Here is a 54,729-nt window from a genome sequence, read left to right as displayed (position 1 = left end):
CCCCCACCCCATGCCGTCCCCCTAAGGCCGGACGGGGCCAAGGCTGCCAGACCCGGCGTCTCCCTTCTCCCCTGACCTCCTCCATCCTGGGGCAGCCCCCGCCACCTCCCTCCCACCCCCCGCCCCAGCTTCTCGGGCCGGTCCTTCGGGGAGGAGGGGGCTGGCGGGGAGGGGCACCCTCACTCGGGGCGGGAAGCGCCCTGAGGAGGAGGAGGAGGAAGGCCGCCGCGCGTGTGTGTGCGTGTGTGTGTGTGCGTTGTGCGAGCGAGCGAGCGGGAGAGAAGACCGAGCGAGGGAGGGCCCGGCCCGGCGGCGGCGGCGGCGGCGTCCCCGAGGCGAGCGAGCGGCCCTGTCCTGGCCCGGGAGGCCCCGCCCCTCCCCGCGCCCGCCCCTCCCCGCGCCCGCCGCCGCCATGTTGAGGCGGTCGCTGCCCGGCGCTGCTGGGTGAGGCCTGAGCGGGCCCGGGCGGCGGCGGCGGCGGCGGAGCCCGCGGCGGAGCAGCCCGGTCGGTAAGTGCGGGGGGGCGGGCGCGAGGCTTGGCCCGAGGACAGGCGGCGCGGCGGCGGCTGGGCCGCTCTTCGGGACCCTCGGCGGGACAGCCACGGGGCCCTCCCGGCCGCTTTGGTAGCCCACCCCGCGGCGGAGCGCTCGGCCTCGGCTGCGGGGCGGCTGGCCACGGGGCCGGGGCCCCGGAGAGAGGGGGCGTCGGCGGCTCTGGGCGACCCGCTGGGCCGGGCTGGCAGAGGCGGCCTCGCTCCGCTCCCTCCCTCCGTCTCTGTCTGCGGGGAAGCTGGCGGCGGCGGCGGCGGCGGCGGCTGCTGTGCCAGGCTGGGTCGCCCTGTGCCCCGGCTGGGGTCCTCGGGGAGGCCTGGCCCTCCTTCCTGGGCACTATGAATCTCTGCAGCCCCCCTCCACTCACCCACCCCACAATATATGGGTTCCCCCATGAGCAGCTTCCTCCTGCAGCCAGGTTGGCACTTGTGCCAGGCTGGTGCTTGCAAGACCTGCGCCAACTTTGGTGGCAGCTGCCCAGGCTCCCCAGTGCCCCTTCTTCCTGCCACTCTCCTCATCCTCCTGACCACCACCATCATCATCATCATCGCAGATCCCACTGACCCCGCCCCCATGCTGAAATGCACTTCTAAGCAGCAGGACCCCCTCCCCCGTTTGCAAACCCTCATGGGTGCAGGCCTTGCACCCCCAAACCACCCCCTCACCCTTATGCAACCCCTGTGTGTGTGTGTGTGCATGTCTGTTCTCCTGCCACACTCCCCTCGTATTGCACCCACTGGGCTGACCATGCCCCCGATGGGCATCGCTTTGCTTCCCCGTCCTTAATGGCCTGCTATCTGCAGAAGATTAAGAACAGTTTTGCATTGGTCCATTTGACTTGCACCCGGATGCACTGATGATACCCACTGACCCGATGGCCTTTTTGTAAGCCACCCAACTCCCGGCAGGCTCTGGGCAAGGCGGACTTGGCCAAAGAGAGCCATGCCCCATCCAGACTTCCAGCTCTGTGCAGGATACCCCAGGGGAGCTGTCCATATTCGTCTTGTTCTTGTCCCCCCATTTCTTTTTGACTCCCCATCTTTTATTAAGTGTTTGTTTCTCTCTTCCTGCTCCCGTGCCATTGCATTAATACTCTTTCCGATTTAGTGCATGGCGTTTTAGAGCTGCAGCCAATAATGTTTATGTGAGTTTAGCGGAGGAACAAGATACCATGATATTGTGGTTTGGTTTTTTTTTTCCTGCCCCCATAAAGGGAACTTGTTATATAATGGACTTCGGTTCGCAGGCTGCAAAGCTTTTCACATTAACTAGTAGAAAATAACTTGGAGGATGCCAATCTCCTTCCCCTCCACCAGCTGAAATCTAGTCTTTGTATTTCTGCAGAAAGATCAGTTAGATCTGATGGAATATGAAATCATTTAAATAGTGCTGGGGGTTCCTTTATTTTCCTTCCAGCTTGTTGAAATTAGTCACTGTTTTCTTAATTCAAGGCATTTGCACACAGTATAGGACTATTATTAATCTATGCCAGATAGCTACATTATATTATCCCAGTATGTCTGATACCAATATTAGGTGAGGATGTGTATGAGGCTAAGATTGCAGCTAAACAACAGTTTGGGAAGTCATAAACTGATGGTACTGGTTAAGGTGCTGGCTTAGAAACCAGGAGACTCTGAGTTCTAGTCCCTCCTTAGGCATAAAATATTTAGCAGGGTAACTTTGGGCCAGTACCTCTTTCTCAACCCAACCTACCTCACAGGGTTGTTGTCATGGAGAAAATAGGAGAATTGGGTATGTTTGCCTCCTTGAGTTACTTATAAAGTAATAAAGGAGGGATTAAATTCTAATAAATAATAAAGTAGAGTTCTGTGCATGTTAATAGAATAACAGAGTTGGGAGGGACCTTGTAGGTCATCTAGCCCAACCCCCTGCTCAAGCAGGAAGCTTCTACCAGTTCAGACAAATGGCTGTCCAGACTGTTCTTAAAACCTCCACTGTTGGAGCATCCAGAACTTCTGGAAGCAAGTTGTTCCACTGATTAATTCTTCTAAATGTTCATTGTCCCTTGCTCCCAAGTAAGTAGATTAAAGCACTGGGGCTTATTATATTTATATCACTATTTTTCTGGGTAGTCAAAGGAAGTATTTGTTGAGTTTCCAAGCACTTTACCCCTTCATCAGTGGACCAAGTCCAGATGTGTTCAACTTCAGCAAGGTGGCATTATCACAGATTTGCATTGTGATTGTCATATGAAGACAGACTTGTTAAGTGCAGCAAGAATGACCTTTGTCTAAAATAAACTGACCCTATTTACATTTCACCATAAGTGATGATTTATGGAACAAGCTATCATTTGGATTGTATATTCTGGCAAGCAGTAAACCACAGTTCAGAAGCACAGTGGTTGGCTCACACAGCATGGTGAACCAAAACAGATCTGAACCTAGCGATAGGGAAGGATAAGGAAAAAAAAATCAAGGAAATATCCACCAGGATGCTCTTGGCTGCTGGTGAATTCAGCTTTTTAAAAATAGATCCGAAACGCTTCTGAACAAGGAACCTTTTCTCCTGTTTATGATTTTATCCTTGAGCCGGCCCTTTTAAACTTGTGTTGATAAAATATTATCTACCACAAAGCTGTCCTTCACTAGGCAACCTTTTTCATGTTTTCAGCCTGGATAAGATTGGTTGTATTTTTCGGCCTTTCTGTGGTTGGAGGAAATTGGCGATCCGTGAGAACCCCTGGGCTATAATGTGGTTTGTTTGTTTTGGGGGTTAGGTTGATGCTGAAATCTGATCCATTATGGATCCGTCTATTAACGTGCATCCCATTATGGCCTGTTCATCAAATGGTGCTTATAAAATCTTAGCTTTATGTGAACCCAGTGAGAAAGTGAAAATGACCGGTGTTCATTTAAAAAAAAAAAAACGCTGTGATGTTTCTGCATCATTTGCTATTCGGCGGTTTCCTTCTCTCGACATTTGACAGTATCAAATCTCTGCCGTTGCTTCACCTGAAGATGAATATTATCTAAGAGCAGATACTTTCACAGGTGATTAGAGTTTCACAGGCCCGATGGCAATTTTGAAACCAGCTTATCTGACGTGAATGCATCAGTGAAGTTGTTCCGTTCATTTTTTGTAAGGCTTTGTTGTAGTGGGAAGGAATTTGTGCCTCCTCTTGTTGGGCCATAGGTGTTGGTTGGTTGTTTTGGACAATCCATAAACTCTGTTCAATTTTGCACTGGTTTCATGAGGCTGCATAGCATTTGGTAGGTGGGAAACTAGAGCAACTACAGAGTGATAAGAAGGCTGTCCTGGCAGAACAAATAAAAGAACAAGCCGGGATTTTTCGATAGGATGCTTGAAAGCCGCAGCTTAATCTCAAGCACCTCCAGGTGGGATGGGGAATGTTATCTATTTGAATATTCAGAAAACTACTCCTCCTGACTCAAGTTCCTGCATCACATTAAGCTGTGGTTTGTTTTATACGTGGTTCGCTGAAGATAACTACTACTGTTAGTGAGTCCGTATGGTGCAAAGTTGTGCACACAACTCCAGAAGTTGTGGGTGCGCCATCACTGGAGGGTTTGTAAGAAGAGACTGGACAGCCATCTATCTGAAATGCTATAGGGTCTCCTGCTTGATCAGGGGGCTGGACTAGAAGACCTCCAAGGCCCCTTCCAACTCTTGGATTCTGTATAGACCCAACATGCTAAGATAAAATCAAACACACTGCATGGTAATTGTGGCTTAGTGAAAGCGTGAGACTCTTCACTGAGCAGCCACCCCGAGACTATAGACGGACTTATTTCCCCTCCTCAATATCAGAATTTCGGAAACGTGGGAGAACATACGGTACAGGAGTGGGCTTAGAGCCCAGTTGTAGATGTGCTTGTTCTGGGGTACAGCAGTGGGATCCATAAAATCAAAATGATTTAAGTTTGGAGTGGGCTTGGACTCTTTATTTATTCGTATCCTGCCTTTATTATTTTTGCAAATAAACTTCAAGGTGACGAACATATCCAACACACGTTTCTCCTCCAATTTCTCCCCCCTACAACAACTACCCTGTGATGTGGGTTAAGGGGGGAGAGAGAGAGAGAGAGAGAGAGAGAGAGAGAGAGAGAGAGAGAGAGCATAAAAGCTGCATTAGATTGACATGTACAAGGTTAGCAATCGCAGGGCTTATTATTATTATTATTTTTACAGTAAATGAAATATGAGGCAGAGAAGGACGGGAGCTTTAAATCCCCCTGCAGGACAGGGTGCTCAGGTTTAAGTCTTCCCTTCTCACCCATTAGCATTGGGGAAAAGGTCTTCCTTTGGCTTCCTGCTGGGTTAGCGGGGATAATGAAAATTTCAAAAGAAGCGAAAGTTTCAAGCTCTTTCTCGCTCTCTCTCCATTAGGCAGAATGCTGAGGACTCATTCCCTCCCTCCCTTCCTGTTTCTTTTTTCTTTTTAATTTTTGAAAATCCAACCCATTCATTCATTCAGCGATGGCCTGGCATGAAGTGAAACCTTAAGCGTGCCATCATCCCAAGCGGCTCATGAGTTTTGCAGCAAGAAAATGGAAGACTTCCTTGTTCCTGTGTGGTCAGCGTTGACCGTTCCGGAAGGAAGGTCACAGTGGCTGGCTGGCTCTTCCAAGACCTTTGTACTGTACCATCCAGGGCTGAAGATTTTTGACTGGTTCTGTTTTTTTTTTCCCTGCGCACGCAACCCGGGGAAGATCAAGTGTCCCCATTGTTTCACAGTCCTCTGGCAGCCGAGAGGGATTTTGCTCTGATGCAGATTTTGGCTAGGCTTCCCTCGTGGCTTGGGCCCGACTGCCAAAAGTCAGTGTACACAACGCACACTTCAGTTCCTTCACTCCTTCGTTTTGACCCAAACCGGGCAACGAAAAAGTTGCCGATGGCACCAGCAGCAAAAAATAAATAAAAATGACAGCAGAAGAGCCTTGCGGGAGAATGACAGGAAACGGGGTGGGTGGTTGGCTGCGGAAATGAAACTAGAAGGTGTCTGATATAATGGGAAGCGGAGCTGAAGTACTACAACTGTCTCTCTTAACAACGGAAATTTTGGGCTCAATTGTGGCCGTAAGTCAAGAACTGCTTGTACTTCAGTTCCCCTTCCCATGATGGAAGTGACTTTTGCCCCCATTATATGACTCTTCGTGACCCGGTTGTTAAGTGAATCATGGTAGTTCTTAAGCGAATCCGGCTTCCTCCGTTGACTTGGCTGGTCAGGGGGGTCACAAAAAGGGGAATCACATGACCCCAGGACACTGCAACCGTCGTAAATATGAGTCCGTTGCCAAGCGGCTGAATTTCGATCACGAGATTGTGAGGATGCTGCAACGATCGTAAGTGTGAATAACAGTCGTCAGTCACTTTTTTTAAAATGCCGTTATAACTTGGAATGGTCACGAAACAAATAGTTGTAAGTCGAGGGCTACCTACAAAATGCAGCCGTCTGCCCTTCCATGGGAAAACAGATAACAGATAATCAGAGTTGGAAGGGACCTTGTAGGTCATCTAGTCCAACCCCCCCCACCCAAGCGGGAGACCCTACACCATTTCTGACAGATGGTAGTCCAATCTCTTCTTGAAGGGCTCAAGTGATGACACTCCCACAACTTCCAAAGGCAACTTCTGTTCCATGGGTTGATTGTTGAACGTTTCTCCTTATTTCCAGGTTAAATCAGTTTCCAGCCATTATTCCTCATCTGGTGCTTTAGGAAATAGCTTGACCCCTTCCTCCTCTCTGGGGCAGCCCCTCAAATATTGGAAAACTGCTATCCTGTCTCCCCTGGTCCTTCTCTTCCTTAGACTAGCCAGGCCCAGTTCCTGTAACCATTCGTTGTATGTTTTAGCCTCCAGTCCCCTCATCACCCTGGTTGCTCTTCTCTGCACTTTTTCTAGAGTCTCAACATCTTTTTTATAATGTGGTGACCAAAACTGGATGCAGTGCTCTAGGTGTGGTCTTACTAAGGCTTTATAGAGTGGTATTAGTACCTCCCTTGATTTCGATTGTATCCCTCTGATAATGCAATTTAGGATTGCCTGGGCTTATTTGGCTGCCGCTGCACACGGCTGGCTCCTATTTAAAGTTCCAGTGTTGGTCTCTGCTGCCCACATCTCTCACTCAAGTTTACGTCCGCGTTGAAAAAAATGCTTCAGGAACTTGAGTGGGAATGTGGAAAGAGATCACCTTGCGGTCAGGGCTGCGATTCAACTGGTATAACAACCGGTTCAGTGAGCCCGCACTTTGTGCGCACGCAGCATTAGAAAAAAAACACTGCTTTTTCCAGCTCCAAAACTGACCACCTGCTTCGGTCTGGAAATCAAGGACAGCCTAGGGCAAGGTTGGGTGGGCGAGACCAAATTGTCCCCATAACGACCAGTTCTCCTGAACCGGGCCAAACCGGTAAAATCCCACCTCTGCGTACGGTCCTCGCTTCCCATCTTTCTCAGGTGCTTCTCCTGTGGGAATGGAGCTACCAGGATTCCAGTAATTGCTCTAATTAAATCATGATTCTCGAGCCAAGCTTCGCAGGCAAAAACTCTGGTGTTTTAGTTACAATCTCTTAAAGATAAGAGTTGGAATGTACTTTTGCTTCCCCCCACACCATTGTTTTATGAGTTGACAGGGACAACTCACCATGGCCAAGTCGCTGCAGCCAACTCGCCGCTGGATAAGTGCCCACAGCCTACTCGCCGTGGGACTAGTCGCTGCAGGGCAATTTTAACAATTCTAATGAATTGTTTAAAAATAAATAAAAATTATTTTAACTTGCCATTCGCGTTTCATTCTGCCCCTCCTTGGGCATCCTTTTAATGATTCTATTCCACCATTTCTTTGATGTTAGTGTAACTCTTGTCCTGAAGCCCGTTGGCCGCGGCCAGTTGGCCGTGGCAAATGGTCATAAACCCCCTTCTCCTGTGGCATCACCTTCAGTATAGAAAAGAAATACGGGCGCCTCTTTTCCCTTGATGGAGCAGAGAAGAGGTTTAAATAGGCTCAAGAGGCTTACTGGAACAAGCACGGCAACTTCTAACGCAAGGCTGACCTACCTTGGCAACTAAGACTTGTGGACTCCAACTCCCAGAATTCCACAGGTCTTAAATGACCACGGGTCTCAAAGTTTGCCATGGCTGGACACCCTTCTTCGAATGCCTCCTGCTGGCTGGGGAATTCTGGGGAGTTGAAGCCCACCTGCCTTAAAAGCTGTGTCTAGCTTGAAAAACACTGCCGAATAAAACAATTTTTTATTGTGGCAGAGCTCGAGCTTTAGTAGGCTGGAATCTGGTACTTCTAATGAAGCAGATTTTAATGTGAATACTAAACCAAGACAACAAATAAAAGTACATTATAGCCCTGCAGGATATAGGGGAGTAGTCAGCAGTTGGTATTTTATCATCTCCATGATAGGCAGTTCGTTTCCCTGTAAACAATTTGAAGTGTGGGAGCAATTCTAAACCAGGACTTCGATGCAAACATTTTTGCTTATATGCGAGAGCTGATAGTGAAGTTCTCTTGACTCCCTAGAATTTGCATCTGCCTGGGTCCCTTTCAAAGTGCTATAGTACCAGTGCTTTGTCAAAAGGCAGCCGGACTTTGTTTTTCCTTGAAGAGGTTTCACTTCTCATCCAAGAAGCTTCTTCAGTTCTAACTGAACAGTAGAGGATGGAACGATTTATATCCCTTGCAGTCCTCTGGTCGTTAGTGCTCTCTCTGAGAGTCATTCAAAGTTTATCTGTGCCCTCAAGGTCACCTGAATAGTGCAAATGGGTGTGTGGAGCCTAAGATGCTACACAGGCAGTCCTCAATAATCACAACTTAACTTAATCTCAACCTAATAATCACAATTGAGCCAATTCCTGTTGTTAAGCCATAGTTGTTAAGTGAGTGAGTTAAATGAGTTTTGCTTTTATGTGTTTCCTTGCCGTAGTTATGAAACAAAAACGCCGCACTTTGTTAAGATAATAACATGGCGATTAAGTTAATCTGGCCTCCCCATTGATTTTCTTTAGCAGAAGGTGTTAACATGATCCCAGGACACTTTATAAACTTATTTATAAACATTCTTAATATGAGCCAGTAATCGGAGAGTCCAAATTTTGATCACACGACCACAAGGATGCCACAGCGGTTGTAAGTGTGAAAAACGGTCCTAAATCACTCTTTTTTTTAGTGCTGTTGTAACTTCAAACTTAAGGAATGGTTGTAAGTCAAGCTTTGGAAGCCATATTGAGATCCGATGCTCCCACGCTGCCACAGTTGAGCCCGGGAAAGGGGAAAGGGGGAGTATATCTAGTTAGACAACATAAAACTCTCTTTCTGATTCAAGGTCATGTAGTGTTGCGCATAGTGAAAAGGAAGTCTTACTTTGGGGCGGATAGTGACTGGGCCATGTGATGTGGTGATTGGATATAGGGGATGGATTTGTAGTTTTTACTTATTGCAAGGAAGCCTGGAGCTTTTCAGATTCAGGATTCCACAGATGTGCCAGTCACTATCCCAATTTTGAGAGATGTCTGTCTCGGAATTATTGGCTGGAATGGAAGTTTGCTGGAACGCTGACAACTACATGTATTTGTAGGAAATGTACATTTGCAGTGTTGCTTCTGACGGCCTTTTCTTTTTCTTTTCTTTTTGCAGCTTTCATCATGGGGGACATGAAAACTCCCGACTTCGACGACCTGTTGGCTGCTTTTGACATTCCTGATCCAACCAGCCTTGACGCCAAGGAAGCCATCCAAACAGCTGGCGAGGAGAATGACAACCACCTCAAGCAGACGGGCATCGGCATAGACGAGAACACTGCTTTGTCCCATGCCGCCCCTCCGGCCTCTGACGTTCCCGTCGTGAGCGTCATTGTGAAAAACACCTGTCGCCAGGAATCCTTCGAGACAGAAAAGGATGGCAACCACCTCGCGCCGGGCCTGTTGCACAACGGATTCCGTGGCTCGGATCTTCCACTGGAGACTCACAGCTACCGGAAGTTCGATTCGGCGTTCGTCAATGGGGACGGCTTGAGGAACTACCCAGAGAAGTTGGAACCAGCCAAATCAGAGCCTTTACCAACTTTTAGTCAGTTCAGTCCCATCTCTAGCCCGGAGCCGGACGATGTCCTTAAAGAAAACAGTATAGTAGACAAACCTAAACTTGCCCAGACTCCTTATTTCCCACCCCATCCCATGTATATTCCATCGGGATCGTCCGTCTTAGATTTGCTCAGTAGGACTATGCCAGAGCCGGAATTCAGTCGGTTTATATCCACTGGCCCATCGCTGCTAGATCTCTTAAGTAAGAAACTGCCCGAACCGGAGCTCAGTATGTTTGATCAATATTGCAAAAGAGAGCCGAAGATTGACATCCACAGCCTTCAGGAGAACAGGGCCGACGTCGCCACCAAGCGAGAGCGTGACAAGAGTCCAGAGAAGTGTGACGGGGCTGGCAAAGATCTCGCGGACACCCACGGTTCCTTCGGTGAAGGGCTTCCTCTTGGCAACTTCCAGGGCAATAACCTGGAGGAAGGTAAAGGTCCTGTGCCCGAGGTGACCTTCTCTTCCTCAGTCCCACCTCGCCAGCGTCTCAAGCCCACTCACTCCAAGCTGTCCTCTTGTGTGGCTGCCCTGGTAGCCCTCCAGGCCAAAAAAGTGGCGGGTATCTCCAAGGAGGATCAGGTGAATGTGACCAGGGAGCCTCCCGCCTCCTTTAAGGATGGCATTAAAGGGAGCCCCAAAATGCCCAAATCGCCCAAGAGCCCCAGAAGCCCCCTGGAAATAGTGAGAAAGGTCAGCAGGCAGCCCGACTCTCCCCGGAGTGTGTGCAGCGACAGCAGCGGCAAAGGTTCTCCTTCGGTGGCCACTGGGTCCCCGCCGGCCATTCCCAAAGTCCGCATCAAGACCATCAAAACCTCTTCCGGTGAAATTAAAAGGATGGTCACGAGAATCTTGCCCGAAGCAGGCGACCTGGGTAAATCACCTTACGATTCGCCCGCAGACGGCTCGATGGTCGAATCCTTCCCTTCTCCAGAAGCAGCCTCTTCCCTGGAAGCCGAGCCAGGCAAGGATTTCGCAACAGCAACCACCCTGGAACCAAATTTAGCCAGCCCCCAAATCCACCCTTCGATTTCAGACATTCCCTTAAGCGGCGTCTCACTCGGTGCCTCGCACTTGGCCAACAGCGAGATGACGAAAGGAGGCCTCGCGGGACAGCCGTTGAGCAAAAAGCAGCAGCCAGGCACCGCGGCCCAGCTCTGCAACCCCGCCAGCCTCCTCCCCAAGGCCGTACACCTGGCCAATCTCAACCTGGTGCCCCACAGCGTTGCCGCCTCCGTGGCGGCCAGGTCCTCCGTACAGCGGCGCAACCAGCCCCAGCTGGCCCCGGTGACCGTGCCGCTCGTGCAGCAGGTCAAGAAGTCCTCCCCGCTCGTGGTGGAGGCGTTCAACAAAGTGTTGCATGGTGCCAACCCAGTGCCAATCTACACGCCCAACCTCAGCCCTCCCCTCGAGAGCAGTATTCACGTTCCCGCCACCGGCTACGGCTGCCTGGAATGTGGGGATTCGTTTGCCTTAGAAAAAAGCCTGGCGCAACATTACAGCCGGAGGAGCGTGCACATCGAAGTCTTGTGCACTCAGTGTTCAGCCACGCTGCTGTTCTTCAACAAGTGCAATTTGCTCAAACACGCGCGGGATCACAAGAGCAAAGGCTTCATCATGCAGTGTTCGCAGCTCTTCATGAAGCCCATTAATGTAGACCAAATGTTCTCGCCGTCCCCCACCAGCTCGGCGGCCTCGTCGAGCCCATCCGCCACACGGCTTTCCTCCTTGCCCCAGAAACCCTGCGTGGCCCCAGGAAGCGGGGCGGGCAGCGCGAGCGTTACCCAGCCGGCCCTGCCTCTCTACACAGACCCCTTGAGACTCATTCGCTATGGATTAAAGTGTTTTGAATGTAATAAGCAGGCCTTGGACTATATCGCCCTAGCAGCCCATTATCAGAGGACCTCAGAAGACAACGAGGGCCTGGTAAGTCACGTTTTGGGCCTCTTGAGTTAATTCCTTCCCACTTGGCTTCTTAATCACTGGGAAAAGACCTCCAGCCCACGCAGGGAGCCCTCGACTTGCGACCACAACTGAGCCCAACATTTCAGTTGCTGAGACATTGGTTACGTGGATTTTGCTCCATTTTACGACCTCGTGGCAAGAGCTGTGATGGCACAGTGGTTAGAATGCAGTACTCCAGCCTACTTCTGCTGACTGCCGACTGCCAGCAGTTCGATTCTGATCAACTCAAGGTTGACTCAGCCTTCCATCCTTCTGAGGTTGGTAAAATGAGGACCCAGATTGCTGGGGGCAAGAGGCTGACTCTGTAAACTGCCTCGAGAGTATGATAAAGCACTATGAAGTAGTATATAAGTCTAAGTTGGGAGAGAGGGAGGAAGGCTGAGTCAACCATGAGCCAGTCAAATTCGAGCTCTTGGCAGTGGGCAGAATTAGTCTGGAATACTTGCCAGAAGGTCGCAAAAGATTATCACATGAGCCCGGGACACTGCAATTGTCATACATTTGGTCCCTTTGCTAACCATCCAAATTCTGATCACATAACCACGGGGATGTGTGAACAGTGATCATAAAGTCACCTTTTTTCAGTGCTGTTGTAACTTTGAACAGTCACTACACAAACTGTTGTAAGTCAAGGACTATCTACATTAAGCTGGGAAGGGTAAGAGAAAAAAAAGAGATGCACACTTTTCAATAAAGTAGATGAAATTCCAGGTATGATCTAGTGTACCTATGGATCTAAATTTGGGTTGAATGCTATTTAGCGCAGCTGTTCATGACGTGACTCCATTTGTTCTAGAAAGCATCAGCTCTGCAGTCCCTCCTATGCCAGTTGCGTTTCGCGTGGAAGCTTTTCGGAGTTCATTTCTGTTCTCCTCCATTTATATTTGGGAGAGAGAAAAAGGACAAAGTCATTTAGCACAATCCATAGATCCGTGATGGTGAACTTATGCAGGGGTGGGATTCTACCAGTTCGCACCTATTCGCTAGAACCGGTTGTTAGAAGAAATGACCGGTCTAATCCTGTAAGGAAGGCAGGAAGGAAACATTCTGGTGTTGCTTACAGAAATTGTCTCTCTGTTGATCCTTATTACAGTCTTGGCAGGACTAGATTTCCTGTCTCAGGAACATCTCTGGAGTTATTTTCCCCTCCTTTGCTGGTACTTCGCTTGTGCGGAGTCACCATTCAAAGTTACAATGGCACTGAAAAAAGTGACTTATGACCCTTTTTCACACTTGCGACTGTTGCAGCATCCTCACAGTATGAGAGGCCAGGCGAGGAGATGCGTGCCTCGATGTGAGTGATGTTGAGTTGGCCATGCCCAGCCAGTCACATGACTACCAAGCCATGCCCACCCAGTCACATGACCACCAAGCCACCCCAACCCCCTAAGCCATGCCCACAGAACCGATTGTTAAAAAGTTTGAATCCCACCCCTGAACCTATGGCATGCATACTGGAAGTGGCATGTGAGCCCTCGCCCAGAGCAGGTCCACTGTGCATGTGTGCGCACCGCCCGTCCAACAGCTGATTGTCGGGTCTCTGGCATGCAGGGGCAAGGGGGTCGTAGGAGGCGAGCAGCGTGCGCGGGAGGGGTTGTGCATGCATGCGCAGGGAGCGGGGGTCCCCGTGCACATTGCCTTCTGGGTACTGTCGTCTTAAGCTAGTCGTCTTAACCAACCGCGTCAGAACTCCGATGCACATGTGAAAAAACAGACCGCTCTCCTAGCTAAGAGCTACAGCCGACATAAACCAGCAGCCCTTCCTCCCTCCAGTTGTCAGTTGTAGAACGGTGGTTGTGAGTTGGCCCCTTTGCCTTTGCTGCTTCCTGTTCAGCCAAACCTTCAGGTAGCAGTTCCGATGGTTTTGACCAATTTCCTGTTCGTGCTGCCGTTTGCCTCCCGTTTGTTGTACCGTGAAAGTTTCAACCTCTTTTGTAGAAGGCGGCCTTCGATTAGCCGTGTGGGGGCTTGCATGCAACTCCTTTTCTTTTTTTCTTTTTCTTTTTCTCCTTCCAATCTGCGTAGGCTTCTGGGAAGCCAGTTCAGTGTTACAATTGTGGCCTTGCTGAGGCTAATCAGCTTCTGTTTAGGGGAAGAGGCGAGCGCCCGTGTCTGTGAGTCTTCAGAAATGGGTGCAAATGAGATTAAAACGAGAGGAAGACAAAATAAGCTTTAGAGCAGTGGTTGGCGAAGCTTTTGGGGCTCCTGTGCCAAAAATTGTGCGAGTGCTTGCAGGCTTGCGCTTGTGGGCCAGCACCCAGAAGGCAATGTTCGCACCACCACCCATGGTCCCCATGCATGTGCAAACAATCCCCACCCACCCACGCCATCCCCTTACCTGTACTCCGCCTCACAGCTGATTTTCGGCTGGTTTGAGTCCTTTTTGGGCCTCCCAGAGGCTTGAGGAAGGCTTCTGACGACTTTGCAGGCCAAAAACTTCCAGTATTTTGGAGGTGATGAAACAGGGCTAGTTTTCGGCCAGCAGAAGCCTTCCTCAAGCCTTTGGGAGGCCCCAAAAGGCCTCAAACCGGCCGAAAATCAGCTGGGAGGCACGCGCTTGTGCCGTGAGGTAACTTTGCCTGCGGCTCACGGGGTGGCACAAATGGCTCTGCGTGCCACCTGTGGCACGTGTGTCATAGGTTCGCCATCCCGGCCTTCGAGCCAACTGGGTGTCAGCGAGCAATCCAGATCCTGCATATAATAATAGGCAGGGGAGATCACAAGGCTGGAGATTTCCATAGCAGCTGCACGGGCAGTCCTCGACTTACAACAGTTTGTTTAGTGGCCGCTCAAAGTTACGCCGGCACTGAAAAATGTGACTTACGACCAGTTTTCAGTGAGGACCTTTCCAGCATCCCCACGGTCACGTGATCCAAATTCAAAGGCTTGGCAACTGTGGTTCATATTTATGACGGTTGTAGTGTCTGTTGGGGTCTCTTGTGATCCTCCTTTTGTGACCTTGTGACAAGCAGAGTCGACGGGGGGAAGCCAAGATCCACTTAACAACCAGGTTACTTCCTTGAGAACTGCAGCGATTTGCTTAACAGCCGTGGGAAGAAAAAGCCGTAAAACGAGGACAAAACTTTAACTTAAACAAACACCTCGCTCAGCAACAGAAATTGGAGGGAGGGCCCCTCCATTACGGTTGTAAGTCGAGGACTACCTGTAAGACACTAAGAAGGGAGCACTCTCCTTATGGACCCAAAGCTGCTTAAAATGTTTCCGGCATATTTGGTTGGGATACCTGTGTATTGAATCAGTACGTTTGTCTATGAATTGTTTGTTTGTTTGTTTAAGATTTGAAGGGTCTTCATAGATCTTCATTTAAATCACAGGTCCCCAAACTTGGCAACTTTAAGACTTGAGGACTTCAACTTGTGGAATTCCTCCTCCAGGTCTTATTAGTTCAGGAATTCTGGGAGTTGAAGTCCACAAGTCTTAAAGCTGTCAAGTTTGAAGACTCTTGGTCCAAGTAGTGCCAAATAAAAGAGAATATCGGTAGCTTAGACTTGAACTGTTGGGTTCCTGGTGTTCTCTGAACGTGAATGTTTTCTTGCAGACGTTTTATTACACAACTAGGTAACATCTTCAATGTTGGGCTTGCTTTCTGTTTGTATTATAGAGCTTCCAAAATAGAGGCAATGATGGTTCAAAAGAGACAATCCAAAAAAGCTAAAAAGGAAGCAAAAAGACCAAAACACTTCCTTGTTTGGAGATCAGCAAGCACCAAGATGGACACCACACCAGGTGTCTTCAACTTGACAGCTTTAAGACTTGTGGACATCCAGCTCCCAGAATTCCTCCTCCAGCTGTGTTAGCCCAGGAATTCTGGGAGTTGAAGTCCACATGTCTTAAAGTTGCCAAGGTTGGAGACCCCTGTTCTAGTCCAACTCCCCTGCCCAAGTCAGAGACCCTACACCAGGCCTCTTCAAGTTGACAGCTTTAAGACTTGTGGACACCAAACTCCCAGAATTCCTCCTCCGGTCATGTTAGCTCAGGAATTCTGGGAGCTGAAGTCCACAAGTCTTAAACTTGCCAAGTTTCAAAACCCTTGCATTAAACCAACAAACCAAGCACGCAGTTTCTACCCCCATCACCTTCAGAGTTCAGACCACATGAAGAATTCCCATCTGGCCACATGCATTATTTCCCAGGTGGTCATCTACTCAGCCCCCACCAAATGTTAACTGCAGTCATATCACCCAAAGCCTTTGATATTTGAATTTTACCTGGTACCGTCTCAAAAAACCACCTGTCGTATTTGGGAGGAAATTGTGATCTGGAAAGGAAAAAAAAACAATTCTCCGTAAAAACAACCCACGGTGTAACCTGGTTTATACATTGTGCTAAGCCAGGGCATCTCCAAACGTGGCAACTTTTAAGACTTGTGGATTTCTGCTAGCTGGGGAATTCTGGGAGTTGAAGTCCACAAGGTTTAAAGTTGCCGAGTTTGGGGACCCCCCCGATTTAAATGGTTAAGAGAACAGTTAAAAATAAAGACTGTTCGTTCCCCAGGCCTGCCCTTTATTGCATCTAGATGGGAAACGCAGGCGGGCATGTTGAAATGGAGCTTCCAGTGATATGCTCAGGAGTGGCTGAACATCTGTTTTTTGTCTTCCTCCCTCCCTTGAAGCTCCTACATCTGGGAAGCTCCACATTCCAGCTCTCCAGATCCTTAGAAGCTGCAGCCTTGAAAGCGGCTTCACTCCCACGTTTTGGTTTCTTTGTTTTCCTCCCCTTCTCTCTGCCTCTGCTTGCTGATCTCCAGAAGGCTTTTAATATCTCATCTAGTGAAGGATTGGGAGCGGGAGCGTTCACGGATGACCCTTCCGTTGGTGCAAAGGCAACATTTCAACGGTGTTGCTTTACGCGCAGCCTTTGACTTGCAACCGTTTGTTCAGCGAGCGTTCAAAGTTACAATGGCACTGGGAAGAGTTGACTTAGGACCATTGTTCCCATACTTATGACCCTAGGGTCACGTGACTTACATTTGGATGCTTAACGATCAACTCACAATGATCACAGTTTCAGTGTTACATGATCAGGGGTGGGATTCTACCAGTTCACACCTATTCGCTAGAACCGGTTGTTAACATTCTAAGCAGTTCGGAGAACCGGTTGTTAAAATAAATTACTGGCCTAATCCTGTAAGGAAGGCAGGAAGGAAACATTCTGGTGTTGCTTACAGAAACTGCCTCTCCATTAACCCTTATTACATCCTTGGCAGGACTAGACTTCCTGTCTCAGGAACATCTCTGGAGTTTTTTTCCCTTCCTTTGCTGGTACTTTCCTTGTGTGGAGTGACCATTCAAAGCTACAATGGTACGGAAAAAAAGTGACTTATGACCCTTTTTCACACTTTCGACTGTTGCAGCATTCTCACAGTCATGAGAGGCCAGGCAAGGAGATGCGTGTCTCGATGTGAGTGATGTTGAGTTGGCCACGCCCAGCCAATAACATGACCACCAAGCCACATCCACCCAGTCACATGACCACCAAGCCACACCCACCCCCTAAGCCACGCCCGCAGAACCGGTTGTTAAACATTTTGAATTCCCACCCCTGTATGTGGTCCCCTTTTGCGACTTGCCTGGGTTGAGGAAAGCAGATTCCTTGAGCAAAGATGTTACTGACTTAACAATTGCAGCTACTCACTTAACGACCATGGCAAGAAAGCTCGCAAAATGGGGCAAAACTCACTTTAACAGACGTGTCCCTTAGCAGCAGGAAATCAGGGCTCAATAAGTCAAGGACTGCCTGTACTGTGTCGGGTAGAGACGGGTGCCGCTCAGTGGCGGGATTCAGCCGGTTCGCGCCCCTTTGAGAGAACCGGCTGTTAACTTTCGGAGCAGTTTGGTGAACTGGTGGTTGGAAGAAATCATTAGGGCAGAGAACCGGTTGTTTAAATTATTTGAGTCCCACCCCTGGTGCCTCTCAGTGGATCAGCGTGATCGTTTGTGTACGGAGTACGGAGTCTTACGTCCTTTTGCATTTTGACAAAAAGAAATACAATGACCCCAAGAACGTGCAGCGAACAGGTCTTGCCAATCAGAAGACCTTTGGCAGGATCCCCTTGAAGACGACCTGGGGTAGAAACGCTTATGAGCGTCCTTCGTGCAATTTGGAAGGCGGCGTTTGTTTCTGAAAGTTAGAAAATAATGGGGTAGGAAGGGAAGCGGGTGCTGCATACAAATGCCCTTGACTTAATCCATGCTACACAACAGTGTATGTGCTGCCTTTTTAACAGCAGCTGTCAGGGGAGTTTGCAATAAAATTTACAACGAAAAATAAACACAAAGGGGCAAAAAATAAAGCCATAAATTTGAACAATCTGCTAGAAGCACCACAAAAGAAAAAAAAAAAAGCAGAAACAGAGCTAAAGAAGCCACATATTTTGAACCGGCTTTAAGGAACGTTTCTCGTTGGGTTTTAACCGAGCCACGTTTCTTGTTGGGTTTTAACCAAGCTTCGGTGCTATTCTGTCTAGGGAAATGTTCTATGCAACCTTTATTTAGGGGGGTGGGTGTTGATCCTACATTTATCAGCCAGCTTTGGTGAGCAAAGGATCTCAAACACATAAATAATCATAAGATTATTGCAGCAAAGTACAAGGAAGAATTGAATGTTCTGGGATTTTAAAAAGAAACCCAGTGATACGGTAGCAAAAAGAAAACAGAATGGTGCTAGGTATGTTTTGGAAAGTATTGCAGAACTCAGGATTGGAGGGTTAGGTTGATTTTTCTCTTTCCTCCCCCAAAAATGTTTTTAATGTTCCACAGGCTAAATAGACATTGCACAACGACACCCTTACTTTGCAGATTGTTTAGGCAGGCAGGCGGGCAGGCAGGCAGTCAATCGAAATATCAATTTACAACGTCCGTGAAAGGGTAATTTCAGCAGATAATTCTCTCGGCTGAGTATTCTGCCGTTAAACTCCCGGCTGGCAGGATCACTTTGTATTTGGGCTGTCATTGTCATGCCTTCCCCTGTCAAGGTTAAAATTAAATACCTGATTAAACCGATAGGCTTTTTTCTCACCCCAGAAATAGAGAGTGGAAGAAAAGAAGTGTGTTTGCTCTCGAGAAGCATTAATATACAGGCAGCTTTGGCGTTTGTTCCGAGGAGGGAAGACTTACCCCTAATAAATTGGAGTTCTCATCTACCTCCCTGAGCCGGGCAGTCAGAAGTTTGATTTCTGAGTCTTATCGGCCCCAGATAAGACTATCTGCTTACCTATCAACAGGCAGCGGCAGGATTTGGGGCACTGTTATCTTTTGTCGTCGTTTTTCCTCTTGGTCAAACAAGGAAGCTTCTTCAAGCATCTTCCTAGTAGAAGTCTGAAGACCGCAACTCCACCAGCCAGCCTGCTGGGGGATAGCTACCGTTCTGAGGGGGGGGTCCTCAGAGGTTCTCTGAGCTTGCCTGCTTTCTGGTAGACCAGGGGTGTCCAGCTCAATTTCATTGAGGGCTGCATCTGGGTTGTGCTCCATTTTGGGCTGCAATGGCCTCCTGCAACCCTCTACGAGCAAAAACACAGCCGGGACAGCATCCTGTAACATTCTGCCAGTGAAAAGGGAGCTGGGGAGGGCCACGAGCTCCCATTTTCACCGGCAGAGGCCCCATGGGCCGGGCCTTTGCTGTTTCCAGATCTGGGCCCCGGGCCTTCAGTTTGACACCCCTGTTGCAGATGTTTTCATTCCACACAGTCCAGCACTGATGACGTTACCTAGTTTGGTCGTGAAACGTCTGCAAGAAAAACCAACAAGCCTCAGGGAGCACCAAGGAGATCCTTCACTTCAACCCCGAATGACAAAATACTCTTCGTCTCTTGGAGCTACCATTCTTACAGGAATAGCTGAATTAAGACACGGAGTCTCCCTCCAGGACAGTATCTCCATCTTGGCCCCTTGAAGCTGTGTGGACTCCCAACTCCCAGAATTCCCCAGCCAAGCAAGTCCCTCAAAAACAGTCCATCAAAGGTGCCTCTCTATTTCCTCTCTCCTAGACATGCCAAGTGTGTCAGATGGTGTTGCCGAACAAATGCAGTTACTGTGCTCATCAGAGAATCCACGCCCATAAATCTCCCTATTGCTGCCCTGAGTGTGGGGCCATTTGCCGGTCCGCCTACTTCCAAACCCACGTCAAAGAGAACTGCCTGCATTACTCCCGCAAAGTCGGTTACAGGTCAGTGTTAAGCCTGAGTGAGGAACCCGGGATGGGGTGAGGGCGGAGGGGGGGAGCAAGAGTCTGTTTTATGCATTTTAAAAAAGAGCAAACCAGGCTGAAGGACCTCACTTCTTCCTCCCTTCCGGAGCTTTTAAGCATCCTTGGCAGACCCGCCTCCTAGAGATAAGCTGCAAGAACATTGGCTTTAAAAAAAAATTAATAATTCTACAAAGCAGTGGTTGTTGCCAACTGGTGGGACAAGGAGCACTGGTGGACTGCGAGAAAATTTGGGTGGTCCGCAGAGAAATGTCCCCGTCCCCCCATAGCAATTAATCCAGGCTGCGCGGGAACACAAGGCTGCACAGCAGCCCACATGGCCCGCCCACCCTTCAGCCGAGCACAAATCTTACCTTGAGTAGAGCCACGTGAGATGGAACTGGAAGGGAAGACCAACAGCAGGGGAGGGAAATCCGCCCCAGGGTGGCTTGCTGACATTGGTGGGAAAGTCGGTCCTGTATTCCAGAGCTGCAGGAGTCACAGGACTGGCCCTTTGGTCATCCCGGAGCAGCTCCTCCAGTCCATGGCAGGCCGGTGCACCCGGGTGGAGGAGCAGCTGCTCCGGGATGACCAAAGAGCCAGTTTTCCTGTGACTCCTGCAGCTCTGGGATATGGGACCGACTTCTCCACCGACGTCAGCAAGCCACCGTCAGTCAAAAATTCATATGACTGGTCCACGGGATTTAAAACGATGAGTTTGCTGGTCCCTGAGGTCCAAAAGGTTGGCGACCCCTGCTCCGAAGGCCAGGTTTGGGAGCAAATTGCAGGAGTCTCGCTTAAGGATTCGTTCTTATTTTTATTTTTTAGCAGTGATCCTGACCATCTTTAATTTTACTTTATTTTTAGCTGACCACCCCCAAGTAGAGGAAACTTCAGCGTAGTCTGTCTCAGGTGATTTCGCCAGCCTTAACACCTGTTAAAAGGGATTTTTCTTTGATAGTTTTTTTTTTTTTTTTGCATCCGCTGACTTTCTCAGAAACCGCAGCGAGTGAACAAAGTCTCACAGTTACTCATTTCTGGCAGAGGATGGTTCCTCTTCTTCTGGTGCAGGAGTGACCAGTAGAGATGAAGGGGCCAGGGTTAACTCAGATTAATATTTTCCGTCTGGCTGGGTTTGGCTTCAGAGAATTGATATGGTGGTGTGGGTCTCCTTTTTTTCCCTTCCCTCTTATTCCCACTGGCCATATCTCAACCTCGGATGTCTAGCCATTATCTGCAGCAAGCTATCTAGGTTGTTATCCTACAACTTCTGGACATTCACGGTTTCTTCCAGGGTGATTCTGTAAAGGAAACGTGGGCCTCTTTCCGTTCCCCGAGTGTCTCTAGAAACGAGGCTGGCAGATGTTGTGCCTCCAAGCTGAGTGTGTCCTCCTTTCCCTTCTCCCCAGATGCAGCCACTGCGGGGTGGTTTTCATGTCCCAGGCTATGCTGAAAGTCCACATTCACGAGAAGCACTGCGAAGTCTTCCACAAGTGTTCGTTCTGCCCCATGGCCTTCAAGTCTGCAGACAGCACCACCGCTCACATTAACAGCCAGCACCCTGCAGAGCCTCACAAGACATCTCAGTAAGTGGTCTGCTCAGGTCCCTGGGGCCTTCTTTTTACACCATTACACGGTTCTGGAGTTTCTTCTGTCTCCTTCATTTGAGCCATGGTGGCGCAATGGTTAGAATGCAGTATTACGGATGAACTCTGCCCACTGCCAGGAGTTCAATTCTGACTGGCTCAAGGTTGACTCCTCCCTCTCTCCCTCCCTCCCTCCTTCCTTCCTTCCTTCCTTCCTTCCTTCCTTCCTTCCTTCCTTCCTTCCTTCCCAGTGGTTAGAATGCAGTATTACAGATTAACTCTGCCCACTGCCAGGAGTTCAATCCTGGCCGGCTCAAGGTTGACCCTCCCTCCCTCCCTTCCTTCCTTCCTTCCTTCCTTCCTTCTTACCTTCCTTCCTTCCTTCTCCCTCTCTCTCCCTCCCTCCTCCCTCCCTCCCTCCTTCCTTCCTTCCCAGTGGTTAGAATGCAGTATTACAGATTAATTCTGCCCACTGCCAGGTGTTCAATCCTGGCCGCTCAAGGTTGACCCTTCCTTCCTTCCTTCCTTCCTTCCTTCCTTCCTTCCTTCCTTCCTTCCCCCCCTCCCTCCCTCCCTCCCTCCTTCCTTCCCTCCCAGTGGTTAGAATGTAGTATTACAGATTAACTCTGCCCACTGCCAGGAGTTCAATCCTGGCCGCTCAAGGTTGACCCTTCCTTCCTTCCTTCCTTCCTTCCTTCCTTCCTTCCTTCCTTCCTTCCTTCCTTCCTTCCTTCCTTCCCAGTGGTTAGAATGCAGTATTACAGATTAACTCTGCCCACTGCCAGGAGTTCAATCCTGGCTGGCTCAAGGTTGACCCTTCCTTCCTTCCTTCCTTCCTTCCTTCCTTCCTTCCTTCCTTCCTTCCTTCCTTCCTTCCTTCCTTCCCTCCCTCCCAGTGGTTAGAGTGCAGTATTACAGATTAACTCTGCCCACTGCCAGAAGTTCGACTCATCCTTCCATCCTTCCAAGGTCGGTAAAATGAGGAGCCAGATTGTTCGGGTCAACGCATAAACATCTGAGTGCTTCAGGTGTTTTGGGATTGCGTCCAAAGTGCCTTTGCTCTCCGTTTAACATAAATTATTATTATTGTTGTTTTTTGCCCAGTCAGCCGGACGTTTAGACCAGATTTGGCACCTACTGAGTCCTTCCCAAGGACACGGGAGAGGCAGACGTTGTTAAAGGTATCCTCTCGGGGTGTAAACTGTTCCGAGTGAAGCTGCCTTTTGCAATTGACTGATGGTGAAGTTGTCAATGCCCGCGGTGTTCCATTGGGACTCCAGCGGTGTTAAAATTGCACCCAGTATGCCAGTTGGTGCTGTCTTTCCTTTCGTTTGCTCCCATCGATACGCAACCCCGTCTGCCTAACCCAGGAAGGACTCAGCAGATAGATAAAAGTGCCAAATACCGTTTAAATTTTCTTTTTCTTTTTTATTAAATTATATTGATGATGCTTCGTTCATTCCTGAAAGTTCTCATTTCTCCACCGCCCCCCCAGGGTGATCTACAAATGTTCCTGTGAGACAGTCTTCAACAAGAAGAGACTTCTGCAAGAACACTTCCAGCAAAACGCCAGCCGAATGATGGTGGGCGTGTTCAAGTGCCCCCACTGCCAACTGGTGTATATGCAGAAGCTGCAGTTAATGCAACACGTCAAGGTTGGTAGTTCGAGGCCGCTCCCACCTTTCAGGGTCCTCCCTCGAAACTCTTGGAAGCTGCCTTTTTATTTCCCCACACCTGACGAACGTTTTCCTCATTGGCAGCCTCTCCTCATATGGGTCTCTTTAAGATTTAGGTTGCTGGACTGTAATTTAAACGTAAGCCACAATTGACCGGATTCAAAGAACAAGCTAAGCCTATAAGTTGCAGAGCACGGTGGTCGGGTTGGCACACCCTACTAGTCATGGGTGGGATTCAAATCATTTTACTACCGGTTCAGTGGGCGGGGTGTGGCTTGGTGGGAGTGACAGGGAAAGGATACTATAAAAATCTGGCACACCCTACTAGTCATGGGTGGGATTCAAATCATTTTACTACCGGTTCGGTGGGCAGGGTGTGGCTTGGTGGGAGTGACAGGGAAAGGATACTATAAAAATCTCCATTCCCTCCCCATTTCTGGAGGAAGATTACTGTAAAAAACTCCATTCCCTCCCACCCCACTGACCGGCTTTCCAGCTCTGTTTCTCCTGTGCAGGGCAACCAAAGAAGAACCAGCCGATCAGCTGGGACTCAATGGGAGGCAGAGAATAGATGGGGGCGGGGCCAGTCACAGGTAGTATTTACCAGTTCTCCGAACTACCCAAATTTTCCACTACCAGTTCTCCAGAACTGGCTGAATACACCCTCTGCTGCTAGTCCAGATCAGATTACAATTTAGCATAACCTAAACTTACCTTAATTATTTATTAAGAGCGGTGGTGGTGCAGTGGTGAGTGTGCAGTACTGCAGGCTACTTCTGCTGACTGCCAGCTGACTGCAGTTTGAGTCTTACCAGGCCCAAGGTTGACTTGGCCTTGCCTCCTTCCCAGGATCGACAAAATGAGAACCCAAATTGTTAAGGGCAAATACACGGATTCTGTAAAACGCTTAGAGAGGGCTATGAAGCAGTGTGAAGCGGTATATAAGTCTAAAGGCTATTGCTGTTTATTTATTTAGCATCTCTGTTTATTTATTTAGCATCCGTTCTCTGCATCCGTGATGGGTCTTGAACAGGGCGGTTACCAATGCAAGCTGGGTGTTATGGTCGTATTAGGTATATATGGTGCCAACTGTCCTGCTTTCCAGGACCCTTCTGGACCCAGTTCAAAGTTCTGGATGACCTATTAAATCCAAGATCTCCAAACTTGGCAACTTTAAGACGTGCACTTTCATCTCCCAGAATTCCTCAGCCAGCAGAGTTGAAGGCCACACAGAACTTAAAGTTGCCAAGTTCGGAAGAATTCTGGTTTAAAAAAAAAACATCCACAACTTTGATCTGGGTCCAGAAATGACCCGGAAATCAGGACACCTGGCACAACATATGCATAATACGATCATGACACCCAGCTCTAGTTGGCAACCTGGTCTTGATCAGTGGTCGCCAGCCGGTGGGCCGGGGACCTCTGGTGGTCCACAAGAAAATTTGGGTGGTCTGCAGAGAAATATCCCCCCCCAAAGCAATTAATCCAGGCTGTGCAGGAACACAAGGCTGTGCCACGCACCCGCTGGTCCCCACCCTTCAGCCAAGTACAAACCTTACCTTGAGTAGAGCCACGCGAGCTGGAACTGGAAGGTAAGACCAACAGCAGGGGAGGGAAATCCGCCCCAGGGTGGTTTGCTGACGTTGGTAGGAAAGTCGGTCCCATATTCCAGAGCTGCAGGAGTCACAGGACTGGCCCTTTGGTCATCCCGGAGCAGCTCCTCCAGTCCATGGCAGGCCGGTACACCCAGGTGGAACAGCTGCTCCAGGATGACCAAAGAGCCAGTCCTGTGACTCTTGCAGCTCTGGAATATGGGACCGACTTTCCAACCAACGTCAACAAGCCGCCGTCAAGTCAAAATTCGTATTAGTGGTCTGCGGGGTTTAAAATGATGAGCGTGGTGGTCCCTGAGGTCCAAAAAGTTGGCGACCCCTGGCCTAAATAGTAGATCTAGAAATAAGAGAAGCTACTGGCATCCTCAGCAATTCGTTGCTGTCTGAGCCGTTCCACGCTCTGGCTTTTCCGCGTGTATCGTGCTTGCCGGCTGAGCTCGATTCCTTGCCTTTCCACCAGAGCATCCACGGAGTCCCGGAAAATCCCGAAGATTTCACCAGCGCTCGGCAGAAGGTCGAGACAGCCGCCACCGGCAGCCCCGTCCTTCCCACGTCCAAGGAACTGTCCATCGTCAACGGTACTTCTCAGCCGACCTCTTGGCCCGCGAAAGGCCTAAGCCCGGAATCCAAGCCCAAGTCCAAAGCGGGCAGTTGGACGTGTCGGGTGTGCTCGCAGTGGATCCCCGATCGTGAAACTTACGTGTCCCACATGAGGAAAAGCCACGGAAAGGTAACCGACTTGGCCTGAAGCGTAGCAGCCTCTGGGCTTTTTCCCCCGTCGCTTTAATATTGGTTGCGTCTTTTCACTTCCTAGCAAAGCTGCAGAAACAGGGAGGAGGAGAAGTAGATCTAGAGGAGAAGTAGATCTGCTTGTGTATTCTTCCCCTTCCTCCCGGTTATTTTATTTATTTCATTTATTTAAGTCTTGTTTTTATTTTCGGTACTCGTGCTGAATGTCTTCGGAGATTCTCAGCCCTCCAGCTTCATGGTTGTCCTTAAGCTGCCTTTTTTTTTCCTTCCCCAAGAGGCAGCTGGACTCTCTTCCTTGTTTTTCTTCGAAAGACGTTTCGCTTCTCATCCAAGAAGCTTCTTCAGCTCTGACTTGGATGGTGGGAGAAAGGAAGCATTTCCTCGGGGTGACAAACCTCCAAGTGGCCTCAAGGACTCTCTGGAAAGAATGCAAACGACCAGCTGTCTGCAAGGAATTAAGACCCACCCTTTCCCCACCGTCCAGTCAGAGGTGAAGAAGCTTCCATCCCGCTGCACAAACAGGGATGGAATCAGGATCAGGCAAAGTATTAATACCACTTCATAATGCCTTGGTAAGATGATTAGGGGACTGGAGGCACATAAAGAACAGTTGCTGGAATTGGGTATGTCTCGCTTAATGAAAAGAAGGACCAGGGGAGACAGGATAGCAGTCTTCCAGTATTTGTGGGGCTTCTACAAAGATGAGGAGGGTCAACCTACTTTCCAAAGCACCTGAAGGCAGGACAAGAAGCAAAGGGTGGAAACTAATCAAGGAGAGAAGCAACTTAGAACTAAGGAGAAATTTCCTAACAGTTGGAACAATTAATCAGTGGAACAACTTGCCTCCAGAAGTTGCGAATTCTCCAACACTGGAAGTTTTTAAAAAGAGATTGAATAAACCATTTATTTGTCTGAAGTGGTGTAGGGTTTCCTGCCAGAGCAGGGGGTTGGACTAGAAGACCTCCAAGGTCCCTTCCAGCTCTGTTGTTCTATTTCTAAACTAACCCTTCCAATCCTCTTGCAGAACATGAAGAGGTTTCCCTGCCGGCAGTGCGAGAGGTCCTTCGGTGCCTCCAACAGTCTGCACAGACACGTTCGCAATAATCACGACACAGCAAAGAAACTGTACCCTTGCTGGTGAGTCCGAGAGGGAAGGAATGATGTTCTTTGCAGACGTCACAGGGTCCTGAGGGATCATCACCTGCTATTTACCTTGGATCGTTTGCATTTCCGGGAGAACCCTGATGATATTCCTGTGGTTTCCCAATAATGAAAGCATTCTAGCTACCTCTGGAAGAACTGTGAGGAGTTCCGTGTGCGCTCGCCCTCTTTCAACGAGAGAGGCAGGAGCTGCAGCTCTTTCTGCTTCATTTAATGAGCCCTGGTGGCGCAGTGGTTAGAATCCAGTATTGCAGGCTAACTCTGCCCACTGCCAGGAGTTCAGTCCTGACCGGCTCAAGGTGGACTCAACCTTCCATCTTTCCAAAGTTGGTAAAATGAGGACCCAGATTGTTGGGGGCAAGAGGTTGACTCTACAAACCCCTTAGTGAGGGCTGAAAAGGCACTGTGAAGCGGTACATAAGTCTGATTGCTATTGCTATTAATTTCAGAACCTATTGCAAGTGAAACATTTGCAGTTTTCAGATTTAAGCACTTACGGTTTCCAGAAAAAAATAAAAATAAGAACACAAGGCCTGCATCTACCCATTCAAATTAATCGCCCAGAAAGCAAATTTCCAGGAAGCAGGTGGCACTTCAATTAGTGGTTTGTTTTTAATATTTCATTAAAACTATGTATTTTTGGTACATCTTCATTACTCAACAAAAAAACAACTCTAATTGAGGGTGTTTTCTGGCAATTATTCCTAAATACCAAAGGCTGCTTTCCATCACGGATCCCATTTTGTAGTTTGAGTGGTCTCTTAATTACCCTTTCAAACGAGAAGTGAGCCTATCTGAAGCCAGCCTGAGAAAAGCCTATCTTGGCTAGAGAAGATTCCAGTTTAAGAAAGGCTGTTCCACTGCCAACAACTGTTTCTTTGCCTTTCTGTACATTTTGTTTTCTAACTCGTAGTGACATTTCATTCATGTTACTCGGTCTGGCTAATGGGGATTCTTTGTGGAGTTTAAAATCCATACCAAGACATCATTTAAATTTTAAAACCTCCTTCACTGACAACTGACTAACCTAGAAAACAGTGCCCAGTTATGTCTGTGGAAACTATCTCAGATTAGAGTCCGTCCCTGCTATTCTTCCTGTGGAAAGCATTTTAAGGAAGAGAAGGAAAAAGTTGTTATTTTAATTGAACTACAGATGGGGAACTCGAAGCGTTGCTTTATCTGGTGCATGTGAACAGAGCACGTCTCAGTTCATATCTAATTTTGGGATTTTTAAAGGCCTCCCCTCGGTGGCCTCCTGGATTCCTGACACATGATGTTAACAAAGGTAAAACTGTGGTTCCCACCAAGACCCCAGACAAAACATTAACCCTCCCATTGCAAACTTTTGATTTCCCTCTGAAAAAGGAGCTGTTCTTATCAGCTCTGAAAGCTGCGTTCCAAGGTCATTTACCCCTGGAATTCAGCACTAGTTTCCAAGCTACTAGCGGTAGAATCTTTGTCTCTCTATGTAGGTCTTAGAAAAGTAAGTCTTGTTCCTGGGAGCTTTTGCTGTGAAATCGCAATATTTGTGCTCAAGAGACTTTCTCCCAAACGAAACTTAGTTACCGCTTTCACATCTGTTGAGAAAGTTGCACGGCTGTCCTTCAAGGATGTATTCAGAAGATTCAGAACAGATGTGAAGTCACGGTCCACATATTGACTCAATCTTTTAAGATTTGTTTATTTGCAGCAAACTTGTGTTGTGTCAATGCACGTTCCTGATCTAGGATTGAGGCAAGCATGTCATACCCTAAAAATAATAATAATAATAATGATAATAATAATAATAACCCTGCAATCTTGCATTTCACACTGCTTTTCCAAAATTAAGAATGCTGCTGTTTCCGTTTCCAGCATTTGGGAATCAATTTTGAGTCATTCCTTCTGCTGAGTCTTACGAAGAGAGCCTGAAAGAAGACGATCCAGTCCCTGTGTTGTCTGTCTTGTCTCAATCTCAGCAACTTTAAGATGTGTGCTGGGTGTCAGGATTCCGACTACCCTCATTAAATCATGAGCCTCAAGCCAAGCTTCAAAAGAATCCAAAAGATTTATGAGTTGACACTGGGAAGGGAAATCCACCAAATCTTTAAACGGTCCCCAGGTTCCTTCCAACTCTGGGCTTCTGTGAAAATTGGGGTGAGTGGGCTGCAGAGTCAAAATAAAATGCGGTAGCAGAGGGTGAGACGGAGAAATCCAGTTGTATTGATGGCATTATCTTTGTTATGCATTTTGCAGGTATTGCACAGACGAAATCCAGACATTTCCTCAGCCATCGATGCTGGAGAGTCACATGAGCCTCATGCACGGCATCAGAAATCCAGATCTTTCCCAGATATCCAAAGACTTGACAAAAGTAATTGCAACGCTTTAGCTAAAATATGGAAGTGGGGGAGATTCTCTCTTTTGAGTTTGCCCTCCTTTCAGGAGGGGCCCCCTGGCCTTTAAATAAGATGTAGTGGACTTTTCCTTGTGGGTTCTGAAGACATTGCCAGCCCTATCAAAAGATATTTCTTGTGCCATAATGAGAATTGACCTGTTTCTGCAATGATCTGGGTGTAATTTAACCTTTTTTTTTAAAAAAATAAATCCCTTATTTCCAAGATATTTGGTTCCAGGCAGACCCAAAGTAACTTAAAACTATATTACATTCCAAGTAGGGCTGTCTGAAACCGCTTGCAGTTTAACATAAAAGATGCTGCTTTATTTCACGAGGAGTGTGTTAGGTTTTTTTGTTTAATTGAATGAAAATCCCTAGAAAACCCTCCGAGATTGACAAGTGATAACCAGGGATATGAAGAAATACAGCCTGGAGAAAATTAATCCTTAAGCTATTCTGTTTGGATTGGCCTTTGGTTATTTTCCCAGCAAAGCGCTGGGGGCAATCATTCAGTTAGTTATGTCCCGGGGGCTCCGTTTTTGCTGGCAGAGGGCTGCAGGAGGATGTCCCAGCCAAAAACGGAGCTCGGGAGCCTGTTTTTGCTGGCAGAGGGCTGCAGGAGGATGTCCCAGCCAAAAACGGAGCTCAGGAGCCGTTTTCGCTGGCAGAGGGCTGCAGGAGGATGTCCCAGCCAAAAATGGAGCTTGGGACCCGTTTTCGCTGGCAGAGGGCTGCAGGAGGATGTCCCAGCCAAAAATGGAGCTCGGGAGCCTGTTTTCGCTGGCAGAGGCACTGCGGGCTAGATCTAAGCACCCCATGGGCCGGATTCGGCCTGCAGGCCTTGAGTTTGACCCCCTTGGCTTAGGGTGCCATGGACAGCTTGGGAATGGGGTGCGAGGAAGAGGAAGAGATAAGGTTCTTATTGCTCTTAGCGGGCCTCGTTCGGAGAGTGGGCTGATGGGTACGATAAGCGCACGGCTTTGTTTTGCAGACAAAATCTCCAAAGAGAGTAACCGCCGATGGTCCGAGTCCAGTGGAAGCGGCCGCATCCGGATCAGACGATCCGCCAGCAAAGAAACTGAAAGCAGCCCGCTGGAAATGTGCAAAGTGCGGCTTTGCGACAGCCGCTGAGACTGAATTTCTGGAACACATACCTCGACACAAGTCGGACAGTTCCACTTTCCAGTGCCTGCTCTGCGGCTTGTGTTACACGTCACACCTGTCTTTGAACAGGCACCTCTTTATCGTTCATAAAGTCAAAGATCTGGAAGAAGAGGAGGAGGAGGAGGAGGAGGAAGAAGAAGAAGAGCCAGAACAAGAGAGTGCAAAAAGGATTCCGGAAATGGAAACGAGAGAGAATGGACTGGGCGAAGCCAACGGCGAGGCCAGCCACAGCAGGGCAGAAGGAGATCCTTCCAAGAACAGAGACTCGGAGCGCAACCCCACGCCCTGCAGCAAAGAGAAAACCATTTCTCAGAACAAACCCCCAAAGTCTCCTTCTATTTAAGAGTCCGCTCAGCTACCCCGGAAACCTTGCTTGAAGGAGGGAGGGAGGGAGGTTGTTCCTTTGATGGGCGTACGGTTCAGTTCCTTTCGATTGGGAAGAGAAATTAGCAGAGCCACCAACTCCCTAACACTAGGTGAGTCACGGAAGGGGAAACGAGAGAGAGAGAGAGAGAGAGATTAGAACATTCTTTCCCAATCTTGGCCGCTTTAAGAGAAGTGGACTTCAACTCCTAAAGTTCTGGAAGTTGAAGTCCACACCTCTTAAAAGCAGCCAAGGTTGAGAAAGACTGGCATATAGGATAACCACGGCAAGCTTTTCCCCAGCAAAAAAACGAAGCATTCACCTGCTGCCCGAGGCCTTTTTGCCTGTTAGCTCAGATTTTAAATTGAGAATACAGTCCTTTCTCCCACTCCCCCTTACTCCCTTAGCTCCAGGAAGCCAGGAAGCTTCTGCCCATACCACCACTCACTTGACGGTTCTTTCCTTTAAAAACAAAAGTCTCCCCAGCCTGAAAAATTTACCGTTCAGACACTGAATGAAACCTGCTTTTTTTTCTTTTCTCCTAGAAGACACATTTCCAGCACTATTCAGTAGCAGGTGTTTCTTTTTTTTTAAATTTCATTTTTGAGAAAACATTACTTAATCTTTGTTGCGGGGGAAAATCAATTGCATATCCGCTTTGAGTATTCGTCCCCTCCTTTTACACACACACACACACACACACACGCCTGGAAGTATTGGTCACACGTGGCAGTGGATTCTCAGACACCTTTCTCTCTTGCACCTAGGACTTCCCCATAAAAGTTGGAGGCACAGGTATTTTAAACCTGCCCAGGTAAAGATTGACATCCATCGTAAGAAAGAGTAAGAGTAAGTAATGTGAGGCTTGCACTGCCGCATCTTTGGGCAGTCTCTTCCATGGTTGGTACCCCTCTTCCTCAGATCGGGGAGCGGCGTTGATCACTCCCCTGTTCTGTCGGTGGATCAGAGCTGCTTCCAGTCCCGGTGGAAAAATACCGAGGGGCCGGGAGAGGGTCAGATTGGCTGGCTTTATTTTCCTTCTAGTATGGCTGGGAGTTGGAAGTTCACCGGTCTTCACCTCGCCGTAGTTGCTCACCTCTACCCTTCGGAACGTCCCCCCTGCTTGTCGGCTCGGAAAAATGCAAGAATTGGGGGCTGACGGAAGTTTATTCCATGAGGAGTGTGGGATCGCAGTCTGGATCCTTCCTCACGTGCACCTGCTCTTCCAAAGCACACCCTTTCTCTCCTCTCACCCCTTTCCAGGTGGTTCTTTTTGTCTTGCTTGCCCTCCCCCCCACCCTCCCCCATCGATTGGAGATTGCTTTCTTTCCTCCCTTTCACCTTGACTCATCCCCCCACCTGTGGCTTCCACCCCACTCCCGCCCCGCCCCGTGTGCTGTTTTTTTTCCCCCTCACGCTTCGTTGCCATATTTACTTTCTGTTCGTTCGTTCGTTTGTTTTAATATACGGTTGTTACGTTTCAAGTCGGATTCCCTGCTCATTGTTTACTATAAATAATTTAAAAAAGAGGAAAAAAAATATGTTACCCTATTTATCATACTTGCCATTTTGAATTTGCTCACTTTCTCGTCCGGACGTGTTTTGATAAAACCCTTTGTATTTTTTGATACCGTGTACATTTTAGTCTATAGGGAATGTTTTACAAGTTAGCCTAGCTATAGTTAACAATAGCAGGGGGGCGGGGAGGGCATTCCTCCCAAGCCATCACATATCTATTTAATCTGCAGTGGCCTCTGTGCCTTGCTATAATGTTTACTTCAAAGTATTTCAAATAAAACCGTCTAATAATGGAGTGGCTTCCAACCTCCCTTCTCTGACCTTGCAGCTCTCCCAAATCCACAGGAACTTTTCAGGCCCGATGCTGAACGTCCATAAGGGAGCCTCAAGTAGCGTAGTTCACCTTGATCTCAGTGTTCTGACCTCGGCTTCACGAAATCATGAAGCAAGACTCCTCGTCCCTTTTATTTAGGCTAATGTGAATTCCTCTCGTTCACGTCCAGCAAAGTCCCCCAGCAAACAGTCTTTCAAGAGTGAATTACAATCACAGACCTTATCAGGCTTGGAGAGTTGTCAGGCCGATAGCTTCCATGTACCAGAAAATAATTGGCAAGGAGTGACAAACAAATCTTCACCCTAATGAAATGTACTAATTGTCTCCTGCACACACCATTCCCCTTTCGCTCCTCTGTATTCCTTATTGGGGAGCAGGCATTCACTGTTCACCTTTACTCCCGAATCGCCCCTTGTTCCTTAACTGCTCCCTTCTCCTGGTAGCTCTGCGCATGTGCACATTGGGAACAGGCTCCAGCTGTTCTTCTGCCCGACTGATCTCCGATTCCAAAGGCAGCTGATAACTGTCGGACGGCCCTGGCTCCATCTCTGCCTCCGATGCAGAGCACTCGTCAGAGGCTTCCCCAGACTCCAGGACTGGCCCATGTTCCTCCCCAGCTGGCCGCTGGCGGGCCACAACACTCGGTGTTTAGAGCAGGGATGTCAAACTCAAGGCCTGTAGGCCGGATCTGGCCCGTGGCGTACTGAGATTTGGCCCACGGAGCCGCCCTAGAAACAGCAAAGGACCGGACTGCGCTGCCTCTGCCGATGAAAACAGCTCAGTTTTCGCTGGCAGAGGGTTGCAGGAGGCCGTTGCAGCCAAAAACGGAGCTCGGGAGCCCATTTTGACTGGCAGAGCGCTTGGAGCACCACAGGTGCCCCCGATCCGAGTGGTCCTCATTGAAATTGAGTTTGACACCCCTGGCTTAGAGGCTGTAATGCAGAATACAGGCAATTCTCGGCTTACAATTCTCGGCTTAGCAACCAGAGTTACAACAGCACTGAAAAGGGGTGACTTACAACCGTTCTTCACAATGGTGACTGTTGCCGCATCCCCACAGTCACGTGATCCAATTTCAGATGCTTGATTGCCATGTCTCGGAGTTTTTGCAACCTCCAATGCCAGATTCACTTAACAACCGTATTCCTAACTGAACAACTGCAGCGATTCACTTAGGAACGATGACAAGAAAGGATATAACACGGGGCGAAACTCAACTGTCTCCCTTAGCCACAGGAACTTTGGGCTCGGTTTTGGTCCTAAGTTGAGAACTACCTGGGTAGCCTTTCACAAGAGCTACATCCCTGAAGTAGATACTGTCTGCACCCTGCATTCACATGGCAGTCAACCACAAGAGAATCCATTCTATCTTGGCTGACTTATGTGAACCCTTGAGTGAACATGTGTATGTGTTGTGGAAAAAAAGGAGCAAAGTGAATATTACTCGACGATCCATCAACTGGTTACATTTGCATAGGGGTATAAATATTGCTGAAGCATGAAGATGGGGGAAATAACCACAGGGCTGGTCATCTTAATAACTAAGATTTTAGTTTAGTTTATTGTCATTGCACCTCGTGCAATGAAATTAAATACCATCCTCGGTGTACATTATGACTACGAAAATAAAACACACATCCTTCACGTTCTATACAACTGAATTGAAAACTATCGATTTTGCATTAATATTGCACTATACAGTAGAATTCAACAGAGCTACTGCCCTGGGATAAGAAGCTGTTTTTCAGCCTATTTGTCCTTGTTTTTATTATCCTGTGCCAGATGGTAATAGTTCAAAAAAGGGGGTGCCCAGAATGAGATGGATCTTTGAGGATGTTTTGAACTTTCTTAAGGCAACAGGAGCTATAAAGCTCTTCCAATGAGGGGAGAAGGCAACCAATGATCTGGGCAATGACCTTCGCCCTCTGGAGTGCTGTCTTATCTGCTCCTGTGCAATTGGCAAATCATACAGAGGTGCAGTAAGTTAAGATACGCTCTATGATGCAGCAGTAGAAGGTCACCAGATCCACACTTAAGTGCATTATTACTAAAAAGCCTACATACAGTAATCTTCTCCAGGTTACCACCTGGTTGCAGTTAGATAAGATTCTGCCACTCCTTCATGTTCATCTTGGCAAGACTGAAGGAAAAACGTACTGCACAAGATCAGGTCTGGATTTGGAGGGAGGAGAGATGTACTCATTCTTTTCCTTCAAAGCATGAAGAGAAAGAAAGCATTTTAAAAAGAAACCCTTCTAATAATTACAATACAATGTCCAATCAGTTGCTTTAGTTTAGTTTACTTTCTTGTCATTGCACCTCCTACGATGAAATCAAACACCACCTTCAGTGCACATCATGACCATGAAAATAAACACAAACACACATCCTTCACACTCCACACATTGGACCAAAAACCCCACACCACACTAACACTGCACTATACAGCAGAATTCAAAAGAGCTACTGCACTGAGATAGAAGCTGTTTTTCAGCCCATTTGTGCTTGTTTTTATTATTCTGTACCGTCTGCTAGATAGTAATAGTTCAAAAAAAGGGGTGCCCAGGATGAGATGGATCTTTGAGAATGTTTTGAACTTTTTTAAGGCAGCAGGAGCTCTAAAGCTCTTCCAAAGAGGGGAGAGGGCAACCCATGATTTTCTGGGCAATGATATTAACCCTCTGGAGTGCTGTCCCATCTGCCACCATGCAATTGGCAAATCATACAGAGGTGCAGTAGGTTAAGATACTCTATGGTACAGCGCAATGGTGAGATTCAAATTTTTTTTACTACCGGTTCTCTGGGCATGGCAGGTGAAGGATACTGTAAAATCTCCAGTCAGAGTTGGTATTTGCCGGTTCTCTGAACTCTCAAAATTTCCGCTACCAGTTCTCCAGAAGTGGTCAGAACCTGCTGAATACCACTTCTGGTACAGCAGTAGGTCACCAGCAGTTTTTCATTCAGTTCTTGTTTCCTGAGAAGCCTCAGGTAGTATAATCTCTGCTGGGCCCTTTTGACCAGGGCTGTAATGTGGGCACCCCAGGTCAGGTCCTCTTTTATGGTAGCACTCAGAAACTTAAAACAGGCCACTTGCTCCACTCTGTCTCCATGGATAAGCAAGGGCCGGGTTTCTGTTCTGTTCCTTCTATAATCCACTATAAGCTCCTTGGTCTTATTGATGTTGAGGACCAAGTATTGTCTCCACACCACAAAAGCACTTCATCTCAGTAGGCACTCATCCCCCCTGGAGATGAGTCCCACCGCTGTTGTATCATCTGCAAATTTAGTAATAGTATTACTAGCCAGAGTGGGAATGCAGTTGCTCAGTTCAAAATAACCGCAAAATTGTTTTGCCAATCAAATTTTCACCAGCTCTGGACATAGGGACACAGCAATGACTGGCTGGGGGATTGTGGGAATTTTAGTCCATGGTTTTTAAAAGTTCCCAAAGTTTTGGTTTTTTTTAATCAACATACCTCTGGGAGGTTGAAAAACAAAACAAATCAGGCAGTGACAGACTACTTTCCAATTCTAACTAAGGCGGCTCTTCCTAAAGTCACCAAGATTGCCATCTATCATTCAAAGGAGATTTTCACCTTTCTCTTTAAAAGACACTTGAAACTGGATTCGTTAGCAATTTGCAAAGGGAATCTTATTGCATTGCAACAAGGCACGCCAGGTCCGCCGAGAAATCTGCAAAATAAATAAATAAATAAAAATCTTCCTTTCATTTGAAATCCGATTTTCAGATTAAAGGTCAAAAATAAATAAACAAATAAAAATAGCCGGGAGGACTTCGCATCAAACCCTCCTTAACCCCTCCCCCCAAAAAGCCGCTCTTTCCCCCCAGCTCAACTCTCTACTCCGCGTGCAGAACCGGAAGTGACGTTTCGTCGTCCACCCCCGGCAGGGCTCAACACGGGCTGGTCTAGACGGGCCTCGAGACCTTACGTTCCACCTCCCAGCCTCTCCACCAGCTTGGCCGGATATTGGTGTCGGCGGCCGGAAGCGGAAGTGTGAGACGGTCGGGGCTCCCGGCTGCAGCCACCTTGACCGGCGGGATGCTGTCGCTGGACTTTCTGGACGATGTTCGGCGGATGAATAAGCGGCAGGTTCGCGGGGGCTCCGGGAGGAGGAGGAGTGGAGGGGCGAGGGTCGCGGAGGAAGGACTGCTCTCCGCTGCGGGGGCGGCTGCGCGGCTGCCGTCGTCGGTCCCCCCTCCCGCGCGGGGTGAGGTCGGCTGGACACCCCCCACCCACCCCCTGCCCGTTGAGTTGGTAAAACCGGTGTGCATGCTGGGTACGTCACGTGACCAAGCGGGGCTGCTCCCCCCCCCCCTCTTTTCTGCTGCAAGATCAGCCCAGCCTCCTTCCAGGAGGGCTGGACTACAGATCCCATCCTCCCCAGCAGGCGTGGCCGTGGGTTAAGGAGTGGGGAAGGTCCAGGTCCAGTGCAAAGTACTTAGGAAGACGGCAAGGGGTCAGAAGAACCAATGGAGGGGGCTGATAGTCTGTCCTTTCTGTGTGGTGCGTTTGTGTGCATCAGGATAAGCGGAGTTGGAAGGGACCTTGGAGGTCTTCTAGTCCGACCCCTTGCTCAGGCAGGAGAGCCTATGCCACTTCAGACAAATGATTGTCCAATCTCTTCTTGAAAACTTCCAGTGTTGGAGCATTTACAACGTCTGGAGAGAAGGCGATGCACTGATTAACAGAATAGCAGACTTGCAAGGGACCTTGGAGGTCTTCTAGTCTGACCCCTTGCTCAGGCAGGAAACCCTATGCCATTTCAGACAAACTGTTGTCCAATCTCCTCTTAAAAACTTCCAACAACTTCTGAAGGCAAATCACTCCGCTGATTAATTGTTTCTCACAATCAGGAAATTTCTCCTTAGTTCTAAGTCGATTAGTTTCCACCCGTTGCTGCTTCTCCTGCCTTCAGGTCTGCGTTTTGGGGTAAAATACAGCGGTTAAGTATGTTCCTCTCCATGAGTTATAAATAAAAAATAACAATATAATACTACGATTGATGTGTGAGCACGATGAAGGAACTTGAATTGCACAGCAGGAAGAACGGGCAGGCTGGGCGGGACCCTGGATGGGAAAGGAGACGGATAACAGAAACCAGGGGTTTGTTGCCTTCCCGATCCAAATCTCACCAAAAGGATTTTCCTTGAATCTCACCTTCACTATGTGTGATTCAAGGCACTGAACATACCCATCTAATGCTTGGGCTCCTAACCGCAATCCTGTGAGGTGGGTCAGGCTGAGAGAAAGGGCTGGCCCAAAGTCACCCAGTCAGCTTTTTCTTTCTTTTTTAACAAATTTTATTCAGTTTTTCACATTAAAAACAAAAATCTCTTTTTAATGGACAACATATTTCCGAGTCATCACCTTTACATACAAATATGACAGCAATTATACATTCATATATGCATACTTAACTCTATTATTACCTTTTCCATCTCAAATTTTCAGTAAGGAGAGAAACAAACACATTAATTCTAGCCTCTTTCATTAATCTCAATCGAAACATCTTTTTGTTTCAATTATTTCAAATATCCTTTAATATTTATTTTAAAAATAAAGATAAACAATATGTGTTTGCATAATAATGATAATGATAATTAAAAAGTTACCAATGTCTCTCCTTGCTTTTAATAGTTTATGTTAACTTATTAATTTAGTTGGTTCTTTGTCATAGTCCCTTTTCATTGCACATTCTTTTTATAAATTCTAGATTAATACAAATTTTAACACTAAAAAGGTGGCTCATCACAATTTGCCCAAGGAAGAGCGCATTGCATGGGAGGGTCTTTGTGGTTTGCAAAGGACCGTCCTGAATTCCCAGTGATAATCCTTCTCCCCCTCACCCCTACCTAGCTGTATTACCAGGTTCTGAATTTTGGGATGATCGTTTCCTCAGCGCTGATGATCTGGAAGGGGTTGATGGTGGCAACGGGCAGTGAGAGTCCCATCGTCGTCGTACTGAGGTAAAACATTTCTGGTAATCTGGGGCTCAACCCGTCCTACTGTGTGTGAGATTAGGAAGCGGGAACTGGCCACGATAGCTTGGAGAGCACCTGACTTCTGCTAGCGTGATCTTTGAACAAGTGTAATCTTGACAAAAGGGCAAAGTTTAGTTTTACAGCCTGTCTTGTGAGTGGTTTATGAGTCCTACTTGAGCTACACTGCCATCTTTCTTGCAGAGAATCTGTTTTCAAATAGGCTTATGACCACAACTGAGGCCAGAACTTCTGCTGCTAAGTAAGGTGGTTTAGTTTAGTTTAGTTTAGTTTATTGTTATGGCACCTTGTACAATGAAATCAAACACCATCTTCAGTGTACATCAATGACCATGAAAATAAACACAAACTCACATCCTTCACACTCAACACATTGAACTGAAAACCCCCCACACCACACCAACACTGCAGTACACAGTTGAATTCAAGAGTGCTCTTGCCCTGGGATAGAAGCTGTTTTTCAGCCCATTTGTCCTTGTTTTTATTATCCTGTACCGTCTGCCAGATGGTAATAGTTCAAAAAAAAAAAAAAAGGAGGCACCCAGGATGAGGTGGTTGCCAGTGAATTGTGCCTGATTTTACGGCTTTTGGGGTCATTGCTGTGAAGTAAATCCCTGAAATTATTAAGTGAATAATGCAGTCGTTAAATGAATCAGGCTTCTCCCATTGATTTTCCATGTCCAAAGCTGGCTGGGAAGATCGCAAATGGCAGCCATGTGACTTCAGGACGCTGCCACAGTTTTAAAGGCTTTCCACACATCCAAATTTGGATCGTGTGACTGTGGGGATGCCGTCACGATTGTGTGAAGACCAGTCACCGTTTGCTTTTTTCTTTTTTTTTCTGTGCTTCTGCAACTTCAGACGGTCATTAAATAAAAGATTGCAAGTCAAGGACTGCCTGTATTGGCTGAATGATCAATGCAAAGTTGATTGCTTTCCATGTATTCAGAGCAAGATCGGTAGGCGGCTGCCTTTGAAGCAGCTGCTAGCCTTATACCAGGGAGTCTCCAAACTTGATAGCTTTAAGGCTTGTTGAGTTCAACTCCCAGAATTCCTCCTCCAGTCATGTTAGCTCAGGAATTCTGGGAGTTGAAGTCCAAAAGTCTTAAAGTTGCCAAATTTGAAGACCCTTGGATTAGACAGACAGAGACAGATAGATATAGACAGATTAGATAGATATAGACAGATTAGATAGATAGATAGATAGATAGACAGACAGACAGTCAGACAGACAGACTGTAGATATACATGATAGATTAGATAGATAGATAGATAGATACAGGATAGACAGACAGACAGACAATGGAGATGGAGATAGATACTGTAGATTAGGGGTCTTCAAACTTGACAGCTTTAAGACTTTTGGACTTCAACTCCCAGAATTCCTCCTCCAGTCATGTTAGCTCAGGAATTCTGGGAGTTGAAGTCCACAATCCTTAAAACTTGCCAAGTTTGAAGGCCCTTGCCTTACAGGGACAGTGATGCAAATCCATTCCAGATTATATCCCCTAAAAACCCATGTGCATTCATCACAAAGCTCCACATTTCCCCTACCTTTTCTTTACAGGAATGAAAAGAGAAGGCACCCCTTACCTTGCCATTGAGTTGATGTGACATCAGAGAGAAAACAGATGGGGAAGAATTAGAAAGGAAAGCATTTATTTGCACCCTTGAAATAAGGGGGAGCTGTTACTGGGTACAAAATGAGCAAGCAAAACTGTTCCATCTGTTGTGGAAGGCAGCTGGCGGGGAAGACAGAAAGACACAATCCGTGTGCAACAACTTGGCATTTATGGTTGCAGAGCGGGCTACGCATGTCTGTGCCAGAAAATCAGAAGGCAGCCTTCTTGTCTTAATTCCTCTAGTAAATGGACCCAGGGTGTAACTCTCTAGTGCAAAGGTCTTCTAACTTGGCAAGTTTACGACATGACTGGAGGAGGAATTCTGGGAGTTGAAGTCCACAAGTCTTAAAGCTGCCAAAATTGGAGACCTCTGCTCTAATCCTCTAAAACTGGCAGGGCCACTCCCACCTGAAGGCAAAAATGCAGAATTTGAGGTGATTTTTTTTTTTAAAAAAACTGTTATTATTAACAGATGCTTTTTAATCTTCCAGTGGTAGCATGGAACCCGCCTTCCACAGAGGCGATCTTCTGTTCTTGACCAACCGCGTCGAGCAGCCGATCAGAGTGGGGGAAATCGTTGTCTTTAGGATAGAAGGGAGAGAAATCCCAATCGTGCATCGTGTCCTGAAAATCCATGAAAAGTACGTCTCGGGCTTTGGACGGTTGATAGATGCAGGGGGTTTGTTGCTGTGTCAGTTTTCATTCTGTCCTTCCACAAGTGCTGTCCTTATTCCAGTCTTTACGATGACGTGGAGCAGTGGTGGTATTCTACTAGTTCGGCCTGGTTTGGACGAACTGGTAGTAAAAACTTGTTACAATTCGGCCAAACCAGTAGTAAAAAAAACAGCTATCAGTTCGGCCGAACTGGTGTTTTTTTTTTCTCCCAATGATCAGCTGTTTCAGGATACCCCTGGCTATCTTATTCCATTGGCCAGGAGGCTTCCCTGAGGCCCAAGAGGCAAAAAACCCAGGGGGGATGGGGTGCTGTGCAAAAAAAAGCCACACCCACCCAGTCACATGGCCACACCCACCTGGACACGCCCACAGGACTGTTAGTAAAAATATTTGCATCCCACCCCTGGTGTGGAGGATTGGAAGCGGGTTCTGTCCGCGTCCATTCCTTCTCTCTTGCAATTCATAATTCTGATCATGCTTGGCGTGGGTTGGAGGAAACTTATGTTTTACCTGAACCAGCAAACTCTGGTTTAAATGAAACCCTCCAGCCAAGATTTGTAAACAAAGCACAATTGTCTACCTGTGGAATCTTTTTGTTGTTGTTGCATAAAAAAAACAATATTCTTATTACGCATTTTCCTGTATAATACATCATATTTTCAATTTTACATCAACAGTCCAACTCTTTCCATCTCTTTCCTTCTCCTCTCCTCCCCTCTGCTTCCCCCTCCTTCCCTCTTCTCCTCTCCTCCCCTCCGCTTCCCTCTTTCCTTCTCCTTTCTTCCCCTCCGCTTCCTTCTCCCTCCCTCTTTCCTTCTCCTCTCCTCCCCTCCGCTTCCCTCTCTTTCCCCCTTTCTCCTCCCCTCCCCTCCGCTTCCCTCTCTTTCCCCCTTTCTCCTCCCCTCCCCTCCGCTTCCCTCTCCTCCCCTCTTTCCTTCTCCTCTCCTCCTCTTTGCTTCCCTCTCCTTCCCTCTTTCTAGCCAAGATTTGTAAACAAAGCACAATTTGTCTACCTGTGGAATCTTGTTAGGAAGCGCAGTACAAGCCAGAGTTTGCTACGAACTGTGATTCAGTTAAACAAGGGTCCTTCCATCACACTTGGAGGATGATAGCAGAAGATTAAGGAAAGTTACTCCCTGAATGCAATTAATACAGTTTGGAAATAATGTGGAAGAACGGACATGAATGGCGTTATTTGAGGAAGGGACCAGGTGCTAAACTTAGACTAGCTTTGCCAAATCTTTACCATTCTGGATTAGTGTGGGATTTAGTGTCTGGGCCTAGGATCCTGAAATAGGCTTAACTTTGTGGAAGGGAAAAGTGGGATAATTCCAGGCATCCACACCAGAGGTGGGATTCAGCCGGTTCTGACCAGTTCTACAGAACCGGTAGCGGAAATTTTGAGTAGTTTGGAGAACCGGCCAATCCCACCTCTGACTGGCCCTGCCAACCCCATCTCTTCTCCACCTCCCGAGTCCTAGTTGATTGGCTGGGTCTCCTTTCGTTGCCCTGCTCAGGAGAAGGGAGCTGGAAAGCAGGTTAGTGGGGTGGGGAGGGAAGGGGGATTTTGCAGTAGCCTTCCCCTGCCACGCCCACCAAGCCACGCCCACAGAGCCAGTTAGTAAAAAAAAAAAATTGAATCCCACCATTGGTCCACACCCTTAATAACCCACTCAGGGGAAGAAACCAGTTTAAAAGCTTAAGTTTACCCAATGATATAAGGTGACATGTTCATTTAGCATCTACATTCCTCCTCACAATGCGATTGCATTCTGTTTTGCCTACTCGTTAATCGTGGCCCTTTTATTTTTCCTTATGCCAGACAAAACGGCGACATCAAGTTTTTGACCAAAGGCGACAACAATGCAGTTGATGATCGAGGCTTGTACAAACAAGGACAACACTGGCTGGAGAAGAAAGACGTGGTTGGAAGAACAAGAGGGTGAGTGAGGCGCCAGCCAGCTGGTGGGCATTGTCATAACCTCAGCATAACCTCTCCCCTGCGGAGTTCCGTTCTGTCCCCTGCAGTTGGTTGGTACCTTCCTGTTTCCCCAAAGGTGCTTTTTCAAAAGGCAACTGAATTTTCTTGGGGGAGAGGGGGGGAAATTTCCTTGAAAAACATTTCACTTCTCATCCAAGAAGCTTCTGTTCAGGCTTTTGCAGCATAAATTCAGCCCCAGAAAAGTAAACACAGATGGCTGCGGCTTCATTTAAACTTCTTTATAAACACATGAAGTAAATTTTACAATACCCGTTGTAGATTTCTCTAACGTGGAGCAAACTCAAACAGAAGTAGACATATTACAGGTTCAGAGCTTCAGCACCAACTCAGGAGCTGAGAAACAGACCTCAGTTTCACTTTAGTTCAGCAGGCAAGCATTATACATAGCAGAGGAGAAGCACTTTCATTTCTTTTTTTTTAATTTTAAATAAATTATTTTTTATTTTTTAATAACAAGCATAAGCATACATAACAAAATAAACATAAACATAACACAAAAAACATAAAAATATCCTTCATAGATTTACATACAGTGCATCGATTGGTTTACCACTTTTTTTTTGTGCATCCATTTCCTAGTCACTAGTATAATTATATTACATAATAGCTCATATTATCAATCAATAATTGTATAACCTAATATCACTAAAAAAAAAACCATTTATAATTTTGTTAATTCATATTTTAACGAGATAACTATAATTTGCTTAATTTATTTTGCAATAAATCATAAGATCATACCAAATCTACCTTGATAGTGTTTTATAAAGATAATATCAAGAAAAAAAAATTTTTTTTATGCTAAATCTGAATATTCTATCATTATGTTTTATTATCTAACCATTGATAAAAAAGATCCCAAACTTCATAAAATTGTTTATCTTCTTGTTCTCTGATTTCTGCAGTTTCATTTCTAATAGACAGACTCAGAGCTTAACATCGCTGCAGAGCTGCAGAGCTTAATATAGAGCCACGCCTAAGCTACTTTTAGTTTCAGTTTCCAAACAGTCCTCATTGGCTGACTTAGTTGCTGTGCCCATTGGCTGACCTTGTTACCATGCTCTGTTCCAGTTCATGAATATACTCTTGACCGCTTCTTCACTTCTGACTGAATGGTGGGGAATGGATGGATTTATATTCCTTGGAGTCATGTGGTCATTAAGCACCCTGAAAATTGATTTTCAGGGGGGAAAAAAAAGCCCCAAGAATGTCCGGTTGCCTTTTGAAAAGCACCGTTGGGATAACCATGACCTGGGTGACTGAGAATATTCATAGACATCTTTCTCTCTGTGTGTCTTTGTTTCTGCCCATTTCCAAGATTTTGTTGGAACGTTGACTTTACCTGTCTGTCTTCCTCATGAAGTCTCTCTTCCTTTTTCATCTGGGTTGTGGATAAATTAGGCCCTCTGGTTTGGGGCTCCCCTTGCTTCCGTATAATGCTTTGTTTCTGAGTTTCATGAAAGCCCTTTTTAAAACCTGCACGTGAGGAAGGAGGCACCCCACTGTCTTATCAAAATTCTTATGTCTGTTGCTTCTTTGTTTCTCTCTATCAATACACCTCGGAAGTACTGGACTTTCTTTATTTTTCTTTACTTTTTTCTTTTAAACAAAACTTTATGAAGTAAATGATTGAAAAGATTCAACGTGGTGTAATCATCCCGACAATCCTTGTTGTCACACATTATGACATAAAATACATTCTTTAAATACATTTAGACAGCTATACATTTCTATGATACTTCCCAGTTTTACTCGTCCGTTTTGCTGTCCCTATTCTCTTTTGATTTTAGATCCTTCCTTTTTTCCCCCCACCACTGATAAAACTTATTCCATATTTTATAGTATTCTATCTCGTCCTTATCTTTCACTTCCCAAGTTAATTTGCCCATCTCGGCGCATGACCGTCTCTTTTTTTATAATGTCATTTTCATCGGGAATTGCTTTGTTTTTCCACATTTGGTTTCCACAGCTGGTCATTTGCATCCTTCTAGAGGGTCCTTGAAGGTTTGTCTGTGTCCTCAGGGTTATCAGCAAATGACCAGCGGTCTGCAGGGAATATAAATCCTTCCGTTCCCCACCATCCTGGCAGAGTTGAAGAAGCTTCTTGAATGAGAAGCGAAACATCTTCAAAAGAGAAAAAAAAAGTAGAAAGCCCATTTGCCTCCTGATAAACCATCTTTGGGACAACCATGACCCGGATGACAGAGAATCTCTATGGACTTCTTATTATTTCAGCCAGTTTACTGCCTAAAGTGGATGGCTTTATTTTTCTGTTTCAGGTTTGTGCCCTACATCGGAATAGTCACCATCCTAATGAATGATTACCCTAAATTCAAGGTAGGACTTTCGGTTCGTTTGCTGCCTCGTGGCAACGCGCTGCATCGGCAAAACAAAAGCACCATTCAGACAATGCATGGAGGCTGGTGGGTTCAGGGTCTCTCTCTCTCTCTCTCTCATAGAACTCCAGCTGAAACATCCCAAACCACATTCAAGCAGGCAGTTGACTCTCAATGATGGCTTGGTGAAAATGACCCCTGTTTCTGGCTGTTTTAGGTCCTGGAATTTGGTTTGGTTTGGGAGAGAGATTGGGGGTTGAGAAAGGCCAGAGAACTTTAAAAATAGAATAAAACACACTGCTCTGACCGAAGCCTCGTTCAAATCAAACAAACACAAAAGTACGTATAAAAACAACCCTTTTTAATGCGGCGCTGTGAATTCTGTGCATTCACAGCCAAGAATCATTCAAAACTAATTGTCCCAGAAAAGAGCAAGCCCTTTCAAGGTTGCGAAAGGCTGCCGAGAACAAAAAACTAATTGTAGATAAATATCCAAAGCCGGAAGTTTCAAAAAACAAACCGGAGCAAGCAGGGCTTCCGTGAGGACTCTGAGTAGAAAGAACAACTTTGCTTCCTGCAAAGAAGCCAACCCCAAAGGCTGGCTTTTATCCCTTATGGGAGGAGCCATTACCTTCCAGCCTTACTCCAGAGTCGCCCGTTCTGCTTCAGCTGCTCTTTCCCTCGAGTAGTCCTGCACGCACGCACACACACTGAGTATAGGCTCCCCAGGGTCCTCTTTGTCACTGCTGCCAGACCTCACAACCTCCAAAGGCAACACCCCACTCTCCAATAGTCCTGGCCCCCATCCCTGCGTCACACGCAGGCCCATCATCCAAGTCCTCGGTCTTCGAGACCTCAGCCGTCTGAACCACAACACACACTGAACTTCAAGTAAAATAGATAAGGCACACCAAATCCTTGTAACTTTTTTTGGGAACCACCAGCCTTGCCTTGTTCAAAGTTTGCTTTTGCTAACTGAGTCCGTCCCGCCGACGAATCCTCCTTCGGTTTACCTTTGCATTTCATCTGAGCGTAACCATGCATTCAGGTTCGCAAATCAGTCATGCGCTCGCAATGGGCCGCACTCCATCCCTGTGGGGCTTATTCTTGAAATCTCGATTAAAAGATTCAAAGGAAGCCCGCTGCAGGTTGCGAACCCGCCCACCGAAGCGGGAAACCATATGCCTTAAGATTGTGCCGCTTGGGGTGTTTTATGATTTTGGCTTTCGGGACTAAAGTGGGCTTAGGATCGCTGTGAAATCCCCGCATCGCATTTTGAATTTCTGTCTTGCTCTTTTCTCCCCACCAGTACACCGTCCTTTTCCTCTTGGGCTTGTTTGTCCTGGTCCATCGAGAGTAGCCCAGCAGAGGCGAGGACCACTCCTCCAAGCAGGCCGGGATGTGAAGTTCACTTTGCTGATCCGGATTTGGGCGGAGTTGTTTTTTTTCTGTTGTGGTTGTTTCGTTTTTCTACGACTGCTGTGTCACGGGCAGGTTGATCTCAGTATTTTGAAAGAGTTTGTCACACTTTAGCATTTTTGTACCTCGGTGAATTTTTTATATTAAAAAAAAAAAAAAGATTTTAAAGCCAAAACCGTTTTTTTTTTTTTGTGTGTGCCTTTTTTCTAAGCTTACCGGTTCTTTTCTTCCACTGATTCCGTTGAAAAGTATGAAAATCTTGTTTCCGGTTAATAGCTGGAGATGCTCCCAGGGAAGAGCCGTCTGCTTCCAAATAAGAATAAAGTCATCTTTAGGACCAGCAAATCGCAACTATAAATCCCAGTTTTGAAATCATAATCATGCCACTCCAGTTCTGAGCTGAGAGGCCGGGGACCTAAGGCTGGGGTTTTGCACAGTCAAAAATTTTGGCTTCTTAATTGTTAGCGTGAACATGCTTGAAGAAGAGCCTTGGTGGCGCAGTGGTTAGAATGCAGCATTGCAGGCTAGCTCACTGCACACTGCCATCAGTTCGATCCTGACCAGCTCAAGGTTGACTCAGCCTTCCATCCTTTCCGAAGTCGGCAAAACGAGGACCCAGATTGTTGAGGGCAAGAGGCTGACTTTGTAAACCACTGTAAAGCCCTGTGAAGCGGTATATAAGTTAAGTGCTATTGCTACGCTGGTGTTCTGACCCAAACCCTTTTCCAATAAGACAAACACGAACCAAAGGGAACAGAAACCTTTTTAATGATTCTTAGGAATCCCCCGGTTAAAAGGCTGCTGAAAACTAATTAACTTTGATAAGCGCAAGCCTCGCCAATACTGAGGAGCAAAATACCTGCCTCCGAGGCACAGCACGTCCCTTCTGCCAGCAGGTGTGGCGCAAGAGTCAATCCCTTTGGGAGGAGAGGATGGTTCAAGATTCAAGCGCCGTAGCTGTTCTCGCTGCATTTTAGCTCTGGGTGGTTATGCAACCTGCGATGCCGTGTTTTTCTTCAGCCACCTCCGCTTTTTAGCAAAGCTGCGGTAAAACACAGCCCCCGTGGGTGGCTTAATTTTATCCGATTGTGACTGCCATCGAGGAGGCTGTCAACACTTCCCTTCAGTCGCTGCTGACTCAAAGAAAGGGCCGTTCATGCACAAGAGGCATAACTGGGTCAGGCCGGGAAGTTAGCAGTTGGTGGAACCCTGGCTAATTGACTCTGCCACCCAAACGGGGATCTTCTCTTTGGGATTGGTTGAATAAGTATCCACCATCCCTGTCGTGCCCCTGTCCGAGTCTGAATCCAAGGAGGAGGATGAACAGCTCACAGGGAGTGTGTCTCCGTTGGCTGTGGAGGAGGCTGGGGAAGGGCAAAATCCGGCTGGGCAGAGCAGGGGAGAGGTAGAACAAGGGAAAGGGAGTTCAGAGGAAGAACCAGGCCCACTTCCTCTCCACCCAAGGGCACTCGGGGAGGAACAGAGAAGGGAGCAACGTGAGTTGCATGGCTTACGGAAGAGGAGAGGGCCTTGATTCCCTTCATTAGCCACACCCGGGAATGAAAGTTTAAAAGAACTGAATGCTGACTGCTGCAGCTGCTGGGAGCAAACGTGACTTTATCCTGTGTTGTCATTGCTTATCTGTGTTCCTGGCGTCTTCCCAACCATGTTGAGCTATTGCTGTGCCTTCACGTCTGGAATTCTTGCTCCTGCCCTGCCAAACTAATTACCTCCGTTTGGTTTGATCGGACTTAAAGTTACAGTTTGGGTTGACCATGTTTTGGACTTGGATTCTCTGCAGCCAATGGCTGTTCCTGGGAGAGTTTTTCTCCAGCCAGAAGGTAACCTGGACACTGGGGACAAAGTTGGAGCTAATAAAGGGACTCCTACTGGTTATCTGACCGTGTTGCCTTTGTGCCCCTCCACGGATCATCACAATCACCTGGAAGATACCTGCCCTCCTCCAATCCTCCCAGCTGACCTAAAGACAAATCAAGAAGCTGTGCTCTCTCTCAACACTGATTTTATTCTTGTAACAACCTTGTGGAGGCAGCTTGGTTAGTTAAGAGGGCAAAGGCCGAATTGTGGTCCACATTAACATTTATTAAGCCTTTCCCTCTTCTAAATCGCAGAGGTGCTACCTTCCTTTTGTGTTTCTTTTTTTTCACTCCCTTGGTTTGAATGCAGATGTTGCTAATCAACACTTTTGCAACATTCAATGGAAAAGCTGTTATCCTTTTTTATGCAGAAGGGACAGCTAATTGCTGTGAAGAGAGGTGTCGGCCCCTCAAAAACAGATGACTACTAATTCTCTTTAAACAAAAAACAAAACCTTGCATTAAAACACACCTCTCCCCACCCCACATCTCTCCACACCCATTTCGCTTCTAAGATGTAGGATTTCAGAAAGAATAAAATGGGATATTTTCTGCCCGCCGCAGAGAAGTGTTCTAGGCGGATACACAAGGAGTCCTGGACTTAGGACCACAACTGAGCCAAACGTTTATGTCGTCAAGTGAGTTTTGCCCTGTTTTTATGACCTATCTTGCCACAGCTGTTAAGTGAATCGCCGCAGTTGATAAGTTAGGAACACGGTCGTTAAGTGAACCTCGGCTTCCCCCTTGATTTGGCTTGTCAGGAGGTCGCAAAAGGGGACCACGTGACCTTGGGATGCTGCGACCATTGTAAGTGAACCAGCTGCCAATCGGCCAAATTTTGATCATGTAACCAAGGGGATGCTACAAAGATCGTAAGTGTGGGGAAACGGTCATAAGTCCCCTTTTTTTCAGTGCTGTTGTAACTTTGAACGCTCACTAAATGAAGTATTGTAAATCAAGGACCACTATACTATCTTGTTGCATCCTTCAGCCTCCCAAATGTTTAGATAGACGATGTGCCTTAATCCAGGACTGGAAGTCTGGATTTGTTTTAATGTCAGAATTCCAGCAGTTACCCCAATTAATTAGAATTCTTGATTGGCCAAGTGTGATTGGACACACAAGGAATTTGTCTTGGTGCAAATTCTCTCAGTGTACATCAAAGATGTATTCATCAAGATTCATAAGGTACAACACTTAAGGATAGTCATAGGGTACAATAAGAATAGAATTAGAATAGAATAGAATTCTTGATTGGCCAAGTGTGATTGGACACACAAGGAATTTGTCTTGGTGCAAATGCTCGCAGTGTACATCAAAGATGTATTCATCAAGATTCATAAGGTACAACACTTAAGGATAGTCATAGGGTACAATAAGAATAGAATTAGAATAGAATAGAATTATTGGCTAAGTGTGATTGGACACACAAGGAATTTGTCTTGCTGCAAATGCTCTCAGTGTACATCAAAGAAAAGATACATTCATCAAGAGTCAAGAATCATCAGGTACAACACTTAATGATAGTCATAGGGTACAATAAGAATAGAAATAGAATAAAAATAAAAATAAAAACAACAGAACAGAATAGAATAGAATAGAATAGGTTTATTGGCCAAGTGAAATTAGACACACAAGGAATTTGTCTTGGTGCAAATGCTCTCAGTGTACATCAAAGAAAAGATACATTCGTCAGGAGTCAAGAATCATCAGGCACAACACTTAATGATAGTCATAGGGTACAATAAGAATAGAAATAGAATAAAAATAGAAATAAAAATAGAACAGAACAGAATAGGTTAGGTTTATTGGCCAAGTGTGATTAGACACACAAGGAATTTGTCTTTGATGCATAGGCTCTTAGTGTACATAAAAGAAAAGAGACATTCGTCAAGAGTCAAGAATCATCAGGCACAACACTTAATAATAGTCATAGGGTACAATAAGCCATCAAATCATACTAGGAAGCAGTCAATATAAATCATGAGTCTCAAGCCAAACTTCCAAAACCTAAAAAGGATTTATTGGGAGTTAACACGTCCGGCACTGCCTGGGTGCAACCTACTCTGAGACACACCATTCACTGTCACCCTTGACCCTGGTTTTCCCCCACACTCTGGGTGTATCCTAATTCATATTCTCCAATGGGACACCTCCATAGCCAAGAGTCACCAATCACCTTCTCCAGTTAGAATTTTGCGCAGCAGCAACTTCAGTCACCTAGTTAAACTAACTTTGAAAAACTATTTATGGAATGCACTTTCGCTTTCCAAGCTGCCACGCTGCTCCCCCCCTCCCTTTCCGTTGGCAACTTTAAATTAAAGACCATAGAAATAATTTCATGAGTTGAGATTTAGCTGCCAAAACTGGGGTCCCTTGATCTCACTCCCCACACCTCCTTCCTCTAATCCTGGGGGGGGCAGGTGTGGACGTGGGCCTCTTTGATGCTAGCTAAGCCACTTCCGACAGTTAACCCTCTCCACAAACACACACACACCAAAAAATCCTGCAGGAATTTAATCCTCTTTTGCACCCTGCAAGCCCACGCACGGCCTAATCCCGAATTTGAACGGGGGGTCTGTGGCTTCCGGAACCCAGTTTGAAGAACGGAGAGTGTCATCTTCCATCTTTTAAGAGCGTTGTGCAATTCGGCAGCTTTTTAAAAATCCAGAGCGAAGTAGTGCGTTCTCGAAGATAACCTCCTGCCCCAGGCATCGCCTCTGATGTCTAACATGGAATGGAATGGTCTGGGGGGGGGGGGTCAGTGGGGGGCTCGTAGGACTAAGCGTGCTGTGACTTTATCTGCCGCAAGGGAAGAAGTTTCAGAAAGAGGAAGTCAGAAACGATCAAGAGGATGACAAGAGGAGTTTCTGGCCGGAAGAATCCATGATCCAGGACTTCTTTTGCAAGTTGGAATATAGTAATTTGGTTGCTGCAAAACAACGCCGGTATCTTGTGGCCCCTTTGAAGGGGCGTCGTAGAATCGTAGGGCCAGATGCGACCTTAAGAGATAATCTAGTCCCACCCCTCCTTGGTCCAGGCAGGAGATTTATACCATCCCAAGTTGTCCAGTCTTTATTTTTGAAAAGCTCCACGGATGGAGCACCCTCCAAAATGGTATTTTTTTGTGGTGAGGTGTTACTGATGGCCCCTGGCAAGAATTGTATCGCCCTTGATTTGACTTCAGCTAGGTGGACCCACCAAGATTTTCTGTCTGGCTACAGACTATAAAAGGAGAGATGGGAGTAGCTTTCCCCGGGCTAACATCTCGACATTTTTACAAGAGAGTCAAATTTTGGAGAGTGATGGTGAAATATTGTTTTAGACATCCCTTCCCTTCCTTTCTCTCTCCTTTCTTCTTCCCTCCTTCCCTCCCTTTCTCCCTCTTTCCTCCCTCCCTGCCTTCTTTCCTACTTTCCATCCTTTCTTTTCTCTCTCTCCCTCCTTCCCTTCCTTTCTCTCTCTCCTCCCTTCTTCCCTCCTTCCCTCCCTTTCTCCCTCTTTCCTTCCTCCTCCCTTCCCTTCCCGGCTCCTTTTGAAGCACCCCAAGGCATTGCAGACCCGTCCATTCAAAGACGTCGCCCGTCCACCGTGCAGCGCTCCAATCCCCGCCCCCGCTGCCCGGCTACTTAAAGCGGGGACGGGATTCGAGGGAGGAGACGGCGACGACCCGAGACGGGCTTGGGAAAAGCAGGGGAGGGAAGGCGCCCCCCCCCCACCGCCTCTCCCCACGGTGGCAAGACCGAGAGCCAGCAGGGCGTCCCTCCTCCGTCGAGCCATGGCCAGAGGCGGACAAGCCAAGAGCCGCAGCCTGCGGGTGGGCGGCGTGGCTTTCCTGATCCTCTTCTCCGCCCTCTCCGTCTCTCCCTCGCCCGCGGAGAGGAGGAACGGGCCCATCCGGCTGAGGGAGAACCTCTGGGCCACAGGTAGGGCTCCCACCCGAGGGGCGCCGTTACAGCTCCCCGTCCGTCAGCCCTGGGCCCCTTCCAAGAACAGCGCAGCTCCTGGCGGGATGCGACGGGGCTGACAGTCCCCAATGCGCCCTCCCGCCCTTCAATGCGCTCGGAGCAATTGCGCGAGTGGGAAGGTCGTGGGGTGGGGGGCTCTTAGAGATCATCCGGGGCAACCCCGACCTCGATCTCGGGGGAACGTCTCCGGAGAAACAGGAGGACTTGCTAGCGGGGTCCTTTAGGTCAGGATCCCCCACCTAGGGGGCAAAAGGGAAGCCTCGCCCGAAGTTGAGAGCTCCCTCGCCGCCTCCCGTGGTCTGGTGCGTCTCGCCGCGTGGCCACGATGCTCTCCCCACCCTCTGTTTCAGGGGTCTGGCGTCCTTTTGTGATCCCGAAGAGCGCCGGGGAAAGGGCGCTCCGTTTAATGCCCGCTTCGTTATACCTTTGGGGTGGGGACGGCGTCGTTTAAAAAGGCGCAACAACGGGCGAGGAAATTCAGCACCCGAAAGGGGGACAGCTCCGCGAACAAGCTTGGTTCTCGGAGATAGACAAATTAATTACTTATTAGATGGATGGATGGATGGATGGATGGATGGATAGATAGATAGATAGATAGATAGATAGATAGATAGATAGATAGATAGATAGATAGATAGATAGATAGATAGATAGATAGACAGACAGACAGACAGACAGACAGACAGACAGATATTGTAGATAGATAGATCATAGATAGATAGATAGATAGATAGATAGATAGATAGATAGATAGATACTGTAGATAGATAGATACTGTAGATAGATAGATAGATAGATAGATATAGATATAGAGTTTCCATTATAAGTTTCCATTATTACAACATAAAACATGTTTTCAACAGCATTTTTTGACATCTATACAGGATTTTATCTTGTATATCTTAACACACTGTATTTACATTTATCTGATATTGATTAATGACTTTTTCTATAATTATTGTTCTTATATTCTTGTGTATTTTACATATTTACATTTTACTTTCTTAAGGCTTCTTACAGTTAGATTTCTAATTGATTACTTTTTTATTTGAGGCGGGATACGGTAGTGGGCTGAAATTTGGAATATCTTCGACTCCAGCCTGACTGATTGGACAGCTTCCCCTTTACAGACCCCAGGGAGTATCCTGAATTTGCCAACCTGCTTCCTTAGGGCTGGAAAGCCATTTCATGAGCAACTGTGAGGGCCGGGGGTCTCTGTTCTTTTTAAAAATGGGCGTGCAGATAATTTTATTCCTGAATATGCAACCCCCTTTTAAATCAATGCCAATAATGAGCGTATAGATGGAATGCGGGTTTCTTCCTTAGTAGTTCCAAATTTAAAAGCGGTTGAATGCTAAAAGCAATAGTTGATTATGTAGTTAAATGCTGTTTCTTCAGATAAACTATCGATAATGATCTCAGCGGCAATCCTGTTTTGATAGGTGGAGGTAGAGAAATAAAGAAGGATTAAAGAGAAGGAAAGAGGATGGAAGGAAGGGAGGAAGGAAGGAAGGAAGGAGGGAGGGAGGGAGGGAGGGGAGGAAGGAAGGAAGGAAGGAAGGAAGGAAGGAAGGAAGGAAGGAAGGAAGGAAGGAAGGAAGGAAGGAAGGAAGGAAGGAAGGAAGGAAAAATGGATGGAGGAGAAATTCTCTTTAGCTTCTGAAGAGAGGGAACAAGGCGGGGGAGGGAGGGAGGAAGAAAAATTCTCTTTAGCTTCAGAAGGAAGGAAGGAAGGAGAGAGGGAGGGAGGGAGGAAGGAAGAAAAATTCTCTTTAGCTTCAGAAGGAAGGAAGGAAGGAAGGAGAGAGGGAGGAGAAATTCTCTTTAGCCGTAGGTGTTGGTTGACTCCAAAATGCCAACGCAAATAAAAGGGCGTCCATGACAGCAACGAAGGAAGTTAACCTAATGAACCAATCTTTTGATTCATTTAATCTAAAATTCTGCATACGTCTGTCATTCCAGGGCATTTCATGGGGAAGAAGAGCCCACTGAGCCCCATCCCTCTCCGCTCATCCTCCTTGGAAAGAGCCGACCCTAATCCTAGCCCCAGAGCCTTCAGTCCAGCAGTCACAAGCATCATAGATGGTATGAAGGACCTCCTGACCAGAGAACTTCTCGAAATCCTTTTGCAGCAGAAGCTTCTGGAGGAGAATCAAGGCAAGATGGATCCCGAAGAGCCGGTGAGATTCCTCCAGTCTTCTCTTGGAAGGAATGGGCAGTTGCTAGGGTTCCATAGAGCTTGTTGTGACGCCCGCCCGTGCTTTCTCTGCCTCCATGCGGCTTCCTTTACTGTATGTTTCTCTTAGATCTCCCCCCACGGCCCTTTCTCAGGGAGCTGATTGATTGCCATGCAAAATGTTGGAGGGCTGGTACTTGATCAGATACATCCAGTTGGGTACTTATTGCTGCAACATCTAGACTGGCTTTTGCATTTTAATTTTAATTTTTTATCTCTTCTCCTCCTCCTCCTC

At 47.2% G+C, this 54,729-nt stretch overlaps 3 protein-coding genes across 4 annotated transcripts in view; all 3 read left to right on the top strand.

Annotated features, from left to right (window-relative positions):
- The first annotated feature begins 395 nt into the window (after positions 1 to 395).
- On the top strand, positions 396 to 32,296 carry ZNF592 (zinc finger protein 592). Its single transcript, XM_026709979.2, has 9 exons — positions 396 to 509; positions 9,182 to 11,553; positions 19,598 to 19,776; positions 21,204 to 21,380; positions 22,876 to 23,035; positions 25,130 to 25,399; positions 26,444 to 26,556; positions 28,816 to 28,933; positions 29,949 to 32,296. Exons 2-9 carry the CDS (start codon positions 9,190 to 9,192, stop codon positions 30,462 to 30,464), a joined length of 3,897 nt encoding a protein of 1,298 aa, XP_026565764.1. The 5' UTR covers positions 396 to 509; positions 9,182 to 9,189; the 3' UTR covers positions 30,465 to 32,296.
- A 3,909-nt stretch (positions 32,297 to 36,205) lies between these two features.
- SEC11A (SEC11 homolog A, signal peptidase complex subunit) lies at positions 36,206 to 46,588 on the top strand. Its single transcript, XM_026709981.2, has 6 exons — positions 36,206 to 36,449; positions 38,217 to 38,326; positions 40,473 to 40,622; positions 42,479 to 42,598; positions 44,938 to 44,995; positions 46,304 to 46,588. Exons 1-6 carry the CDS (start codon positions 36,399 to 36,401, stop codon positions 46,352 to 46,354), a joined length of 540 nt encoding a protein of 179 aa, XP_026565766.1. The 5' UTR covers positions 36,206 to 36,398; the 3' UTR covers positions 46,355 to 46,588.
- Positions 46,589 to 51,798: 5,210 nt separating this feature from the next.
- NMB (neuromedin B) overlaps positions 51,799 to 54,729 on the top strand; it is a 4,220-nt gene continuing 1,289 nt past the window's right edge. Inside the window, exons 1-2 of one of the 2 annotated variants that reach the window (XM_087941280.1) lie at positions 51,799 to 52,216; positions 54,221 to 54,343. In XM_087941280.1, coding sequence (XP_087797406.1) covers positions 52,069 to 52,216; positions 54,221 to 54,343 — 271 coding nt within the window. In that variant the 5' untranslated portion in view covers positions 51,799 to 52,068. Of the gene's footprint in view, positions 52,217 to 54,220; positions 54,439 to 54,729 lie in introns of both variants that reach the window. The other variant, XM_026709930.2, reaches the window with a different exon arrangement.

Source organism: Pseudonaja textilis, chromosome 13 (genome assembly GCF_049901715.1).
Source record: "Pseudonaja textilis isolate UNSWEBS1 chromosome 13, rPseTex1.2, whole genome shotgun sequence".
NCBI lineage: Eukaryota > Metazoa > Chordata > Lepidosauria > Squamata > Elapidae > Pseudonaja > Pseudonaja textilis.
Note: the sequence above shows the minus strand (reverse complement) of the source record. Positions and strands in the feature narration are given on the sequence as shown.

What these genes read in the sequence shown, in the direction of transcription:
- ZNF592 (XM_026709979.2), top strand. Translation starts at nt 9,190, where the DNA reads ATGGGGGACATGAAAACTCCCGACTTCGACGACCTGTTGGCTGCTTTT. An exon ending in AGTTAATGCAACACGTCAAG is followed by an intron (nt 23,036 to 25,129) that starts GTTGGTAGTTCG and finishes CCTTTCCACCAG; the next exon opens with AGCATCCACGGAGTCCCGGA. An exon ending in TGAGGAAAAGCCACGGAAAG is followed by an intron (nt 25,400 to 26,443) that starts GTAACCGACTTG and finishes ATCCTCTTGCAG; the next exon opens with AACATGAAGAGGTTTCCCTG.
- SEC11A (XM_026709981.2), top strand. Translation starts at nt 36,399, where the DNA reads ATGCTGTCGCTGGACTTTCTGGACGATGTTCGGCGGATGAATAAGCGG. An exon ending in GTCCTGAAAATCCATGAAAA is followed by an intron (nt 40,623 to 42,478) that starts GTACGTCTCGGG and finishes TCCTTATGCCAG; the next exon opens with ACAAAACGGCGACATCAAGT. An exon ending in GTGGTTGGAAGAACAAGAGG is followed by an intron (nt 42,599 to 44,937) that starts GTGAGTGAGGCG and finishes TTTCTGTTTCAG; the next exon opens with GTTTGTGCCCTACATCGGAA.